Below are 68157 nucleotides of genomic sequence, written 5' to 3'. Positions count from 1 at the left end.
TCGTCGTCCTCCTGCTCATCTTTCCCCTTCTTCTTCTTCTCCTTCTCATCCTCCTGCCGCCGCTGCTACCGCCGCTGCTACTGCCACTGCTACCGTCACTGCTACCGCTACACCTCATGGTACCGCTCGTCCTCGTCTATATTCTCTTCCTTCTCATCCTACTCTGTCTTCTCGCACTCCCGTTTGCCGTGGTCCCGGTCGTCCTGCCTTCATTGCGCTCATCCTTCTTCCTCATTTCTCCTCCACCTCCACCTTCTCCAGGTACCCGTCCTCATTGCCGTGGTCCCAGCCGTCCTCGTAGTGCTCATGCTCACAGTCCTCATCCTTCTCTTTCTATTACCCCTTCTTGTTCACCGCTCGTCGCAGTGGTTATCGTAGTCATCCTTCTTTTCCTTCACCTTCTCGTTCACCCACACCGCCTCATAACCCTCGTCGCTCCGGTCGTCCTCGGCATCCTCATCCTCCTCTTCCTCTGTCTTCTCCTCCTCCTCCTCAGTCTTCAACACCTTTTCCTCTCTCTCGTTCTGTTCATCCGTATCCTCCCTTTTATCTTCCCCATCCACCTCCCGTGGCACGTGTGTACCCGGACCGCGAGGCTTTCTTGAACGTGACGGAAGACAACATGGAGCTCGACGAAAATGGAGGACGAGGAGGAGGACGAGGCGAAAGGTTGAGTGACAATGAAGGCGAAGGACAAGGAGAAGAACGAAGGGAACACGCGGACGGGCAAGAGGACAAGGAGGATGAAGATTATTCAATTCAATTCAAAAATACTTTATTAATCCCAAAGGGAAATTAAATGTTGTTATAGCTCATATTATGAAGGTTTCCTCAAAGAGCCGTTGTAGATGCTGATGGCAGTGGGCAGGAAGGATCTCCTGTAGCGCTCCGTCTTACAGCAGATCTGAAGAAGCCTCTGACTGAAGACACTCTGTTGTTGTAGGACAGTCTCATGAAGAGGATACTCAGGGTTCTCCATAATGTTCTTCATTTTATGAAGAATCCTTTCCACAATGATCTCCAGAGGTTCCAGAGGAGTCCCCAGAACAGAGCCAGCCTTTTTTATCAGCTTGTTGAGTTTTTTTAAGTCCCTGGCTCTGATGCTGCTTCCCCAGCAGATGATGGTAGAAGAGATCACATTTCCACAACAGACTTATAGAAGATATGCAGCATCTTGCTGCAAACACCAAAGGACCTAAGCGTCCTCAAGAAGTACAGTCCGCTCTGTCCCTTCTTGTAGATGGCTTCACAGTTGCATCTCCACTCTAGTCTGTTGTCCAGGTGAATACCGAGGTATTTATACTCCTCCACCACCTCCACTTCTTCTTCCATGATAGAAATAGTTTTTGACTTATTCCTGTTTCTTTTAAAATCTACAATCATCTCCTTTGTTTTAGTCAGGTTCAAAATGAGATGATTGTTTCCACACCATGCCACAAAGCGGTCCACCACCTTACTGTACTCAGCTTCTTGTCCATCTCTGATCCACCCCACGACTGCAGAATCATCCGAGTATTTCTGCAGATGACAAGAGTCTGTCTTGTACTGGAAGTCTGAGGTGTACAGAGTGAAAAGGAATGGTGAGAGTACAGTCCCCTGTGGTGCTCCTGTGCTGCTGACCTGACTACCTGGTTGGACTCACAACCCTTCAGTCTCACAAACTGTGGTCTGTTTGTCAGGTAGTCTTTGATCCAGGAGATTTTTGAGGCCTCCACCTGAGTCTTCTGGAGTTTCTGACAAAGCAAATCAGTTTGGATTGTATTAAATGCACTGGAGAAATCAAAGAACATGATCCTCACAGTGCTGCTGGCTTTGTCCAGATGACAGTGGGTTTGTTGAAGCAGGTGTATGATGGCATCTTCAACTCCAACTCCACAGCAATAAGCAAACTGAAGGGGGTCCTGATGGTTTACTGTTTGCTTACTCAGGTGGGCCAACAGGAGTCTCTCTAGGACCTTCATGATGTGAGATGTCAGGGCAACAGGTCTATAGTCATTGAGGACTGATGGGTGAGTTTTATGTGGTACCGGAACAAGACAGGAGGTCTTCCACAACACCGGAACCTTCTTCTGGGCCAGGCTAAGGTTGAAGAGGTGCTGCAGAATCCCACAGAGCTGCTCTGCACAGGCCTTAGACGAGCATTTGGTACCCTTCAGAGGTTTGTGGGGGTTTGTTTGTTTGTAACATTTTCATTCATCTCTCCTCTCCTCTCCTCTCTCCTCTCCTCTCCTCTCCTCTCCTCTCTCCTCTCCCATCTCTTCTCTTCTCCTCTCCTGTCTCATTTTCCAATCTCCTATCTCCTCTCTCCATCTCTTCTATTCTCCTCTCCTGTCTCATCTTCCAATCTCCTATCTCCTCTCTCCATCTCTTCTATTCTCCTCTCCTGTCTCATCTTCCAATCTCCTATCTCCTCTCCCCGTCTCCTATCTCCTCTCCCCGTCTCCTCTCCTCTCCCATCTCATCTTCCAATCTCCTCTCTCCTCTCCCGTATCCTCTCCCGTCCCCCACCCCTTCCATGTGTCTGCCTCTGTCCCAGGACGATGCGCCTTCTACCAGTACATACCCAGCAAGCCGGGCAAATATGGGATCAAGCTGTGGGTGGCCTGTGACGCCAAGTCCAGCTACGCATGGAGGATGAGCATGTACACGGGCAGGCCGCTGGGCGCCCGACGTCCCCAGAAGGATTTGGGGATGTGAGTGGGGCTCGACCTGACTTGAGGACTTGGAGCACGCAACGTGACGTGCCACAACATTTTCACCTTGTACCAACTCGCGGAGCATCTGCTCGCCGGAGGTGGAGGAGGAGGAGGAGGAGGAGGAGGAAGGAGCAGAAGTAGAAGCAGGAGCAGAAGCAGCAGCGAGAAAAAAAAGGGTGGTGGGGGGTTTGAGCGGATGGTTGTGTCAGCTTATTAACGAGGGGAAGGTCCACTTGCAGACCGTCAGACAATTGTCCTGCTGCTGCTGCATGCTTCTGCTGCTGCAAAATGCTCAAACACACTGTGCTAGCAAAACTTTACAAGATCGGCAAGAGCAGAACATGGCAGAGGTGGGTTGTGTCTTTGTTTTCTGGCTTTTAAGATCTTTAAAACAAAACAAAACAAAAAAACTTTTGGAGGACACTGCGTACGAGCTGTTTTTTGACAACAGCACTGCCAACACCAACACCTCCGACGGGTCTGCAGACATTGACGTAAACGTCCATGAGCCGTGCACTCGAGTACTCAGCAGCAACTTCAACAAGATCTTCCTCTCAACGGACCTCCCAACCATGCCTCTAGTTGCGAGGGGCAGCGGGCAGTGGAGACGTGGATCTCCTTCACCGAAGCGCTGACCTACTTCCACTGCTGCACTACTGTAATGATGAACTAGGGGCTCCGTTTTCAATTGGTTCTTAACTGTTTTTTATCCAGTAGTAGCTACTGTTGGAAACCTTGTATATACTTTTCTGTAGCTTTGTGTGTGTGTGTGTGTGTTCGCACTTAGGTCGCCTGAATAAATACAGGGGTTGGACAATGAAACTGAAACACCTGTCATTTTAGTGTGGGAGGTTTCATGGCTAAATTGGACCAGCCTGGTAGCCAGTCTTCATTGATTGCACATTGCCACGGTATCCAGGGTAATGTCAGCATACCACCAAGAAGGACCAACCATATCCAACAGGATTAACTGTGGACGCCAGAGGAAGCTGTCTGAAAGGGATGTTCGGGTGCTAACCCGGATTGTATCCAAAAAACATAAAACTACGGCTGCCCAAATCATGGCAGAATTAAATGTGCACCTCAACTCTCCCGTTTCCACCAGAACTGTCCGTCGGGAGCTCCACAGGGTCAATATACACGGCCGGGCTGCTATAGCCAAACCTTTGGTCACTCGTGCCAATGCCAAACGTCGGTTTCAATGGTGCAAGGAGCGCAAATCTTGGGCTGTGGACAATGTGAAACATGTATTGTTCTCTGATGAGTCCACCTTTATTGTTTTCCCCACATCCAGGAGAGTTACGGTGTGGAGAAGCCCCAAAAAATGTACCACCCAGACTGTTGCATGCCCAGAGTGAAGCATGGGGATGGATCAGTGATGGTTTGGGTTGCCATATCATGGCATTCCCTTGGCCCAATACTTGTGCTAGATGGGCGCGTCACTGCCAAGGACTACCGAACCATTCTTGAGGACCATGTGCATCCAATGGTTCAAACATTGTATCCTGAAGGCGGTGCCGTGTATCAGGATGACAATGCACCAATACACACAGCAGGACTGGTGAAAGGTTGTTTTGATGAACATGAAAGTGAAGTTGAACATCTCCCATGGCCTGCACAGACACCAGATCTAAATATTATTGAGCCACTTTGGGGTATTTTGGAGGAGCGAGTCAGGAAACGTTTTCCTCCACCAGTATTACGTAGTGACCTGGCCAGTATCCTGCAAGAAGAATGGCTTAAAATCCCTCTGACCACTGTGCAGGACTTGTATATGTCATTCCCAAGATGAACTGACGCTGTATTGGCCGCAAAAGGAGGCCCTACACCATACTAATAAAATATTGTGGTCTAAAACTAGGTGTTTCAGTTTCATTGTCCAATCCCTGTAAATGCTGTGTCATGTCAGATGTCGTCTTCAGTCTTCTGAAGCAACAAAGGACAGAGTACGTCCAATCCCCCACCACCCCGATGCCCGGTTGATGTGGTTGATGTGGATGAGGATTATTATCAACTCCACTACGATCCCATCGTGCGTCGACTCCGAACTCCGCATCTCATTCCCGCTATTCAGAATCTGCTGACGCTACGAAGCCTAAAATCAGAAGATCAGACTGTGAAAATAATAGTGGAGACAGTCTTGTATGAACTGAAATCTTCCTGTACAATTCACGCAGTGATTATAGACATGTATGCAAACACGTGAAGTTTATTGCCTAAGACAACTGTGCTCTATTGGAGAGGCTCATTATTATTATTATCATTATTATTATTGAAGTGAGTGAACCTTCTCATGTATGCTGTCTTGTGATTGAGTGAATAAAAAACATATATCTTCTGAGTTTGTGCTCTTGTGGTTACTGAAGCGGTGTCTGTAGGAGAAAGAGATGGGGGGGGAGGACAGATCCTTACAAAGGTATATCATAACCTGTCACACCCTGGAAGTTTATGTGATGTAGATATTTATTTATTTACTTATTTACTTCTCCCGCTTTCCCAGAGGGGGTCAGTTGGACCCCAGCTATGCTTTTCATTTTATTTTATTCCCTCACCCCTCCATACTCGCAGTCCCAGATGGGGTCGAGTGGACCTCGGCTATGCTTTTCATTTTATTTTATTCCCTTTCCCCTCCCCCCTCCTGTCCCAGAGAGGTTGGGTAGACCCCGGCTATCTTTTATTTATTTATTTATTTTTTGTTGTCTTTATGTCTAGTTTTCGGAGAGGAAAAGACTGTTTCTCGCCTCCTGTGATATCTACCTTGACCTGTACAAGCACTGAGTAAAGACAGCGGGAGGGTTAACAATTAACAGAAAATATAGTATTTGAGATGTCTAAATCTAATGAGTGGATTAAGGAAAATACCATTGAATTGTAATACAATAAATATATATAATTCTTGATAACAGAAAAATAGATTATTGTCTTATAACATGCATGCTCAGTATGAGAAATTGCTGCAAAATGAATACAAGTGACTGTCCACTGTCGCTACATGATCATCAGAGAGGAGTAAATGTTGCAAGTCACTGTCTCAATGTAATCTGCTGGGTTTCCTTAGATAGAAAAACTTTTTTTTACCAGTTTGAATAATAAATTGAATTTGACTGCATTGTTTGATAATTAATTTCATTTCCCCATTCAAAACCCCATTGAAATCAAGATCTCATTTGCAAGGGGGACCAGGGCAGAAAGTCTAGATAATTAGGATCAATGTATGTACATGACTTGAAATCTGTACAATTCGATTGAACTGACTTTCTAAAGTGCCTTGAGATGACACGTGTTGTGAATTTGCACTATATAAATTGAATTGAATTGAAATGAATTGGGCCATAGCTTTATGACAATGTAGGCATCTTTAAACAGCAATAAGGTACATAGCTTACTCTGTACTTAACTGTATTACTCATCTAAAAACAATGACAAGCTCAATATAAATTCACTGGTTAAAAAATCAGCTAAAGTCTCAATCTAGCTGCCTTCTGCATTTAACCAGTCAAAAACACTGCAAGGCATATGAGCATTGTGCATTGAAGTACATCTATCTAAATATTAAAACAGTTCCAATTGTTCTATCCATCCATCCTTCCAGACAGTCAGTCAGTGGGTATACTTACTTATCCTTTATTAATAAATAACATCACACCCGATCTCCTGTCAGTTCTATAGTGGCCACTTTTTATTTGTTTCCTTTTGATTGAAGCAAACCGAAAAAGTACCACATTCTGACTTTGAAACTGAAGTACGTACTGAACCATAATTTTTGTGTACCAATACACCAATAGTAAATATAGTTTACGTGTTTGTAAGTTAATGTCAGTATGTTCTGTGAAGGCCTTAGAGGTTTGTTGCAGAACATCAGTGAACAAACAGCACCATGGTGCCCAATGAACACAGCAGATAGGTCAGGGATTAGGTTATGGAGATGTTCAAAAGGAATACTTCAAGGTTTAACAGCTCTCCATGCAGTGTCCAATCCATCATCTGGAAAACCGGAAAACCACAACTGAAGCTGATTGTATTTTGGCTATATCTACCAGTATTTGTGTTGACCACAGACAATCTTTCAGTAAGTGAAGGAGTATGGAGAAATACTTCTATACAGGTACTGAAAGACAAAAAAGACCACAGCCACCCAATTAATCAATCAACCTTTATGTATAGAGTGCTTTACACACCCAAGTGACCAAAGAGCTGTATAGGTCCAAAAATAAAAATTTAACAAAAACATAAAAATAACCAAGAAAAAAAAGAACAGCTAAATACAGGTCCTTCTCAAAATATTAGCATATTGTGATAAAGTTCATTATTTTCCATAATGTAATGATGAAAATTTAACATTCATATATTTTAGATTCATTGCACACTAACTGAAATATTTCAGGTCTTTTATTGTCTTAATACGGATGATTTTGGCATACAGCTCATGAAAACCCAAAATTCCTATCTCACAAAATTAGCATATCATTAAAAGGGTCTCTAAACGAGCTATGAACCTAATCATCTGAATCAACGAGTTAACTCTAAACACCTGCAAAAGATTCCTGAGGCCTTTAAAACTCCCAGCCTGGTTCATCACTCAAAACCCCAATCATGGGTAAGACTGCCGACCTGACTGCTGTCCAAAAGGCCACTATTGACACCCTCAAGCAAGAGGGTAAGACACAGAAAGAAATTTCTGAACGAATAGGCTGTTCCCAGAGTGCTGTGTCAAGGCACCTTAGTGGGAAGTCTGTGGGAAGGAAAAAGTGTGGCAGAAAACGCTGCACAACGAGAAGAGGTGACCGGACCCTGAGGAAGATTGTGGAGAAGGGCTGATTCCAGACCTTGGGGGACCTGCGGAAGCAGTGGACTGAGTCTGGAGTAGAAACATCCAGAGCCACTGTGCACAGGCGTGTGCAGGAAATGGGCTACAGGTGCCGCATTCCCCAGGTCAAGCCACTTTTGAACCAGAAACAGCGGCAGAAGCGCCTGACCTGGCCTACAGAGAAGCAGCACTGGACTGTTGCTCAGTGGTCCAAAGTACTTTTTTTAGATGAAAGCAAATTCTGCATGTCATTCGGAAATCAAGGTGCCAGAGTCTGGAGGAAGACTGGGGAGAAGAAAATGCCAGAAGTCCAGTGTCAAGTACCCACAGTCAGTGATGGTCTGGGGTGGCGTGTCAGCTGCTGGTGTTGGTCCACTGTGTTTTATCAAGGGCAGGGTCAATGCAGCTAGCTATCAGGAGATTTTGGAGCACTTTATGCTTCCATCTGCTGAAAAGCTTTATGGAGATGAAGATTTCATTTTTCAGCACGACCTGGCACCTGCTCACAGTGCCAAAACCACTAGTAAATGGTTTACTGACCATGGTATCACTGTGCTCAATTGGCCTGCCAACTCTCCTGACCTGAACCCCATAGAGAATCTGTGGGATATTGTGAAGAGAATGTTGAGAGACTCAAGACACAACACTCTGGATGAGCTAAAGGCCGCTATCGAAGCATCCTGGGCCTCCATAAGACCTCAGCAGTGCCACAGGCTGATTGCCTCCATGCCACGCCGCTTTGAAGCAGTCATTTCTGCAAAAGGATTCCCGACAAAGTATTGAGTGCATAACTGTACATGATTATTTGAAGGTTGACGTTTTTTGTATTAAAAACACTTTTCTTTTATTGGTCGAATGAAATATGCTAATTTAGTGAGATAGGAATTTTGGGTTTTCATGAGCTGTATGCCAAAATCATCCATATTAAGACAATAAAAGACCAAATATTTCAGTTAGTGTGCAATGAATCTAAAATATATGAATGTAAAATTTTCATCATTACATTATGGAAAATAATTAACGTTATCAGAATATGCTAATATTTTGAGAAGGACCTGTACAATCTAAACAGTAAGAAAAAATAGACTAATGATTACAAAAACAGCCTGATATTTCTGCTCAACTGGAATTAAAAGCCAAGTTAAAAAGATGGGCTTTTAAAATGGACTTAAAATCGTTTAAGGTATAAGCCATCCTCACATCAAGACGAAGTTTGTTCCAGAGTTTGGGAGCAACGACACAAAATGCTGTCTCCTCGGACACACGACGAGTCCTAGGAGCATCTAAAAGCAACTAATGTTCTGACCTGAATGTTCTGTGCAGAAGCTCTGACTGTTTAAACACATAAATACCAAAATTTCAATCTTAAAATCAATCCTAAAATGTAGAGAGGTGCCAGTGGACTACAATTTAATGAGTCATTCCGTGTAACACTGTCCATCTTCAGTACACTAGGTGAGTAAGTGGAGCACTGTAGCAGAAATATTTTATAAGCATGAAAATGGAGATACCTATTATGCAAGCAGTAAGTGTCGATATGCATAGTATACACATTCTTCCACAAACTCCAAACAAATAATAACTGCAAAAAAGAAAAGTTTATCTCCCGCTAGGCCTCAATATTAGCACACAATAAGAATAATTATTTCAAGAGAATACATTTTACCCCTTGGGGTCCAATTATTTTCATATGCTGAAATGTTTTTTAGTGTTTGATTTGTACTTTTATTGTGAGTATATAAATAGCGGCCTGCTTATTGAGGTTGGGTCACAGATGTGCATGCACATTATGTAGTCTATGTTTGACCTTTGTCCATCTAAACACACAAAATATGAGTAAACCTAATACAATTTATCAACCATGCACATGAAGACACAGACTGGGGTGAATTTAATCTTGAAATATATGTTTTGATAAGTAATAGACAAGCATGTGCAATGTTGCCATCTATTGGACTGGAGTATTCAAATGTAGATTTATGTGTGAGCCTTTGCAAAACAGCAGGATCGAAATAGTATCTGCAAAATAGTATCTGTGTCTGCAAGGTTGCAATGATTTTGCAGCACTTTAACTTTTTCTAGTACTCCACATTACCACTACTATTTAGCAGTCTTCTTGGCAAAACCCTTGACACAAAAGGAATCTTGTGCACGATAACTTGCCTTACTGTTTCACTGAAGTCTGGCAATGTTTTTATTACTGAACAAAATTTGTTCCATTGTCTAAATATAAAATTGTACATTTTAATGAAAAATAAAGGCTTATAAATACACACATAGTGACAGTGCTAATGTGATGATTTTTATTCTCAGATGGCTTATATAATTTACAGCAACAATATATATGTGTACATATTTAGCCTATAGGGTTAATATAACAAAGCCAGAGAGTTTCTTGCCTTTCAACAAAATAACTTCCACAACTTAACATGAACCTGACATATTGTTGTGACTTGGGAGTATTACTGTATTTCGCCACTAGAGGTCGTCCTGGAGCCACTACTGGTTCTCACCACAGGTGTTCCAGATCTATGGCTGATGCTGTGTGCCAGCTGAGGAGTATTTAGGAGCCTGCCACCAGTCCTTCGTCAGCTGAGTGTTTGCCCATGTGGTAATCTCTAGCCTGAGTAATCTTGCCTGTGTTATTTGTGCTCTTTGCTCATCTTGTGTTTGCTTCCTGACAGTACCTGTGAGGTGTGGGTGGATTCTGTACACTTGGAACCTGGACAAAACTATTTTGCAACCTGACCCTAAGAGCTTTTGGGTCTCACTTCCATTGACTGTGGTTGAGCTCCTGGATTTCCCAGCATCTGTTTTGCTGAAGACTGTTACCAACTGTGAACTGCTTCTAGTTGGATTACTTCCTTGGACTAACAACTCCCTTTCTCAACGGTAAACCCCTCCGGAGTATTTGCAACACACGACTCAAGTAAGCAAATTGTTTGGATCTTCTGGGACATTATTCTAAAGGAAAACTCTGAATTTATCTGAGCCTTTCTCTCCAGAGAACCTGTGACACCTGTTCCTCTTCCACTGGATCTTCAATGAACAATTATTCAACCCGTAAAATAAACCCTTTAACCTTTTCTGTTTTCCTGAGTGTGTTTGCATGTGGGTCAAGCAAATTACTAAAAATATGACAGAACACTCAGCCCAACAAGACCCAGCAGATCCACTCAGTAAACTGTTTGCCGACCAGAATCTTTTAGTCCAGTCGCATGATGCCATGCTCAGATTGTTACAGGAACAACTAACTTTTTCTAATCAATGTCTGGAACATATGGCTGGACAAATGCAAAGATTTCTGCACAATGAACAGCCTAATGCCTGTACGTCCTCCACTCCGCCTAGCGGCGCTGCTGCACCATCCATTCCTCACTTGTCTACCTTTCATGACGTCACTTCCCCCATCCCGGAGAAGTTCTCCGGTGAGGTTGACTGTGGTGGATTTCTTTTGCAATGCTTTCTGGTTTTTAACCGTTCTCCTCATTCCTTCCTTGTAGAAGAGGTCCGCTGTTCCCGCAACCTCCACCCCAACATTGCCTGAGGAGACTGATTCCACTGACCTTTCGGAGGTTCCACTTGAGTATCATGATCTACGCCAAGTGTTTAGTAAACCGCTAGCCCTTTCTCTGCCACCACACCGTCCTTGCGACTGTGCTATCGACCTGATTCCAGGTGCATTTCGAATACTTGGTGATGCCATTCGGGTTATGCAATGCACCAGCGGTATTTCAGGCCCTGGTTAATGATGTCCTCCGGGATTTTTTTTGAACATTTTTGCCTTTGTTTACTTGGACAATATCCTTATCTTTTCTAAAGATTAAAAAAAAAATAAATAAATAAAAAAAGCCCATCTAGGGACAAGTGCTGTGAATTAGCTGTTGCTATTGCACTATGATGCAAACATGGGACTGCTGTTCAGTTGATCTATGTCAATGTGTGTCTTGTACTTCAACATCTACTCAAACACAAACTGTTAAAGCTGAAAAATGCAAGTTCCACAAACCATCTGTGTCCTTCCTGGCTTCATTTTGAAGTGTGGTCAGCCCTGCTCTAACCCAGCTAAGACTAAGGCCGTGTTAGATTGGCCCATGCCAGATTCCAGGAAGCAACTTCAGCGTTTTCTTGGCTTTGCAAACTTATCGCCGTTTCATAAAAGATTTTAGTCATACTGCTGCCCCACTCACTAGTCTCACTTCTACCAAGGTTGCTTTTTCCTGGACTCCTGAAGCTAACTCTGCCTTCGTGGCTCTGCAAGAGAGACTCGCTGTGGCACCCATCCTTCTCCAGCCTGATCTATCTAAACGGTTCATCCTGGAAGTGGAGGCCTCTGATTCTGGAGTTGGTGCTGTGTTGTCTCAGCGCTCGAGTGAAGACAACAAACTCTATCCGTGTGCTTTCTATTCCCCCAGACTATCACCTACCGAGAGAAATTATGATCTGGGGGATTGTGAACTCCTGGCCATCAAACTCGCCTTGAAGGAGTGGCATCACTGGCTGGAGGGCACAGAACACTCTGTACTGGTCTGGACTGATCGTAAGAACCTCTCCTATCTCCAGACAGCTAAACAGCTAAATCCACGTCAATCCTGTTGGTCAATATTCTTCTCACGAATTAACCTAACCATTTCTTACTGTCCTGGATCAAAAAATGTCAAACCTGATGCCCTGTCCCGTCAGTACTCTCCTGACGTAACCTGTAAGGAGCCTGTTCCCATTTTACCTACCAACTGTATGATCGGATCTGTTACCTGGGAGATCGATAGTCTCATCACACAGGCTTCACTTACAGCAGGGAGCTGTCCCCCAAACAGGACCTACAGGGGTTGGACAATGAAACTGAAACACCTGGTTTTAGACCACAATAATTTATTAGTATGGCCAATACAGGGTCAATTCGTCTTGGGAATGACATATACAAGTCTTGCACAGTGGTCAGAGGGATTTTAAGCCATTCTTCTTGCAAGATAGTGGCCAGGTCACTACATGATACTGGTGGAGGAAAATGTTTCTTGACTCACTCCTCCAAAACACCCCAAAGTGGCTCAATAATATTTAGATCTGGTGACTGTGCAGGCCATGGGAGATGTTCAACTTCACTTTCATGTTCATCAAACCAATCTTTCAACAGTCTTGCTGTGTGTATTGGTGCATTGTCATCCTGATACATGGCACCGCCTTCAGGATACAATGTTTGAACCATTGGATGCAAATGGTCCTCAAGAATGGTATGGTAGTCCTTGGCAGTGACGCGCCCATCTAGCACACGTATCGGGCCAAGGGAATGCCATGATATGGCAACCCAAACCATCACTGATCCATCCCCATGCTTCACTCTGGGCATGCAACAGTCTGGGTGGTACATTTTTTGGGGCTTCTCCACACCGTAACTCTCCTGGATGTGGGGAAAACAGTAAAGGTGGACTCATCAGAGAACAATACATTTTCGCATTGTCCACAGCCCAAGATTTGCGCTCCTTGCACCATTGAAACCGACGTTTGGCATTGGCATGAGTGACCAAAGGTTTGGCTATAGCAGCCCGGCCGTGTATATTGACCCTGTGGATCTCCCGACGGACAGTTCTGGTGGAAACAGGAGAGTTGAGGTGCACATTTAATTTTGCCGTGATTTGGGCAGCCGTGGTTTTATGTTTTTTGGATATAATCCAGGTTAGCACCCGAACATCCCTTTCAGACAGCTTCCTCTTGCGTCCACAGTTAATCCTGTTGGATGTGGTTCGTCCTTCTTGGTGGTATGCTGACATTACCCTGGATACCGTGGCTCTTGATACGTCACAAAGACTTTCTGTCTTGGTCACAGATGCGCCAGCAAGACGTGCACCAACAATTTGTCCTCTTTTGAACTCTGGTATGTCACCCATAATGTTGTGTGCATTTCAATATTTTGAGCAAAACTGTGCTCTTATCCTGCTAATTGAACCTTCACACTCTGCTCTTACTGGTGCAATGTGCAATCAATGAAGACTGGCTACCAGGCTGGTCCAATTTAGCCATGAAACCTCCCACACTAAAATGACAGGTGTTTCAGTTTCATTGTCCAACCCCTTTATGTTCTGCCGTCTGATTCAATGGTTTCACTCATCTAAGTTCTCCGCACATCCTGGTTTCTCCCGTACCATCGCCCTGATCTCTCGTTAGTTTTGGTGGCCAACACTGCATAATGACTTCAAAGGATTTGTTAGAGCGTGCACGATCTGTGCCCGGAGCAAACCTTCTCCCCCTGCTGGATTACTTCAACCTCTACCCATACCCAAATGACCCTGGTCTCATATTGCCTTGGACTTTGTTACGGGTCTACCACCCTCACGTGGCATGACAACCATTCTGACAGTGGTGGATCGATTCTCCAAATCATGTCATCTAGTTGCTCTAAGGAAACTTCCTTCTGCTTTTCAGACGGCTCAGTTACTGGTCCGACACGTGTTTCGTCTCCATGGCATTCCTCAGGAGATCCTGTCTGATTGTGGCCCACAATTCACCTCACAGGTATGGAAGCAATTTTGTCTTGGATTAAACGCTAAAGTTTCTCTCTCCTCTGGCCAATACCCTGGCGTAGGCCTTACCAGGGAGGCTGAGGAGTGTGATCCCCCTGTAGTTGGAACACACCCTCCGGTCCCCCTTCTTATAAAGGGGGACCACCACCCCAGTCTGCCAGTCCAGAGGCACTGTCCCCGACCGCCACGCAATGTTGAAGAGGCGTGTCAACCATGACAGCCCTACAACATCCAGAGACTTGAGGTACTCAGGGCGGATCTCATCCACCCCCGAAGCCTTGCCACCGCGGAGCTTTTTAACCACCTCGGTGACTTCAGCCTGGGTGATGAAAGAGTCCAACCCCGAGTCCCCAGCCTCTGTTTCCACCACGGAATGCGTGATGGCAGGATTGAGGAGATCCTCGAAGTACTCCTTCCACCGCCCAATAATGTCCTCAGTCGAGGTCAGCAGTCTCCCGCCCCCACTATAAACAGTGTTGGCAAAGCACTGCTTCCCCCTCCTGAGGCGCCGGACGGTTTGCCAGAATCGCTTCGAGGCCAACCGGTAGTCCTTCTCCATGGCCTCACCGAACTCTTCCCAGGCCCGAGTTTTTGCCTCTGCCACAGCCCGGGCCGCAGTACGCTTGGCCTCACGGTACCCGTCAGCCGCCTCAGGAGTCCCACAAGCCAACCACAGCCGATAGGACTCCTTCTTCAGCTTAACAGCATCCCTTACTGCCGGTGTCCACCACCGGGTTCTGGGATTGCCGCCACGACAGGCACCGCAGACCTTTCGGCCGCAGCTATGGGCAGGAGCATCGACAATAGATGCGGAGAACATTGTCCACTCGGACTCTATGTCTCCAACATCCCCCGGGATCTGGTCGAAGCTCTCCCGGAGGTGGGAGTTGAATACATCCCTGGCCGAGGGCTCCGCCAGGCGTTCCCAGCAGACCCTCACTATCCTTCACTACATCTAAATGGTAAATGGACTGAACTTATATAGCGCTTTTCCAGTCATACAGACCACTCACAGCACTTTACACTAGAACCACATTCACCCAATTGCACTCACTAACACTCACACATTCATACTGATACGCAGATCGGTAGGCAACTTGAGGTTAAGTGCCTTGCCCAGGGGCACATTGACATATGGTAGCAGGACGCTGGAATCGAACCAACAACCTTCTAATTGCAAGACAGCTACTCTTCCTACTGAGCCACAGTCACCTCTATGATGCTTCTCCCAACCCTCTTTACCAGACCCTGGGAGTTCTGATCTCCAGACCCTGGGAGTTCTGATCTTCATCCCCTCCTTGTCCAATATACAGGTTCTTCTCAAAATATTAGCATATTGTGATAAAGTTCATTATTTTTCATAATGTCATGATGAAAATTTAACATTCATATATTTTAGATTCATTGCACACTAACTGAAATATTTTAGGTCTTTTATTGTCTTAATACGGATGATTTTGGCATACAGCTCATGAAAACCCAAAATTCCAATCTTACAAAATTAGCATATCATTAAAAGGGTCTCTAAACGAGCTATGAACCTAATCATCTGAATCAACGAGTTAACTCTAAACACCTGCACAAGATTCCTGAGGCCTTTAAAACTCCCAGCCTGGTTCATCACTCAAAACCCCAATCATGGGTAAGACTGCCGACCTAACTGCTGTCCAGAAGGCCACTATTGACACCCTCAAGCAAGAGGGTAAGACACAGAAAGAAATTTCTAAACGAATAGGCTGTTCCCAGAGTGCTGTATCAAGGCACCTCAGTGGGAAGTCTGTGGGAAGGAAAAAGTGTGGCAGAAAACACTGCACAACGAGAAGAGGTGACCGGACCCTGAGGAAGATTGTGGAGAAGGGCCGATTCCAGACCTTGGGGGACCTGCGGAAGTAGTGGACTGAGTCTGGAGTAGAAACATCCAGAGCCACCGTGCACAGGCGTGTGCAGGAAATGGGCTACAGGTCCCACATTCCCCAGGTCAAGCCACTTTTGAACCAGAAACAGCGGCAGAAGCGCCTCACCTGGGCTACAGAGAAGCAACACTGGTCTGTTGCTCAGTGGTCCAAAGTATTTTTTTTGGATGAAAGCAAATTCTGCATGTCATTCGGAAATCAAGGTGCCAGAGTCTGGAGGAAGACTGGGGAGAAAGAAATGCCAAAATGCCAGAAGTCCAGTGTCAAGTACCCACAGTCAGTGATGGTCTGGGGTGCCGTGTCAGCTACTGGTGTTGGTCCACTGTGTTTTATCAAGGGCAGGGTCAATGCAGCTAGCTATCAGGAGATTTTGGAGCACTTCATGCTTACATCTGCTGAAAAGCTTTATGGAGATGAAGATTTCATTTTTCAGCACGACCTGGCACCTGCTCACAGTGCCAAAACCACTGGTAAATGGTTTACTGACCATGGTATCACTGTGCTCAATTGGCCTGCCAACTCTCCTGACCTGAACCCTATAGAGAATCTGTGGGATATTGTGAAGAGAACGTTGAAAGACTCAAGACCCAACACTCTGGATGAGCTAAAGGCCGCTATCGAAGCATCCTGGGCCTCCATAAGACCTCAGCAGTGCCACAGGCTGATTGCCTCCATGCCACGCCGCATTGAAGCAGTCATTTCTGCAAAAGGATTCCCGACCAAGTATTGAGTGCATAACTGTACCGTATTTTCCGCACTATAAGGCGCACCGGATTATAAGGCACACCTTCAATGAATGGCCTATTTTAGAACTTTTTTATATATAGGGCGCACCGGATTATAAGGCGCATAGAATAGAAGCTACTGCAGTCAAACGTTTGACTGGGGTTGCGTTATGCATCCACTAGATGGAGCTGTGCTAAATAGAATGTCAACAAAACAGTCAGATAAGTCAGTCAGTCAAACTTTATTCATACACTACAAACCAGCGTCAAACTCCATTCACTCCCATGGTAAGGTCTCCTCTACATAGAATTCTATTGAATAGAGCCAACCGCACGTTAGGAATGCAGTTTGATGCACTAAATCAAACTTTAGTACATTCACAATATAGTAGCGTTAACTGTTGAATTCTCTCGCTGCTGCTCTATTCCCATGTTCGACTGCGTAGTTGACAGCCCTGAGTTTGAACTCTCTTGTCTCTTGAAAGGTGCAATTTTGGGGTCGTTATACACACACAAGTGGTGTTGGACTAGGAGTAAGCACAGTACAGGTGTTTACCGCTATTACTTCGGCAACACCCCTGACTACGGTAGCCGTAATGCTGCAAGCGGTGCGGCTTTGTAGTTTACCAGTCGTACTGAAACATTTTGACAGAGCGCCGTGTACAACCAGTATGGATCAACCAATTAACCAATTGATCCATATATAAGGCGCTCTGGATTACAAGGTGCACTGTCATTTTTTGAGAAAATTAATGGTTTTTAAGTGCGCCTTATAGTGCGGAAAATACGGTACATGATTATTTGAAGGTTGATGTTTTTTGTATTAAAAACACTTTTCTTTTATTGGTCGGATGAAATATGCTAATTTTGTGAGATTGGAATTTTGGGTTTTCATGAGCTGTATGCCAAAATCATCCGTATTAAGACAATAAAAGACCTGAAATATTTCAGTTAGTGTGCAATGAATCTAAAATATATGAATGTTAAATTTTCATCATGACATTATGGAAAATAATGAACTTTATCACAATATGCTAATATTTTGAGAAGGACCTGTATTCACTATCCCTCATATGTTATTGTTTTAAATATCTGATTCCAAACTAAGCACCCGATCCTCTGTTTTTATCTTTAGCCAATACGAATTATCACAAGTACCAGAAAAACTCAGATAAAATATTATGTAGCATGTTAACATGGTCATAGTCTTGAACATACACCAGATGCCGTCCACTTATTGACTCCTACCTGCCGTAATGAGATGTGCACCTGGTTAGTGCAAATGATGGTAATTTTAGCTTTAAATAAAACATGCATGTCATGGACCACTGTCCAAGAAAAATTATAGTTTGTCACTAAACTCTAAAGCCTTTTTTTATTTGCCTCCATGTGCTGCCAGGGTTCCATGTTGAGTTTTTTCAAATGCATATAGTTTAATCTCTTTAGGCAAATAAATTGTACTCTGCATAATAAAGCTTTTGTCATTATTGTATTTGTAGCTAAACTGGTCCCTGAAGTAGGTCCATGGGGTCCGATTGATGTCTAGCGTCCGATTCCATGTTAGGAAGCACATTCTAACCGATGGATCACTGGATTTTTTTTCTTAAGTAAAATTTTTATTTTTACTCCATAACGGATGGAATTCCAAATATAAATAGGCACGGCCTATTTACTCACGGCAGTTCCCCCATTCACCAATACCAGGTCAAATTTGCTAATGACACCACTTTTGTAGGTCTGGTTTCTGATAATAAGTCTGCCTACAGAGAGGAGGTCCAGCCCTTGACACTATGGTGTCTGAAGAAAAATCTGGACCTCAACATCTCAAAGACGAAAGAATTATAGACTTCTTGAAACATCAGTGTCCCACACACATTCCCACCTTGATACTCGGCGAGGAGACGTGGAGGATTCTCCCCCTCAGGGGGGAAGCCCAGGTGAGGGGAGGGGGAGACCAACAAAGAGCTTATTTCCTGAGGAAGTTAGGGCATGTTCTTCACCCTCACAAACTGCATTGCTGTGTTGTGTGGTTCTCTAGCTGCTGACAGGAGGACAGGAAGAACCTGCAGCATGTGGTGATGGTGTGAGGGCAGCAGAAAGCGTTTTTGGATCATACCTGTCATTTCTGACAGACATTTACACCTGAAGACTCCAAAGGAAGACCAGGGTCATTTTTTTCACAGGTGAACTTAATGTGAACTTCTCTAAACTTTTGAATGCACATGGCCAACTGTTCATTGTCTCTGTATGTTTTGCACAACTTGCTGTTCTTTAACAAGTAGCATACTGTCAAAATTCACACAGGTGTTTAATCCAAGAATTTAACAATAAATGTCCTGGTTCAATCAGAATTGGAATTCAAACAGTCCTCTTGATCATGCTGTTCACATTTTGACATCATGAGACCAAGCCGACACCAAATAATTGATCAACAGTACCTCACCATTGTGAGGCTTCAAACAGGACGTTCTCAGATCCTTAACCACTCAGCATGGAGTGCCACAGGTTGTCATCAGCAGGTTGTAACATAGATCCAGTAGTGGACATCCTTTGTCCACATCCCATATTGATGAGGCTCGGAACTCTGTAACCCCAGAACCTCAATGACCTGATGGTATACTTCAAGATGAGTGAGATACCATGCCTCAGCAGACCATTGGTCCACTTGTGAACAACATGAGACATCGTTGTCAAATGGAAATTGATGCTCAAGGGCACATGACACTTATTGAGACATTGACATTTTTGTTGTGGTCTACCCACCACTGCTGTTGGCTTTTATTTCAATACATTGTTTGAGATGAGGAATCCCATATGCTTCTACTTAAATTCCCTACTTTCATGATATATGTCTGTAGTGTGAAATTTGTCAATTTTCCCTAAATTTCACCCGAAAGTCAAATATCCCTAACTTTTTGTGAGTTGAGTATGTGTGTTACGTATATTCCCACTGCCAAATAAGAGCTAAACTGTTTTTCATTGTGTGAAAGAACTACAAAAAAAAATCTGTTATATTCTAAATTAGTGACTAGGGTTTTAATCTTTAAATCCCAATGAGCACAGATGACTTCAGCCAAGTTTACCTGATTTCCTTAAAAACAAAGGAAATTAGTTCCAACTACCTGGCAGCAACATCAAAGGGTTACTGAGCATTAGCAGGGAAAACATTAACATCCTTTTTTAATTTCTCTGCTTTCATCACTGCAAAAAAGCCTTTGCTAATTAATGATAAAAGCTCTCTATAAGTCCCAGGTTGATTGATGATCACTGAGATGTATGACACCTCTCAACTTGTCATAGAGGAGTTATTTGTACTCCACTGCGATCCATTCTGTGAGGAAAGACCAGATGTCCCATCTTAATTAGGCCAGCAGTAATGTTTTAATGACTTCTGGCTCATTACTGATGACAAAGGAGTTTTCAGATCTTCCTCTTGTCACTCCTGTGGACCTGTGCAGCTCTTTCAGTAAGAGTTTTGACACATTATATCCTCTAAAGAGAGACACAGAGTGAGACAAGGCACGTCTTGTGCAGACATGCTCATTTAAATGTAAGCTACACAGACAAAGAGATGCTAAATCTGTTAATAATTTCAGAATGAATGTGATCCCCTTTCCCAATCTCCCATGCTATGTGTTCCATGTTGTTCATTTCATTTATGGGAATGTGGGCATGTACTCTATATCGATTTTATTTATGACATGCAAAGTGAAAAAAATAGGTCATCGTTGCTCAGACTTTATACAGTGTGTGTGCTTCTTAGACAACAGTACAAAGGATAGGGGGAATTATTCTCCAACGTATGTGTGTAGTTCTCTCCACGTTTTTGAGTCAAACAACACCTTTTCTTTTTCGCCCCTACGCTTTTGGTTTGGTGTGTTTTCTTATTGGTTATTTGCTTCTACAGTGCCTGTTTTTTATGTTTGTCTTTTAGAGGTTGTATCATTTCCAGGAAATATGTTTTGCTCCTATTGCCTAAATATGAATCATAGCTTGTATGGTGGAAATTGAACCTTTAAAATATTAGTGATACAGTCAGTTAGATAAATTAAGAGCAACCATTTATTTTCTGCTTGAACAGGAAAAGGCACAGTAACCCTTTGTTCACTATGCATTCAGACTACCCTTTTTGGAGTCCGTGGAGGGAGTGTTGGAGAGTGCCCCTCCGGGGGACTCCCTTGTTCTGCTGGGGGACTTCTGCGCTCACATTGCCAATGACAGTGAGACCTGGAGGGGTGTGGTTGGGAGGAATGGCCCTCCCGTTCTAAACCCGAGTGGAGTTTTGTTATTGGACTTCTGTGCTCATCATGAATTATCCATAACTAACACCATGTTGAAGCATAAGGATGTCCATATGTGCTCTTGGCACCAGGACACCCTAGGACGCAGTTCCATGATCGACTTTGTTGTTGTCATCTGATCTGCGGCCGCATGTCTTGGACACTCAGGTGAAGAGGGGAGCGGAGCTTTCCTCTGACCACTACCTGGTGATGAGCTAGCTCTGATGGTGGGGGAGGATGCCGGTCAGACCTGTTAGACCCAAACGAATCTTGAGGGGTCTGCTGGGAGCGCCTGGTGGAGTCTTCCTTGACGTTGTCTCAGGACGTGTGTCGGTGGGCAGAGTACTTCGAAGACCTCCTCAATCCCACCGGCACATCTTCCACTGAGAAATTGGAGCCTGGAGACCTTGGGGCGGGCTCTCCAATGTCTGGTGCTGAGGTCACCGAGGTGATTAAAAAGCTCCTCAGTGGCAAGGCCCGGGGGGTGGATGAGATTTGCCCGGAATTCCTCATGGCTCTGGATGTTGTAGGGTTGTGTTAGTTAACACGACTCTGCAGCATCGCGTTGAAATCGGGGGCAGTTCCACTGGGTTGTGTCGAAGCCGTCTCTGCTTCCCCGGGTCCATTGATTTGGGCACAGGTTTCAAAAGAGTGAAATAAACACAAAGTACAATCAGCTTATGTTCGCCTCTGTGCAGAGTGAGAGATGATGCTCCAGCCAATGCCTGCGAGCCCAACTCTGCTTTTTCTCTCCGCTTCCAGCTCGTTTTATTAAGTCTCCTGGGTGTGTTCACATTACATATATCATATATCATATCACTCAGTGTATAACATACCAGTTCCTTATGTCCAAATAAGGAGTGTTTCTTGTTATTACTTCCAGCAGACTCATCTTATCTTGTCTCCGGCCCTCCCTGTTCTTCACCAATTTATGACCTTGCACTCTCTGTCCTCTACTCCCTTGTCCTTCACCAATTTATGACCTCTATCTGCACATTCCAGTTACACACATAGATAGTTTATATTCTACAACAGGCAGACCGGGGTAGTGGTCCCCCTATTCAAAAAGGTGGACCGTAGAGTGTGTTCCAACTATAGGGGAGTCGCACTCTTAAGCCTCCCTGGTAAGGTCTATTTAGGGGTTCTGGAGAGGAGGGTCCGTCAGATAGTCAAACCTCGGATTCAGGAAGAGCAGTGTGGTTTTCGTCCTGGCCGTGGAACACTGGAACAGCTCTACAAACTCAGCAGGGTCCTGGAGGGTGCATAGGAGTTCGCCCAACCAGTCTATATGTGCTTTGTGGACTTGGATAAGGCGTTCGACCGTGTCCCTTGGGGAATCCTGTGGGGGGTGCTCCAGAAAAATGGGGTACCAGGCCCTTTGATATGGGCTCTTAGGTCCCTGTATGACCGGTGTCAGTACTTCATCTGCATTGCCTGCAGTAAGTCAGACTTGTTTCCGGTGAGGGTTGGACAAGGTTGCCCTTAGTCACAGATTCTGTTCATAACTTTTATGGACAGAATTTCTAGGTGCAGCCAAGGTGTTGAGGGTATCCGCTTTGGTGGCCTTAGGATTGCGTCTCTGCTTTTTGTGGATGATGTGGCCCTATTGGCTTCATCAGCTCCCACTGGAGCAGTTCGCAGCCAAGTGTGAAGTGGCTGGGATGAGAATCACTGCATCCAAGTCCGAGGCCATGGTGTTGAGCCAGAAAAGGGTAGAGTACCTCTTGATTTACCGGTCGATCTATGTTCCTACCCTCATCTATGGTCATAAGCTTTGGGTCATGACCCAAGAACGAGATCACGGAAACAAGCAGCCAAAATGAGTTTCCTCCGCAGGGTGTCTGGACTCTCCCTTAGTGATAGGGTGAGATGCTCGGTCACCCGGGAGGGACTCAGAGTAGAGCCGCTGCTTCTCCACGTCGAGACGAGCCAGTTGTGGTGGCTCGAGCATCTGGTTAGGATGCCTCCTGGACACCTCCCTGGTGAGGTGTTCCGGGCACGTCCACCAGGAGGAGGCCCAGAGGAAGACCCAGGACATTCTGGAGGGTCTATGTTGCTCGGCTGGGCTGGAAACGCCTTGGGATTTCCCCGGATGAGCTGGCCCAAGTGGCTGGGGAGAGGGAAGTCTGGGTCTCTCTGCTTAGGCTGCTGCACCCGAGACCTGGTCCATGATAAGTGGAAGATGATGGATGGATGGATGGATGGATATATATATAGGAAAAACAAACATAGCTTTTCATAAATTCCTCTACAGCTTGACAGGAAACTGTTTAGGGTAGCAGTATTGATAACCTGCCCTGTGATAGTTCATACAACAACAGGGAGGAGCAAAATTGCTACAGTCTACAGACAACAGTCACAGCACATTCGTGTCTCATACATCCAGCACATGAACCACCTCAAGGTAAATCTAGAAAAAGTTTTGGAACAAATGTTGTTGCTTGCCATAATGAGAGTATAAAATTATTTTAATATTTTAAAACAAGCCCTATTTTTCATCTCTGAAAGCCACTGTGGGGCTTATTTTCAAAGGGTTTCAGTGAAAACCCAATGGGACATCCACATTACTTTAATCTTGCATTCATTTGAAAATTTGAGCCCATTAGTTAACTTTGCCTTCTCTATGCAGTTTTCATTGCATTTCAATAAAGCTACTTTCCTCTAATGTTAAAACAATTATTCTTGTTTCAAATGGCAAATAAAAAAGATGGAGTACGAGCATTAGAGAAAATAGAAAAGAGGCAGAAACTTGAAAAAAATAGTTAAAACAGCCAAATCTTATTCTGATTTGAAAGTAATTATGTATTGTTGGGGATTAGAATTCTCTGATTTATTACTGTAAAGAGTAATCTTAATACTTTTCTACTGTCACTGACAACTTACTAAGTGATATAATGATATAATGTGATATAAAGTGATATACTGTGATGCAATGTGTTTAAATACACTGTTCTGTACTGTTTGTCTTGTACCTTTTTGAGCCAGTTTGCAGCATGTGTCCTCAAATGTTGTTACTGGCTGCTGCCTCTGCTAAATTAAGACCCTCCACCCCCAACCTCTTCATCACCACATGATATGTAGTCAATGCCTGACTAATCTCTCTCATCTTTGGTACATTGGTCAATGGAGTTTATATGGTCATATGAACAAAAACAGAAGCTTAAATCCCCTCATTGTTTCCCTACACCTTCTGTCCCTCTTTACATATACGCACAATGGTTTAATTTTGGGTTTTCCAATTGAGGGGGTCACGCTTTGTGCTTATTCATTTATTTATTGAATCATTTACATTTGTAAAAGGATTAGGGCTTATTTGGCGGTCCTGTATTAGAAATACATTGTAATGCTTTTAGTGTGATTTACTGAACTTTTAAGTTTTCTTGGTCTTTACCCTGCACCTTTTCTATTCCAGGTCAATCAAAAATTAATAAAAGGCTTACCTTTTTTTCATCTTTTTTCTAACATGGCACCATATATTTAATGTTTTTTAGAGCACATTCATATTCATGAGTGCTGCATTGTGGTGTCTGGAACGGATTGATTATATATCAATTCATTTCTATAAGAAAAATGGATTCCACGTATGAATAATTTCAGTTTACAGCCCAATCACAGAACAAATTAAATTAAAAAGCACAGGCACCACCAGGGGTGTTTTAGGGTCTTGAAAATTGGGAACTTTTGCTCAGACTCTAAAAAGTTCAATTGTCATAAGACAGCAGCCCAGTTTACAAGTCATCAAGAATTTAACTACTATTGGACATGTTGTACCAGTTCTCTGCCTTGGCTGGGTTTTCATTCATTCATCTTCTATACCGCTTATTCCATAGCGGGTCACGGGGGAGCTGGTGCCTATCTCCAGCAGTGTACGGGCAAGAGGCAGGGTACATCTTGGACAAGTTGCCAGTCCATCGGAGGGCTGGGTTTTCATTGAATCCAAATTATTGTGAATCAAACAAAAAAGGTTTAAAATTATTTTTCATTGTTTTAATTTTTTTCTAGTAGTTTAAGTGAAAGATGAAAAGAAAATGAGTTCTGGATTTATAAAAGAAACATTTTGCTGAAGCAGATAATGACTAGCCTCATCCTGGACCTTTCTTGGACTCTCATCTTTTGTCCTGTTATCAATACTAATATCACAGTTCTTAACAAATGTATGCAAAAGTGGCATGTATGTATTAAATTAACTAAAACTGTATCCTTGTTCAATGAGTTTAGTTTATTTGAAATTACATATTACTTGTATTATTCGAAAACAGTTTACTAGTTAATGCTACACCTGTTATTAATTGCTGAGTTGTGTCTTTTGAATACTGCAACTTTAAACAACCCGGAGCAGTATTAGCAGTAATTAGTACAGAATATAAAAGAGAATAGGGAGGCTTACTTTTGTACATTCTACTATGTCTACTATTTCAACACTTGTTTCTGTCTATATGTAGAACTGGACTGGCTGTAGCAATGTGATGCTATTTTCCACTCTGGAGTGACCTGCAGGGAGAGGCAGCGGACTGGGGTGGATTTGCTTGTCACCCCCCAGCTCAGCTGTCTTACGTTGGGGTTTACCCCGGTGAATGACAGGGTCGCGTCCCTGCACCTTTAGGTGAGGGAGAGGTCTCGTTGTTTCAACCTAAGGGGTGAGCAGTGGTGCAGAATACCCGATCACTGTCAGGGGTGCTGGATAGGGCCCTCTCTGGAACTCCGTCATTCTGCTGGGGGAATTCAACCTCCACTTGGGAAATGACAGGTACACCTGGAGGTGTGTGATAAGGAGGAATGACGGGCTTCCCAATCTGAACCCCGAGTGGTGTTTCATTATTGGACTTCTGTGCTAGTCACGGAGTGTTCATAATGAACACATGTTCAAGCATAAGGGTGTCAGCTCACTTGTCACCAGGACAACCTAGGAAGGAGGTCGATGATCGACTTTGGAGTCATGCTATGGAAACTTTGGCCGCATGTCTTGGACACTAAAGGTGAAGAGAGGGCCCGGTGGTGAGTTTGATCTGTTGGAGGAGGAGGGAGCCAGACAGACTTGGCAGGCCCAAGCGTATAGTAAGGGTCTGTTGGGAATGTCTGGTAGACCCCTCGGCCAGGAATGTATTCAACTCCCACTTCTGGGAGAGCTTGGACCAGATTCCAGGGGAAGTTGGAGGAGTTTGGTGAGGCTATGGAGGCTATGGAGATGGACTAACGGAAGGCCTCAAAGCGATTCAGGCAATCCTCCTCAGGAGAGGGAAGCAGTGCTTCGCCAACACTGTTTACAGCGGGGGTGGGGAGTTGTTTACCTTGACTGGCGGCAATATCTGGCGGTGGAAGGAGTACTTCCAAGATCTCCTCAATCCCGCCATCATGCCTTTCCTGCTGGAAGCAGAGACTGGGGACTTAGAATTGGACTCGTTCATCACCCAGGCTGAAGTCACAGAGGAGGTCAAAAAGCTCCACGGTGGTAAATGATAAAAAAGGTAAATGGCCTGTACTTGTATAGCACTGTATCAAGTTCAAGGACCCTAAAGCACTTTACACTACAATCAGTCATCCACCCATTCATAGACACATTCACACACTGACAATGGTAAGCTACACTGTAGCCTCAGTTGCCCTGGGGCAGGCTGACAGGAGCAAGGCTGCCAACAATCGGCACCACGTGGCCCTCTGACCACCATCAGCTGTCCATGCAGGTGAAGTGTGTTGCCCAAGGACACAACGACTGAGACGGACACAGTGGGGGGTTTGAACCAGCAACCCGCCGGTTACAAGACTACCATCATCGCCACGGTCAACCATATATTCGACACGAGCTTTAAAACATAAGTTTTCATCAATTGTAATGCTCAAATATATATGGGAAAACACAACTCAATAGAAGAACTTTCTGAGGATAAAATGCTGGGTAGAACATCAGGCCCTTTCCTTTTGTTGAAAAACAGCATGACCTTAGTGTCAGGGATCCAGGGGTTTTATCTCCTTCTATTTGCTCTCTTCCGCCCTCTTCTGGCCATGGCAGAGTATTGTGGAATGTTGGCTGAGCTCCTGCACACCTGCAACCAATTCTCCTCATCAAGCTCAGTGCTGGAGCAGAAGGGGAGCTAGCTGCCAGTCATTCGACACCTGAATGTCAACCATATTGGTTTCTCCCTGGTTGCTCCTGAGATCCTTCACCTCTGTGAAGTTCAAGATTACCTGCTCCACCTCTCTGGTTATTTACCTGTTGGATCTCAGCTACCATGTTTGGCAGTAAGGGCTTCTCTGACTCACTCCAGCTACAACCCTCCAACAACATCCACCATCTGCACGCAAAGGCTCTCTAAAGCACAGACATGTGGACTCTGATTACACCCGCCCTGGATCTTGTTCTTCTCATGGCAACAGTAAGGACAGTTAATTCATTACCATATTTTAATTCACCTCCTCCACCTTACACTTACCTGTCCACATTCCCTTCTCTCTCAGTGACTGGTTACAGGTTTGAGTTCTCCGGAGCGTCTTTCGTGTTCCAAGACCCTCGTGGTTCCAGATCTAAATAAACCTTTTAACTTTTCTTGTCTCATGATTGTTCCTGCATGTGGATCAGAAACTTGTCAAAAACTATGACAGAACACGCAGGCCAAACTGACCCCGCAGAGGCACTCAGAAGGACTCTTGCCGATTAAGCCACATTATTCAGAACCATGAAACAGTCCTCAGAACCCTGGTCGAGCAACAGAATCACATTAGCAAGAATCCGGAGCAAGTTATTTCCTCTTATCAAACCTTGCAAAATAATCATGCTTCTTTTTCTCCTCCTACAGCACCCCTTGTGGTTCCCCTCCTACTTCTACCTACAGCATACCTACCCCTGAATTCTTCTCTGGAAAGGTAGGCCGTTGTGGGGGTTTTCTACTTCAATGTACTCTGGTTTTCCATGGTCCCTCCACACTCCTTCCCCTCTCCCAAGTTAACCCGTCAGGAACCCAAACCAATGCAGATTAGACAGATCAGATTGACTCCTGAGGAAAGACAATGCACATCTGATGCAAGGGAATTTTTGTATTGTGGCTCATCACACCATTTCAAGGTCTCATGTCCAGTTAACCAAAAGAGAGGGTCTGTTAGTACACCCAGGGAGGCTGACGGACCCATCTACCGTAAATACCTCTCCCCAATCAACACTTCCAGCCACTGTTATAGTCAACAGCAAGCCTTTTTCCAGTTATGACCTTGTAGGCTCAGGCTGTGAACAGAATTTGATGAATTCCTTCCTTTTTACTCAGCTAAATATTGAGACTGTTCCACTCACGTCGACGTGGCAGCCAAGCTCTACCATCCACCACTTTTCATACAGTCCCTCTGGAATTGATAATGTCATGAAACTATCATGAACAGATTTCTTTATTGGGTTTTCTATGGCAAACGCTCCTATCGTCCTTGGTTTCATGTGGCTGCAGACACACAACCCAAGTATCAGCTGGTCTGAGGTATGCATAGATTCCTGGTCCATCACTTTTCTCTCCACTTGCCCTTTGTCTGCTGTTCCGCTGCTTAACTCCCCGGTAGATGAAGAGGAAGTTGACCCTCCAGAAATTCAGCATGTTCCCTAGTGTTATCATGATCTCAAGCAGGTATTCAGTAAACGTAAGGCCTTTTTGCTACCACATAGACCTTACAACTATGCCATAGATCTTATCCATTGGGCTACTCTACCTACTAGCCTTCTCCACCACCTCTCCAACCCTGAAAAAGAGTTAATGGAGAAAAATTTTAATTAATTCACAGCCGCTGGCATCGTACGTCATTCCTCCTCTCTATTAGGTTCTAGTTTCTTTTTTGTGACCAAGAAGGACGGCTCTCTCCTTACCTTTTATTGATTATTGAGGTTTTAATTAGTTCTTCTAAAGAATAAATATCCACTCCCCTTATCACATCAGGTTTCGAAGCAGTTCAAGGTGCCACAATATTTTCTAAACTAGATCTTTACCACGCTTGCCACTCACTTAAAACTGTGCACATATATTTATATTATATTGTAGATATGTTTATACTGTTTAATTTGTACTGTATTGCACCGACTACGCCAAAACAAATTCCTTGTATGTCCAAAAACGTACTTGGCAATAAAGCTTTTCTGATTCTGATTCTGATTCTGATTGTTCACATTCCCCAAGGTGATGAATGGAAGACGGCTTTTCGAACACCTCTAGGGCACTTTGAGTATCTGGTGATGCCTTTTAGGCTCACCAATGCCCCAGCCATCTTCCAGGTGCTAGTTAATGATGTCTCCAAGAACCCAAAAAAACATCTCACACATATCCTACTGGTCCCACAGTGTCTTCTAGAAAATCGACTCTATGTCAAAGCCGAGAAGTGCATGTTTCATCTCTCCTCAGTTACCTTTCTGGGCTACTGTTTGGAGGGCGGGCATGTTCGTGCATATCCGGAAAAGATAAGAGCAGTCATAGAAAGAACCATAAAGAACCATAAACGACTTCAGAGGTTTTTGGGTTTCGTTCATTTCTACAGACGATTAATAAGAAACTACATTCATACTGCCTCACCATTAACTTCACTTACCTCCTCGAAAATAACCTTGTTCAGGTCACCTGAAATCAACATGGCATTTGAGGAATTAAAGAGACGCTTCTCAGAATCCCCTATTCTGGCCCCATTATCCCCGTAAACAGTTTGTATTAGAAGTGGACGCATCAGACTCTGTGGTAGGGGCCATTCTCTCTCAATGATGACACTCTGACCAGAAGTTACACCCGTGTGCCTTTTTCTCCCGATGTCTCTCAGCCGCTGAATGCAACTACAACGTGGGGGATAGGTGTCAGGATCTGCCATTTTGGGTTTAGTGTTTGTTTATTTTCTCAGTTAGGTGTTTCCAGCGCCATAGAAAGAGGGACTTACGACACTCTTTGAACTCGCCGATAGGCGGTCACGTGGTTCATGTAGCTCTCAATAGTTCCAAACATCTCAGCGGTGTCAGTCAGTTTGAACGGCTTCAGGCACGACATAACGCAAAAAGCGACTTTTTTCACTCTTTCCTGCGACTTTCGGTAATTATTCAATAATAATGAACTGATTACTGGTTACTAAATCATAATTTGAAAATCCTAACAGAAGTAACAATAGCTATTATAAGTGGTCTTTCTGATCTCCTCCACATGCTAGCACATGCTAGCATGAGAATTCTATAACTGTATTCTGTGCCAGCAGTTAAGAGCTCTGATCAAACTTACCTTCAGATGTACATCCTATTCTATGTGGAAGGATCTATTGCCTGTGTATTTCAAAAAAATATCCAAATATTACAGATGGAAAATGAGCAGAATTTTATTTTTAAATTATTTAATTAAAAAAATTTAATAATTTTTAAATGAATGAGGAAAATATGTAGCTGTATGAAAATATGACTGAAGGCCTGGGATGAATTCTTAATTTTTGTAGAAGACATAATTATTCTATTTTTTGCTGTCATGCAAACTGAGTACTTGTATCTATAACAGAGTTGATTGTGCCTGTAGTCTGACAACTGTTGTAAAATTGTAATTCATTGACTAAAATGTTTAATTGAAACTGTAGTTAAAATTGTATTAGATGACAAAACAACTGTGAATTGTGCAAAAAATAAATGACCAAACAATTTATTGTAAGATATGTAAAATGCAAAACTAGCTTTAATAAAGAAGTACTTGCACTACCATTTATACAGTTTATTAATTACATCTACACCAATAAACTGTATCTGATCAAATCTGGACAAGGTAGAAATGTGCTCAAGTCCCAATGAGGGTTCATCCTCCTTGGCATCTTTGGCAGCAGCTCCCTTTGAAGTCAGTCACCACATCTGCCGACCTCCCTGAAAACAATACAGAAACAGTTTAGAGGACTCAGAATCAATCACTATCATAGCTGGAAGGTCATACTGGAAAGCAAAAAAAGTAAATGCCTTCCAGTAAATACGAAGAAAAGTAAATGTGTTTCTTCAAAACACTATCCATCTATCTCTCGACAGACAGACAGACATTTTCACAAAGGATCAAATGAAAGCTATCGGCATGAAGAGTAAGAGAGGCATTAGATGGAGCAAAAACACATTAAAAAAAAAGCCAACAGGCTACAGGCTTCTTCAGGACATGAGTCTCCCTCTCCCTGACATCAGAACCCAGCAAAGAAGATTCAGTCCGGGTTAGCACCCAAACATCCCTTTCAGACAGCTTCCTCTTGCGTCCACAGTTAATCCTGTTGGATGTGGTTCGTCCTTCTTGGTGGTATGCTGACATTACCCTGGATACCGTGGCTCTTGATACGTCACAAAGACTTTCTGTCTTGGTCACAGATGCGCCAGCAAGACGTGCACCAACAATTTGTCCTCTTTTGAACTCTGGTATGTCACCCATAATGTTGTGTGCATTTCAATATTTTGAGCAAAACTGTGCTCTTACCCTGCTAATTGAACCTTCACACTCTGCTCTTACTGGTGCAATGTGCAATCAATGAAGACTGGCTACCAGGCTGGTCCAATTTAGCCATGAAACCTCCCACACTAAAATGACAGGTGTTTCAGTTTCATTGTCCAACCCTTGTACATCCCCATGAACACTGCCCCAAGAGGTACCTTCAATGCCATATTGGTTAGACTCCGCAAACTAAAGGAAGAAATGAACGAGAATGTGTGCAAGGACAGCTGGTTGTGGAAGAGTCTGGAGGAAATATTTGGGAACTGGTTTGAATAAAAGTTTCCACCGTGGGGACTGCTTGAGAGAGATATTTTAGAGTTCTGTGTTAATTATTTAGCTCAGTGATAAGACTGCCATCTCCTACACCACCCCCTCACCCACCCAGGGCAGCTTCAATACCTGTACATATGGATGGTATGTTTGGAGGGATTTTTTTTGTCACCTTACATTTAATTTAATTGATTCTGCATAGGCTATATCCATACATAGTCTTGGCATCTTTAGTAATTTCAGGAAAAAAAAAATGTTTCAATGATTGCATTTAATATGTGTCGAACTAATTTCTGATCACTTTGATTTGATTTTCTTTTTTTTGACAGCCTCCCCATCAATCAGCTCCAGCACTCCAAATCAACAAGAATACAATGACAGCAGTGTTACCTATGATTGTTTAAAAGTATCAATGCTTATATGTTCCAGTAATAATTCTTAATTTCTTGTTCTGTCTTGAGATAGATTCTAATATCTACTTCAACTTATCCATGACTAGCAAATGCAAAACTAATAACATAAAACAAAATGTTAAGTAACAGTCCTGCTGTAAATACCAACTTTGTGAAGGTCTTAAAATCATTTTGTTCAAACATCTTGATTCAGCTCTTATTATTTTTAAGGACAGAAAAATTAGATCTTGTTACCTTTGTGGTGCTTTGTATGCAACATGGTTCAACAGTCCACTTAGGCCATTCTCGTGTGGTTTACCTGGAAAAGAATAATAAAAAATTACTCATCTTCACAATCATGTTTAATGATAATGTCCCCATTTATGTGGTCGTCGTTGACAAACAATCTATGACTTTAACTAAATTAACCATGCCAACATCACAGTATTTTTCAAGATGTGCTAGTTCAGTAGCTGGAATTACAATAAAAATTAGAAAATTATCAACATTAAGAATGTTAGCTGAAATGGACATTTTAAAATGCTGAATCAGACACAATGAGATAGACCCGTCTAAACCCGCCATGCTTGCAATGAGCTAGCTGCAGTTAAAATACAACAAGCGACTTAACATGCTTAATTAACTAAACCTGCTGATATAAAATATAAATGCTAAACTGCGATACAGAACAGTCAACTAAAGCTTCACAATAGCAAAATAATGTTGTATTTTCATCAACTTACCGTAAAAAATCCTTCCGAAACACCGAGAATGAACTACATCCAACACTACATCCAACACCAGCAGCTGGAGCTGCCTGTAAGTTGTTGCCTTAATATAAAAACGTAATTTGCTCATCATGCGACCTGCTCGCCGTGTTCTAATCAACCTAAAATACTTATAACATCACAAAAAGAAGAGAAAGACAAGAGAATTAGATTCTTACTCGCTGCGAGGAGAACAGACAGAGATGTGCTTTCAGTTACAAATCTCCTACCGCTCTGAAAAACATCTCACTGACACCTCTTTTTATTATCTTTAGGGTGCTCCCTAGTTACATAAACGTTGCTGCTCTGAAAGGGTGGGGAACAAACAGTAGCAACGTGACATAGATCATGTACCCCATTATCTTGTACAAACACACTTGCACAGTCTCCATATTCTTAAGATATGTACGCTCTTTGTTCAGGACAATCAGCTTTCATCTTTATGATGTCCTCAACTTTGACTGCATCATCTCGATTCCACCTTTCCTCCTTGCCTGCAAACAACTCATTACATGTTTATTTACACATACAACATGAAAAGTTATGAAAATCAAATAGTAAAGTTAATAAAGAAGAGGAAATATAAGATAAATCTATATACAATTATTCCAACAAGGGACAAACGGGTTGTAATGCGCACGTAACTGGCCTGATTCTGTTTCTCCTCTAATATATATTTCTCCATTTTGCACATCTATCACTGGATATATACCATGTGTGAGACTATAGGGCGAAGGGACACTCAGCTGTTTTTCTGACTGCTTCATTTGTGTTCCGTCCTTACTGCAGTGGATCAATCCCTGGCACCAAACCAACAAACGCCCCCATTCTGTCTCTCTTTTCCTTGCGTCTTTTGCTTCAACTTTACACTTTATTCCACCAAGTCGTCCTTTCTCATCAGCTTTAATCAACCAGCTGTCTTTATCCTTCAGATGCCTCTTATATTTTCGGTTCAACCATCTACCTAACGGTTCCCTGTCATCAATTCCTCGTTCTCCTTCAACAATCACCTCCTTGATCTTTTCTATAGTTTTCTGAACTTCCTTCTTTGACTTTGTCTCATGTTTTTCCATAAATCCTGCCAGCACAGTTACCTGATCTGACAACGGTATCCAGGGACCTTTACCCCATTCATCATCACTCTTTTCCCCATCAATTTCTCCTTCCAGGTTGCTCAACAATTGTGTTATTACACTATGTTGCGCTTGTTTTTCCCTTTTTTTTGTCACTTCTATGGCAATACAGTTTATAATAAAATCACCGCTTCTACAGTCACTCACACTCAAGTGCAGCCATTCACAGCCATTCGCAGCCACTCAATTTTATTCTCTTCTCACTCATATGCACAGTAAATCCAGTTAGACAAATACAAATACAACACTTAGGATATATAGCTTGCGCACGTGGAGGGGCTCAAACCCTTCCACTCAGCGGGACTCTCTTTCTCAATCTCTCCTGGTCCGACCGCTGTGATGCCAAACCCGGTTTAACACCTAGGAATCAACCCTCCGTTGACTCCCTGGAATTCCTTTTACTTAATTTTACTCTTACAGTCTCAACATTGAAGTATCTTGATGTGTCTTCCCTCACCTGCCAATTCAGGGTCTCGGGGTCCTATCCCTTGCCACTTAGAGGGGTCCTCAGTCCCTCAGGTAGGCTCTTACTAACCCCAGCCTAAATACCCCAGTCCTCGTCAGGACTGAGTTTGGATTGCTAAATCCGGAACCTATTTACTTTCCCAGTCTCACCATTCAAGTGTTTTGACCGAAAAGTATGTTACAACAAATATTTTACTCAATACATGATTTCTTTACCTTATTTCAACCAACAAATATTTTTACCCAAAACTGATCAGGACTGTAAATTTAAGAGAAAACATATATCTATTCCACAACACCACCTACACTATTAGCAGGCAAAAGGAGAATAAATATAGATCTCCTTACTTTTTGTTTTGGGTCGACCCTGTGGTGTTGTAGAACGACGTCCGCCTCGTAGTCAATTAATTATCCTTTAGTTAGTGCCAAATCCGGGTCACGGCATCAAATTGTTGAGGTCGGAAAACTTTACTGGCCGTCCGTTAACTCTTAAATTACTCCTCACCTCTCATCGACTCTTTATATTTGGCACCCCAAAGGACAATCCTCAGTCAGAGATCAGTTGTACGTTTCCACAAGTTTATTAAAACCAATCTGAATTTAGAGGAGACATCCCACTTACACAGGTACCTAGAAACGTCTGTGTGCTGTCTGACTAGGGCTGCATTCCATTCCATTTTATACCCCACACTGGAGCAGCACCTTTTTCTCAGTTACATACACAATCATTCTATCTATTGATGTCTCCCCAGCAACAGCATAAAAAACATAGCTATACGTCATTATTTAATCAAATAATTGTTTCCCACACGTGGATACAGACAGAGAACACCTGCAAGCATTGTCCTTGAATAATGAACACTCATTATAATACTAGAAGCTACTGTTACAGTATCAAAGAAACAGAGATACATTTAGTCAGCACAGAGAGGAGTACCATGCCTCCCCAATACACTGCCGGCTTCTCACGATACAGACAGAAAAGACAGAAAGCTTTAACCTTGAATAATAAACACTCATTGTGTTATAATACTAGAGGCTACTGTTAAGGTTTTTTCTAACAATCAAAACCATAACTAAAACTCCTAATAAAAAATCAATCTATAAGCAGCAAAGTCCAAAATATATCTTAGTCTTAGCTACTAGTAATAAGGCATTTATATTTCCACACTACTAATAATAAGGCATTTATATTTCCACAATTGTCTGGCATGCAGCCAAAAGCATTAAGCTTGATGCTTTATTACAATGGCCACTAAGGATAGAGAAACTCTCTGTCTGCACTGTTGCTGTCTGGGTCTCGATGAAATCTGCTCCACCATCAACGCTGCCTCTGGAAAGATAAAGAAAAAAAGAAATTAATGAAATATACAAACTAATTCAGTAGGTAAAAATAAGAATTAAACGTACCATTCATTAAACCTCAAACAAGCTTCGCCCTGGTATGCAGAGCACAGAGTCGGCATCTTTTCCTCAATGTAAGATATTCTGTGAAACAAAATTAAGTTACCTTACAATGCAGGTCTTTCAAAAAAAACAAAACATTTCTTTCTTGTTTCTGTGAAGATTTGGATAGAACAGAATTCGGAATACTATAACTTACTCTGTACACAGGGTATTTGAATGGTCGCGGGCGGTTTCAACTCTTCCTGCACTGAACTGGTACAGTTCTGCTGAATGTTATCCAGGCTTGGGTTCTGGATTAAATCATTCAATATATCTGTAAAATATTTGTTCAGGGGTTAAAACAAGTCTGCCATATTGCATACCCCCGTGAAAATATATGCATAGAAAAATATATTCTTTACTTACTCTGCTTTTCCGGAGCTGTTCATTTTTCCGCCGCACGATCAGGGGACTGTGGCGCATGAATGGCTTCACCCTCTCCTTCATGGATATGTTTAGTTGGGATTGGATTGTCTTTTTTTTTTTTGAAGGCTAGTTTCCGTCTCAACTTTGATTTTTCGGGGGCACACGGTTACATCCGCTGACTCCTTCAACGTTCAGGAATACGCCTCTCGTTAAATCTGTAAGTAGAGTTTTATTTCATTTATTTTTTAAATCACAAAACTGCATTCACCAGTTGACTAAACCAGATGTTGTTGCAGTTAATAATTACCGTAGCCGGACTGCGTTAAAACGATACCATCCAGCTCGTCACTTGTGGATTCTAAAGAATATAAGTTAATCATTATTATTATCAAGGAGCATTCACACACACTTAAGGAATTCTTAAAGATGAATACTTACTACTGAAGATTGCGTTGAATTTCTCGATAGAAGCAGAATGACAGACTTAACCACCTTCATTGTTTCCTGAAATATTTATCTCTACAAGTGTTCCAACAATATTTCAGTGTAATTAGTTAAAAATAAACTTTTTAGCTACCAGAATTGAAGCTGATCCCCCTGTAAAGATTGCGTTGCATCTCTTGATAGAAGCAGAATGACTGACTACGCCACCTTCTCTGTTTCCAATGACAAAATCCGATCAACGTGCAGGGCTACGCCCCTTGGCCACACACCCCCGAGACACCTCAGCAAAGCTGCAGACGCGTTAATTCAATAAACAGTGACAGGTCTGATCACATATTCAATAAACAGTGGATGTGTATTGGCTGAGACAATGCTCGACACTTTGGGCCAGGAAGGCGCATGGTCGTCTTAATTACTTTGACTATAGTTGGTGTGAAGACTTTGTCTGAGACAATCCACAAGAAACAGCTGCAGATGTCTGCCTTAAGTCAATAAACAGTGACATGTCTGAGGACTTTTAAACTTTTTTTTATTTTTTAGTTTCTTGTGACGTTTAACATAGACCACACCTACAGAATACAACTTCCGGCTCCCACGTGGGATGAGTAGAAGCCTTTGAATCAGAAGGACAAGGCAGCAGTTACAGGATGACTGTTTTCTCTAAATCCTCAATAACTATTGCTCTAAGATGAAAATAGAAAAGCTTAAGGTAACTAAAATTATCATCCATTTTACCAAATGGAGTCTCTCATGATTCCAAACAAAAACTTTTAGCTGTAGAATCCATTTCTAATTTGGAAACAGCATTGTGAGCACAGAATTTACAATTCTGTCAGGTTCTCTCTTTTTATCAGAATTTCTTGTGACATCCCTGCATTAAATGGTACCTTTAAAGAAACTGCATGTTTTCTTTTTTTTTTTTTTTTTAGATGTAAAAACATCTAAAAACATACAATTACATAATACAGTAAAATAATAAAATTAAATAATAACAGCCTTAAACACATCCCTCTGCTTTAATTGGTTGGTTCTAGATTCGTCGCCTTGTGATGACAACATCCGGTTAATAACGATATCCGGTTATGCCACCGGCAGTCCCGCCCACCTATCATGTGGTTTGACTTGAATGAGTTCTCTCTTAAGTCTATTTAAAGTGGAAAATTCTCAGCTGATAATAAAAGTATGGTCAGTTACATACACAGACGGCTTGGGAGGACACCTACTGGAACAGAACCTCTTCCTCCTAAACAATGAGGGAACCTAGAACCTGCTAATAGTTCGACATAGTTAGAGACAGGAGCAGTGACACACATAACAATCAGAGACATTTCCTTTTCTTTTTTTTTTAGCAATGACTTTCACATATTGGTACCATATATTTGTTTCATATACAGTACAGACCAAAAGTGTGGACACACCTTCTCATTCAAAGAGTTGTCTTTATTTTCATGACTATGAATATTGTAGCTTCACACTAAAGGCATCAAAACTAGGAATTAACACATGTGGAATTATATACTGAACAAAAAAGTGTGAAACAACTGAAAATATGTCTTATATTCTAGGTTCTTCAAAGTAGCCACCGTTTGCTTTGATTACTGCTCCGCACACTCTTGGCATTCTGTTGATGAGCTTCAAGAGGTAGCCACCAGAAATGGTTTTCACTTCACTGGTGTGCCCTGTCAGGTTAATAAGTGGGATTTCAAGCCTTATAAATGGGGTTGGGACAATCAGTTCCGTTCAGCAGGAGGTGGATACAGTACACAGCTGATAGTCCTACAGAATAGGCTGTTAGAATTTGTATTATGGCATGAAAAAAGTAGCTAAGTAAAGAAAAACGAGTGGCCATCATTACTTTAAGAAATGAAGGTCAGTCAGTCCGAACAATTGGGAAAACTTTGAAAGTGTCCCCAAGTGCAGTCGCAAAATCCATCAAGCGCTACAAAGAAACTGGCTCACATGAGGACCGCCCCAGAAAAGGAAGACCAAGTGTCACCTCTGCTGCGGACGATAAGTTCATCCGATTCACCAGCCTCAGAAATCGCAGGTTAACAGCAGCTCAGATTAGAGGTCAATGCCACACAGAGTTCTAGCAGCAGACACATCTCTAGAACAACTGTTAAGAGTAGACTGTGTGAATCAGGCCTTCATGGTAAAATAGCTACTAGGAAACCACTGCTGAGGACAGGCAACGAGCAGAAGAGACTTGTTTGGGCTAAAGAACACAAGGAATGTACATTAGACCAGTGGAAAACTTTGCTTTGGTCTTGTTATTGATTTTCTTATCAAAGTGAGAGAGAAATCAACACATTAACAATTAGAAAGACCAGACTTTGTCTTTATAAATGTATTCAAAGGCATTTCAGCGTTTGAAGACTCTGTCACTGAGTTTAGTTAGAGAAGCAGAGCCCAGAACAAGAGTTTACAGACAGTATTTAAACAGTATATGGGTGTTACATCAACTTAAAAGACTTTTAGAATTATGATCCCCAGACCCTCCCTGGGTCAGAGGTAACAAGGTTATTTATGAGGGCACCCATCTACCATCCCTTGAGGCATACAGGTCCTTCTCAAAATATTAGCATATTGTGATAAAGTTAATTATTTTCCATAATGTAATGATGAAAATTTAACATTCATATATTTTAGATTCATTGCACACTAACTAATATATTTCAGGTCTTTTATTATCTTAATACGGATGATTTTTGCATACAGTTCATGAAAACCCAAAATTCCTATCTCACAAAATTAGCATATTTCATCCGACCAATAAAAGAAAAGTGTTTTTAATACAAAAAACGTCAACCTTCAAATAATCATGTACAGTTATGCACTCAATACTTGGTTGGGAATCCTTTGGCAGAAATGACTGCTTCAATGCGGCGTGGCATGGAGGCAATCAGCCTGTGGCACTGCTGAGGTCTTATGGAGGCCCAGGATGCTTCAATAGCGGCCTTTAGCTCATCCAGTGTTGGGTCTTGAGTCTCTCAACGTTCTCTTCACAATATCCCACAGATTCTCTATGGGATTCAGCACAGTGATACCATGGTCAGTAAACCATTTACCAGTGGTTTTGGCACTGTGAGCAGGTGCCAGGTTGTGCTGAAAAATGAAACCTTCATCTCCATAAAGCTTTTCAGCAGATGGAAGCATGAAGTGCTCCAAAATCTCCTGATAGCTAGCTGCATTGACCCTGCCCTTGATAAAACACAGTGGACCTACACCAGCAGCTGACACGGCAACCCAGACCATCACTGACTGTGGGTACTTGACACTGGACTTCTGGCATTTTGGCATTTCCTTCTCCCCAGTCTTCCTCCAGACTCTGGCATCTTGATTTCCGAATGACATGCAGAATTTGCTTTCATCCGAAAAAGTACTTTGGACCACTGAGCAACAGTTCAGTGCTGCTTCTCTGTAGCCCAGGTCAGGCGCTTCTGCCGCTGTTTCTGGTTCAAAAGTGGCTTGACCTGGGGAATGCAGCACCTGTAGCCCATTTCCTGCACATGCCTGTGCACGGTGGCTCTGGATGTTTCTACTCCAGACTCAGTCCACTGCTTCCGCAGGTCCCCCAAGGTCTGGAATCGGCCCTTCTCCACAATCTTCCTCAGGGTCCGGTCATCTCTTCTCGTTGTACAGCGTTTTCTGCCACACCTTTTCCTTCCCACAGACTTCCCAATGAGGTGCCTTGATACAGCACTCTGGGAACAGCCTATTCGTTCAGAAATGTCTTTCTGTGTCTTACCCTCTTGCTTGAGGGTGTCAATAGTGGCCTTCTGGACAGCAGTCAGGTCGGCAGTCTTACCCATGATTGGGGTTTTGAGTGATGAACCAGGCTGGGAGTTTTAAAGGCCTCAGGAATCTTTTGCAGGTGTTTAGAGTTAACTCGTTGATTCAGATGATTAGGTTCATAGCTCGTTTAGAGACCCTTTTAATGAAATGCTAATTTTGTGAGATAGGAATTTTGGATTTTCATGAGCTGTATGCCACAATCATCTGTATTAAGACAATAAAAGACCTGAAATATTTCAGTTAGTGTGCAATGAATCTAAAATATATGAATGTTAAATTTTCATCATGACATTATGGAAAATAATGAACTTTATCACAATATGCTAATATTTTGAGAAGGACCTGTACATTTCAGGGAGTGTTAACCATAAACCTCCTGATAATGAATTTAACAACAAGATTTCAACATCCTGTTTACACAGCCTTCAGCTGTCTCTCCTGTTTTGCCTTGGTGTCATTCAAAAGATTAGAATCGGTTCTAACAGGGAGCAGTTTGTATTCTAGCAAACATATCAAATTCATAAACATGTTTTCTGAAATGTTTCCCCTGACGAAGTAGGCCAATCGGTGTCAGGTCATCCTGGATGGAGAGGGAAACCAGGGTACAGCTTTCCTGTCGAGTCAAAAGGTAGTCACCCCCTGAGCAATTATTCCCCATAAATCAGTTCTGTTCAGCAGCAGGTAAAAGTTCAAGGCCTTGTATCAAGTTAATTTACATCTAAGTTACAAACAACATCATCTATAAATAAATAACTCAGAAGCACACAGGAAGCTATAATTTCTATTCATGAAGTTATTTGAATTGATTAAATAGTTGAACACTCCTTTAACCCTTCATGCAAATGATTCCACAATTTCCCACATTCACAGAAGTAAAAATTTGTTTGTTGATTATTCACACAGTTTTACTTTAGAAATCCTTCTCATCTCTATGATTTTTGATTTTGTGAAATTTACCAGGACATACTCCTTCAAGCTTTAACCCAACAAATAGAATTTTTATTGTTTATTTCTTCATCACGTTCCCTCTGTCGAAGTAACCCAGCCCACTCAAAATGTATGAAACAGGTTCCACATAATTGTATTTTGTTAGTTCAAAGCAAAAAGATAGGTTAATCTTACCTTGTGACGTTATGATTACTGGAATAAATTATTTAGTTCCACAAGCACATTCATGATGTGTTAGCTGGAAATGAAATGTTAAGTCCAAAGATATCCAATTGAACCTATTCATATGTTCTCCCTCAGGTGCTTTCTGATTTCTCTCAGGTTTCCTTCGGAGGACGTCTCTCCCTTCCTGCTATATGATTTGCTTACCTTAGTTTTGCCATCATCCTGAGTTCCATTTGTTTCTCCTGTTGGTTCTTTGGTAGAGCCTCCTGTGTGTTATGAGACAAAAACTTCACAGCAGATCAAAATCTTTGAACATGTCAGTTACTCTCCCTGTGATCCAGACTGGGTTCACACCCCGACTGAAGAGAGGAGGTGAAAGGTCTGGGCATGGTTCTTCTTGTCAGCAGCTGATGGGGAGTTAAACCCATGAGCTCAGTGGGTGATGATCTGATGTAAAGCATCACCAAGGTCAGCGCATCCAACCACTTCATTTTTGGCTGGATGCGCACAAACTTTAGCCAATCGTTTCTTTGATTGTGTGAGTATCTCTCTCAGCCGACCTGGTGAAAGTGTCAAGCACATCCTTACATCCTTTCACTCTGTTGTCAGAACCCATAAAATCAATAACAGTTTCCTTTAGGGCTTGTTGGGAACAGGAAATGCTCCAATACCTGTTTTCATGAAAATCTTATATGTAGATAATATAATAGAGTCATCTTCTCACCTTTAACCAAAAATCATATTTATATTGTAACCCAGTTAGTTGCTACTTTATTGTCTGTTAACTAGTAGCCAATGTTAGATATGTTCAAACTGTTATTTTCCATAATAATGTTTGAAATCATCCCGAGAACAAAGTATTTACATCATTTACCATGAAGGTGTCCAGTGTTTTGGACAACTTACTTTTCAAGCTCATTGATAATTTGATTATATCTACCTAAATTAGACCTTTAGGGTCCTTCCCCGTAACCTCTACCCCAAATACTAGATAAAAGTAATTTGCATATTCTGTACAACCTTAATCATACCATTATTTAGTTATTCATTCCTGTTAAATATGTGATCACTATAAACAGGCATTTTTTCCCCGATATATCCATTTCCATTTTTCCATCCTATGATTATTATTATTTCTTTTTGTTTTCTCTGAAGTCTAAAGGTTAGTCAGACAAACATTTGAGACAAACATTAAAACAGAAATTTAAACAAACACTTAAGACACACAACACATGCCAGCTTCAGCCTCCCCTCTTAAAGAAGAATGGGCGGTCAAATCTTTAACCATTAAATTATTCAACCAGAACCCCATGGCAGAATGACAGGTTCTATTTGGTTCTGTTCCCATCCCAAAGAGAATTTAGATCCAATTTCACCTCAAGAAAATTCATAAGAAATTTAAGTTTTCACCCTCTGAAACTAAAACCCAGAAAATTGTTCCAACTTGCGAGCATCTGAACACATACAGGGAATACCGACATTAGAGAAAAACTAATGAAAAACAAAGTTGCTGCACTCCAAAACGTTCATTAGTTGTCCGAACACAACTATGAATCAAAACCCAAAACAAAAATGAACTCACAGAAACTAAAACATACCATTCGATTCATGAACCTTTCGCTCATGTGGCTCACATCATTCATCATTCATACCTTGGGCCTTCATTCATTCCTGTCACACTCTTCTCAACCACACGTTTTCAACCCTCAAACACAATCTTTGGATTCCTATTGTTCCTGAACCCCAGAGATCTTATGACCTAAGTAATAATGTGTCAATGGACCCATTTGTCAGGCTGGTCTCAGCCACCTTTTCAGGCCTTCTTCTCCTAGGAGAAAAATATATGTTTAGGGTTATCGCTCACATCATCAGGCAATATAGTGGGACGACTCTTCATCAACCTTTCCAGAGAAATCATGAGTATTGTGACCGGCAATGCCTGCAAATAAACAGTTTGATCATACAGCCATCCCAGTACAACAAATTAACACAAACAACAATTCACAAACTTGTGTAGTAAAATCAGCATTTTTCTTTCTTTCACCATCTTCATTTCACAAAACATAATCATATTTTTACATTGTTATTTCCATTATTATTATATACAAAGAAGACAAAAATAAACAACATTGCAGTCTTGCTGTGTACCAGCTTATTAAGGAGTAAAAGAAGATAAAAAGCAAATAGATTAGTTATAAACAGAATCATTTCATTCAGAAAAAGGAAAGTATAGCCTACCTTTGTAGCACCTGGTGGTCTGACACAAAAACTATGGATACTTGGCCTCTTGTCACCTTTTTGCAGCATCAAGTAGTAAAAGATGAAAATTTATTTGTACTTTTGCCTACCTCAATAAACCTTAAATTTATGCATAAATATAGGCTGTGCCATCTAAAAATTATTACGTTTTCAGTCCAACTTTCCTTTCATTTTTTTTATCCATCCTTCTATTCTTACCTCTGTTATTTGATTTTGCATCACTGCAATACCCCTCCTTATGCACAGCGTCTTGAGTGCCTTGTTGCTGGAAAGCGCTATATAAATAAATTTGACTTGACATAAATCGGTATGCATAATTCGCCTGGCATTTTATTGTTTTTAATTCCATCAATTAAATCAACTGTATCATTTAATGCAAGTACTACTTTTGATGAAAACCAATCTTCATCCCCTCAAACTTTGAAATACTGTGTATTTAGAAATACTTCATCCAATTTATCTTACAATATGGCCTGAGAAATACTGATCAGTTAATTTTTTTTGTGTTTTATACCAAGAATAAGGAAAAATTTTGACAGTTTGCATTTTGGTTTAAAGCTTCATCAGCTTGGAATACTTTGCCTCATTCACTTGCTGTATTACTGTTATTCATAGATCTAAGCTGTCTTTACTTACTTTATTTTAAAATGTCTTTTTCTTGCATTCAGTAAGAATAAAGGTTCATTTATTCTGAACTTAATCCTCACAGAGATATGAGCATGAACTCTGCATGGGTATATTGCCTTATTTTGTGTCTTGATGTTAAGTCTATGTGCCATGCAGTCGCTATTCTAGTGTTTGTGAGAGTGTGTGTTTGTGGGTCCTTGAGAATGTTGTGGGTATTTCTGTGTGATTTTTTCACATTTGTTTGATACGTTTTATTGTTGTTTATCTTCTGTTCTGCAAGGACCCTGTCAAAAATGAGATGGTGCATCTCAAGGTGTTACCCTTGAAATAATCAGTTGTCAGTGCTGCCAATTATACCTTTTATTTCTTTCCATACATAATATGGGCCATGATAGGGTTAAATAAAGTCAAAATCAGGTCGAAGGACATTGGGTCTGCTCAACAAATGTTTCAGTTTAGCCCTGATAAAGATGCTCTCTTGTAATCATCTGGTTCCATAACAATGTTTGTGGTATTCATCAGCAAGATTATAACGGCTCTGAAAGTTCTATTCTAATCTAGCCTTATTTAGATCTATATATATTTTTTAATGCAGTAAGTCTTTATTATATTTAAGAGTGGGGTCACTAGTTTGTATTAGTTGTTATTATACTAATAATGTGAAATGCTAATTTCATTGGTTCTAGTGCTTATTTTAATCTCTTTCCATACCTCGATTGGTCTCTTTTTATGTGTAGTGTAGGCATCAAAAAGGGTCAGAGTATTGTATTTATTTAATTGTGAATGTACGTATTAAATCTGAACCACAGATACCATTTTTAAAAATCTGGTTCAATTACATTTAACTGTAACTGAGTCTTGTGGAAAAACGTATCTGTTTAGAAGGCTTAATGAAATTGATGAACACAGAAATGTTTGTCTTACCCAGTTTTATAAACAAACCGTACAGTTTCAGTCAGCTATAAGTTACACTTTATATTTATTTCAAGTAACTAAAGTTTGTTTCATTTAGCTAAAGTTTTCTCCATTTAGTCCATCCAGTCCAGTAATTCTGTTAAGGTGCATTTCATCTTGTGTTAAATTTGAGTCTAATTTGATCATTCTGACTGGAAAAAGTCAAACCATCTGTTAAAATCATGTTTTGAGGGGAGAGATTGTCCTTTTCTGACACTTCCTTTCGTGTCATCATAAAGAACTGACCTAATATTATTATGGTACTGTTGGATCAGACCTGCTCTTGTAGTCTCTAATTGTTATTGTGATACCTTATTTAATAAATAACACTGAGCGTCAGACAGTTTTAAATGTTTTTACCTTTCAAGCAGGCAGTCCATGGTCAGGACTGCCTCTCCAGACCTAAAAACTCAAAATTCCAATTAGTTTCATATCAGAAAACAATTTAAATTAAATGTATCCTGCCACATATCCCCTATTTTTTTTTTTCACATGAAACAGACATTCATTTCACAAAAACACAGACAAAATGGACGAACATTGGCCACATAAAGTTTGATCACCCTGTAAATACAGCATTTTTAGAGTGGAACCACTTTGTGTCACTTAATGGTTAAAAATTATTTCTTACCGTTTTCTGGTGACTCAACAATTATTTCCGGGACCCAAACAAGCTCCATCAAACTGTTGTTTTAACTTGTTAAAGCATTTTTGTGGGTGGAACTTGCTTATATTTCTCCTCCCTGTCTCCAAGCATTGCTCCTAAAGAGCAAGATGGTAGCTCATTTTCTAGTTACGTCTCAGTCATTCTCTCACCTCACACGCACTTTCACACACTCTGGCCAACCAGGCGGTAAAGCACCATTTCCTGGTCCAAATGAGAGCTTATTTTGTTATCTCTCAGACACCACAGTTTACTCACAGTAGAGTTTATTCAGTGAGCTAGGGTCTGTTAGCTTAGCATGTAGCCATCAAGGTCCGTCAGTCTAATGTGTCCGCCGTCACTTCAGTCTGCTCACTGTTATGACTCACACACATCCACACTGGCCACTTGATATTACACTTTTATCTTTATACAGCTGTTCATTCACAAAGGAGTCAGCGGCTTTTAAATTTTTCTTATGGACAAATTAGAGAGCTATCGAAACTCAAGACTCCCTCTCGGTGGTGGCTTTTGTGCTCTTTACGAGAGCAAACAGGAACCATCGAAACCTAAACCAAGGATGCGCATTTATCTCTACGTGTTTTACTCACAAGGAAGTAAGCGGCTTTTTGAATCTTTTAAGAAGTTCAAGGAGCAATCGAAACCTAATACCTCCCCCGTGGCAGGGCTTTCGAATTCTGTTAAGCGGAACTCAGGACCCGTTCAAACCTTAGCCAAGTATGGCGTGCCTCATTCAGGAAGGTAGCTTTTATGTTGTGTGCAAGGGAAACTGATCTTCCCCTGCATACAACAAAGGAACTCAAAACCTACTTCCTTAGATTTTAGCTATCTATTAGAAGAATGTACCGTTCTTCCCGGGCTGTCACCGTTAAAATTGCACCGCCTAGTAACACGTCTTATCACTTATTAACACGTGCACAACAATTATTCTGAACCATTTCTCTGCCTCCAAGAATTACAAAAACAGCTCACTCAGAACTAACAACACAGCCAGAGTGTTTTTACAAGAAAAACACTGGAGATTTTTAATAGGAATCTCCTTTCCTGTTGCAGCCGCTGCTGTGATGTGTTGTCCTTCCGTGGCAACCCTATCCTATCCAAAAGTAGTTTCCGCTTCCGGGGCGCGGGCGGGAACACCAATTTGTCCAAAGCTACTGCACCCTGTTGGCGATCAGACACTTTGGAGCTCCACCGATCCTTGGACCCCGGAAACAGTCACCACTCTATCTAAAGACTCCTAAAGGAACGACTCAAACAGTTTCTAACTTTTAGCTCTTTTAATCTAAGTTAAGGCAGAGGAATGATTACAGAGATCAGCGCTGAGACTCCCGTCTCGGACCGTCGCCGTCTGTTAGAGGATGACGAAGAGCCTCGATAGAAGGTCACATACAGTTTTTATATCTGGCACTCCAATGCAATGGATGTGCACTCCCTCAGTGATTATCAGTAGACTATGTCTCACCATTGTGGTGTCTATCTGTTAGATTGTGTAGTATCGAGTGTCCATATTTGTGCTACTAAAAAAATCCAGCTGCCTCTCCTGAGTGGCTTCTGCGCTTCAAGCTGCCCTGTTACCAATCTGGCACAGGTGGGCTGTCGTTGGAAGCTGGGGGTTCAGAACCAGGATGCTGCTCAGGTGATGTTCCCATGAACACCTTGCAGTGTGTCGCATGGACCCAGGTAACATGCTCTGCTACCTTGACAACGGTGTGGGTGACTTGTAGGATCTGATATGGGCCATTCCAGCATCTGGACTTCAAGTGTGTTCTCCTGGGACCAAGGAGTGGAGTTTGGAAGTGGGTGTTTCCAGTAATGCAGCCTTCACAATCTGTGAAACTTGAAAAAGCACAGTGGACAGATTTTGACAGTAAAACAACATCCTCTCTTCACACAAAGACGTGGAAGGCAGAGATCTTAGCAATATGCCCATGTCCAAATTAGGAGACCTGTCAAACAGCACTTCAAAAGTCTCAAACGTAAGTGAAAACAATAAGCAGAGCCTTCACAACATTTGGCTAATTTTTCATTTCAAAGTCCCATTCTCAAGCCTAGGTGCTTAATTACATGAACTTCATTAAAACATCCAGCAAAATCAAAGATAATTAATCTTCTGACTCCACCTAGTATACTAGCAGTGATCATCAGCTAATTATTTTGAATATGAAAATGTGACATATGATGTTTGAGGAAGGCCTGATTACAGGTCATTATTTCCATAGTTTCAGAATACGCAAAGAAAATTTCAAAAATGGTCTAATCGGTGGAGATGTAAAATTTCACAAAAGAATCAACACCATACTTTCAGAAAGGTTTTCAGGATGTGATCTTAGGGAGCTATGCACCATTTATATAAACAAAGTACAATGTCTCTTTCGCATTGTCACTAAGTCCTCACTGGAGGTATGAGCTACCCTTTTTCCCATGAGTGCTAAAACTTTTTGTAATCTCATGCCAAAACAAATTCCTTGTATGTCCAAAAACGTACTTGGCAATAAAGCTTTCTGATTCTGATTCTGATTCTGATGTTTATTTATTCTGTATTCTGACATTCCCCTCTTCTGGCGCAGGGTCCAACCCATGCGACAATCCAGCAAAAAGTAAAAAAAAAAAAAAGTTCTAGGAACCAGGATCACATTACAAAAAACCAAAGAAATGAATGCTGACATAACTATGTGTCACCATGAAATTACCAAAAGAACCATAAATAAAATCCAGTTGTTTTTTAACTACAATTCAGTTCCATTAACAACAAAACGCAAACTTCAGTTGTTGTGCAGTTGTTGTGCAGGATGATATGTCTCATGTAGAATTAAGTCACATATCATCCTGATTTGTCTTGTATGAAGATGAGCATTAGATTAATGGAAATCTAACGTAATTTTGATGCATATACTCTACAAATTTTATCTAATAAATAATTCTCACCAAGTATGAAGTCATGACTGATTCTTTATCAAAAATATATTCCTTACTTTTGGCATATCTTGAACTGTCAGCTAGCTTAATGGCACCAGGGAAATCTTTCAATCTAATAAATCATCACTGATTCTGCATGCAAAACAAATTCTACAAATTAGTTTAAAGTATTTCATTAACCTTTTAATAGTAAAACACATAAATCTAAAAGTCATGCTACATCCTTAATTATTATACAAAAAACATGTTTTTAAGGCAACAATAATTAAAAGCCTTTTGATTCTTTTGTCTCTTAAACAGTGTTAAAACTCAGGAAGGGAGGTGCTGAGTGTTTCCATGGGAGCAAAGGCATGAACCAACCTGGTAGGTGGGCAGAGTCAGGCAGAACTAACCTCTGATGGGCAGTCTATGGGCGTGCCCCACAGTTTCTTCATTCCAACCCATCTTAGTGTACCTTAAACTGCAAAACTGTCAACATGAACCTACCTCAGAAACAAACTGCTTCTTAACTCTCCTGAAAATCAAGGTTTTAAACAATCTGGGATTTAGAAACATTATTCTAAACATGGATTATTTTGTCATGCAACATATAAACAAACTTTCATTCCAACAAAACAAACACAAAACATCAACGACAGACAAATGGCCAAATTTGAAGCTTCAAGAATTCAAAGAAATTTTTAACAATCTCTTTTCAGAATATGTTTTCTCAGCCATATCTCTTAATGCTGTAATTGATCAATTTTGTTATGACAATCTTCAGGATCCTTTTTAAAAAATGAGTGCACATAGTCCAAAGAGATCTCAAACTATTTAGAAGCACAGCAACAGTTTTCTCTAACATGAATCCAAATTCACTGATGCTGAAACCCTTTGCCAATTCTTTGTACTGTAACTCTGTAGTAACAATAACTACAATCCTGAGAGTTATTGTTATAATTCTCTTTTTGTTTGGCTCAATTTAATCGCAGCTGTATTCAAGAATTTCTCTGCTCAGGTTAAATGCAAAATATTTTAAGTCGGCATTGACGTTTTTATGCAGTGTTAGACTTAACCAGAAATTAAGCTAAGAAGCTTGACTCCAAACTGGACTTTGTTCCAACATAGTGTTTCAAAAGGAGAACAGACATCATTCTTTAATTTGGGCAATTTAAATTTTGAGAGTTGGGAAAAAAAATATTACTAGAAACCCTCTTTAATAATCTAAATGCTGATAAATGTTCCAATATTTTATTTCTTAGTAATCGGAAATTACCTTGTGTACCTTTGTACTCCTAGGTATTCTTTTAATCTTTAAGCCCCAAGAAATCAAACAAGGAGACTGGAGCCACCAAAAGGACTGGAACCCATCATTGGCTTAGATCTGTTTTTAATAGGTAATCTGTCTACCTTTAATTAAGTATTATAATTTTATGAACGCAAAATCTATGGCTCACAGGCTTCAGGAGTCCAGGAACCTCAGGTTGAGGACCGTTGCATTGAACAATGATGCCAACTTTCTGCAGAGATTGAAGGATTGGCTTAATATCTCCAGACCTATTAGTGTATGATTTCTGGCTTGGACAATAATCAGATTTAAAAATCACTAGTTCACAGCTCCTAATTTACCTCACATCATTTTTGCTCCTAACCCAGTTTATAAGAAGCTTCAGACAAATATTATGCTAAAAAAACCAAACCCAAAAACCAAACAAAAACACAGATCTGTTTTAAAATAAAGAAAAAGCAGGCTTACAAAATTTGGTACTGGTGGAAAATAATTCCACAGTTCTGAAGGCCTTTTCTATGCAGAGTCTTTTAGGGAACATGAGATTAGTTTAATTTTGTGTGGTACCACTGTCCAATCAGATTCTTTCTAAATAACCCCATTTTTCATTCTCATTTTAAAGGTTTGTTTTACCAAGGGAAATGTGTTTAACAAAACCAATTACTCTCAAAAGTTTTAAAAGTTTTTAGCTGGTGATATCTTAGAAAACAACAAGTGTTTTAATATTTCTGTGCAGCACAGAACTGATTAGGTTTCCTTTCCTTCCCCAGAGGAAAACAAAAGAACCTGCAGAGCCAAGTTTTTCATAGTTATTTTCAGGACCTGATGTAGGGTACAGTGTAAATCAACACGCTGCATGAATCAGAAGAGGGAAGACAAAAAACTAATATAACCTCTTCCCAGTAGGTGCTGTGAAAAACAATGAATTTGTACTTTTCATAAGCGTAGGTTAGCACTTGTGGACAAAAACTGCACCCCACTGTAAGTACTGTCAGAGACTGGATAAAGACCATCTGCAGTAAAACTAAGCCTGTTTTAATGAGGTCTCTACCCATTAGATTTATGGGATGCAAACTCTGACAACAGAAAATAATGCCTGAAGGAGAAGCCCATCAGATGTTACACATGGGATGGGTTTTAAAAAATGCTCCTTCATGAGATCTGTCCTGAAAATGACATAGAAACACATGGTTATTGCTGAGTTTTGGAGCTGTTGTAACTTCCTCTGCTTTTTTAATAACTTTTAATAACTAGAATAATTGACCCTGAATATTCCACGACGAAAGAGAACTTCCTTCTCTAAAAGAATCAACTGGAAAGTATCAAATGAGCTAAGTTATCACACTTTTGAAAATAATTTTCAAACCCTAAAATAATATTTTAACCCGCTAGATCTGTCAATGTCAAGCAATCGTGAAACATGAGCAGCGGTTAATAAGCGTTCTTTGTTGCAGAAAATAGGAAAATATTTATGCAAATGTGTGTGTGTGTTTGTATACCCCCCTCAGTTTCTTGATCGATCTGTCGATCGCTCCAGAGTCAGACTGTTATGGCACACAGTCTTCTATCAGTCCAAATAAAAAAAACAGGCCCTTTCCAGGTGTGTTGGTGGGACATTCACTCCTTCCTTGTCCACTTTAACTTCTCCAGGAGGGAGAAAGAACTTTGCTCCGGCATGTTTCTCTTCAGCCCGCATAAGATGTGCTTTCAATATAAATCCAGTGTATCGCTCTTCTGGCTCTGGCAAACAGCATGGGTCATTGTCCATCTCAGTGGGTTTGGTACGGTGGCCAGGGGGTGCAAAACACTTTTACAAGTACCGAAACAAATTTACATTTCAGAAAACAAATTTACATTTCAGAAAACAATTTAACAAGATGCGAAACAAATTGACATTTCAGAAAACAAATTTACATTTCAGAAAACACTTACATTTCAGAAAACAAATTTACATTTCAGAAAACACTTTTGCATTTCAGAAAATAAATTTACATTTCAGAAAACAATTTAACAAGATGCGAAACAAATTTACATTTCAGAAAACACTTTTACATTTCATAAAACAAATTTACATTTCAGAAAACACTTTTACATTTCAGAAAATCAACCGGAAAGGGAATGTACCAACGCCGAGGCTGACCCGGAAGTCAGCCTCAGGGGCTGCATCCTTCGAAGGCCGTATTCATAGGCCAATTACGTTACAGCGCGGCGACGAAGGCTGTCCCAATTCATGAATCATTCCGAGCAAATGCGGCCGACAAATGTGTCCTTATTTTGCCCAATTTGAAGGATGGGTCGTGAGTATCCTTCGCGGCCCATCATTTCCCATCATTCATTGCGGGTCGAAGCGGATTGGTCAAGCAGGGGACGCCATGGCGGACCATAGCAACAAAAGCTGTGAGTAAATTGTGGAAAATTACACTTTCTGTGACACAAATTAACTTCTACAATGTTTTTAGTGCGGGAATATAACTATGTAGACGTCAAATATCTGCTTGATTTATCTAGACATCGCTTAATTTCAAACGTGCTCCGACGTGTTCGGAGTTTTCCGTTCCCGGCGTAGTAACTGGCTCGCCTCGCCAGCCCTACCGGCGGTGAGGCGAGCTAGCCCGGTAGAGATCTGACCGGACTATCGGCACTAAGCTCCCGCTGGCAGTCATCACAGTGAACGTTTGACACAAGTGATTTCTAACAGTTTATGTTATTATTTTAAGTGTTACTGAAAATCGATTTAACATTTCAGGTGATATTAAGGTTAACCAGAATAAATGGAGTTTTATGTAATCCAACTGTATCGCTGGAGAGTGTGATTGAGAATAAATAAGCTTTTCAATATTAATTTTTAATGAAGAAATGTGCTATATGTTTTAAAAGTTTATTTATAATTCAGCTAGCATTATAATTTCTGATTCCAGGTACACCTGACGAGGAATACATCTCCAAATGTAAGTAAATCTCAGTAAAGAAGTTAAAAGTTTGAAAGAGCTTGTTTTAGACATTTGCATAGAAATATTTTTAATATTTTCTTCAAATTAAAACAAATGTAAAATTAAAAAATGCTTTATTTTTGCTCTGATATTAAGCAAGATGTTTTTTTTTGGTATTTTCATAATTATTTTTTTTTAGGTACAAAGGAGCAGACGGGCCAGTTTATTAAGCTCAGGGGTGAGAATGAGCACATTTTTACTGGAGCTAAAAACTCAGACACCGTGGCTTGGAGGTACAATAACAACATTCTTTGCAGTCAGTTTCTGTCCAGTTTCAATAACTCCTATCTTTCTAACTTTCATAAATATCCATCCAGTGATTAACATACTTCTTTCGGTTCAGGACAATTCTGGAGAAGATGGACCAACAGGTGAAGGTCAGCCCCTTGGCAGGCCATAACAATGTGGGACAATTTGAAAAAAAAAAAAGAAGAATATAAAGTATGTTCAGAAGTTCTCATGTCACACACAAATAAAAAACATATTTCTAAAAGTCTTGTTGGTTTCTCTGTTTAGTCAACTCTTTTTTTTTACTCTATCTAACTTTAGGATTGTAAGTATCCAGGGTCAGGAGAGGGAGTCAGTGAAAAGCCCACTGCTGCTACTTGGCCCTGGTTTGTCTTTATGGATGAGGTGTTGGGACAGAGGCTTTCCACAACACCTCCTGTCCTAATTGCCTCCATCCCTGAGGACACTCCAGGGCCAAGCGGAGCGGCGGACAACCAGATGGAGAAGGAAGACAGTGAGCCAGCAGGAAGGGGTCAGAAAAGAAAGAGGGACAGAGATGATGGAGTTGATCAGGGAGGACATGAGGGCACAGAGAATGGACAGACTGTTTTCCAAAGAATGGCACCAAAATAAGATGCTACATAAGAAATATAAAGTTTTGTTCAGATTGTTTCTTAAAGTTTTAAGGTGTTCTAATAAATTTCAAAATTGTTTTGTCACTAATGTTATTTACATTTGACCAAACAATACATCAACTTCATTTAAAGTTATAAACAGAATTTATTATGAAAAATATAAACAGCACTTTAAACAGAATGGGGGAAGAAAACATTCAAACAGATTAAGATTGCAAGACAAAAGGCATAAAATAAAACTATGTACAAGTATTTACAATGGCGACAGCAGGATCAACCTGAGTGACTGGTTCCTGGAAAAACCTCTTGAACAGAACAAAGAGGCAGATGTCTTTCTAAACAGAAAGTCTCTGGCGATGTGGCTAAATCTCTCACAAGGTCAGAGACTTGGATGGGATGCTGCAACTGAGATCTGTGGTTAGTCTTTCTGGATGGTGAGCAAAGCATCACACAGGTGGTCTGCAAATGTTTGTGATGCCTCTCTCCGCTGTCCACGTCATCGTCCATCAAGTGGGTTTAAAGGGCTGGCTGAATTGACGGCTGCCACATCACTAAGAGGTAATCGGAAAAATGCAGAATTAGAAGATGGTGCTCACAAAATATTACAATTAGTTATACCCCTCAAACATTAATCACATCTATAATATTATACTTGGCTGACACAGTAGTCATGTTCTGGTGGTACCTCCTCCAGGGCAGACACCTCAGCTGAAAGCTGGTCCTGCCAGAGAGCAACGCTGACTGCCTCAGTCCAAACCTCACCCTCATCCTCTTCTACAGCCTCCTCTGGGTCATCCTCTGGGGCCATGACATCCCCAGCACCAAGGCAGATGTTGTGGAGGATGGCGCATGCTGTAATGACCTGAAAACAATTTAAAAGAGGGTGCATATGTGTGTATATATTACGTATAATGTATATATAAAATGGATCTAGGTCAAAACTTACGTGAGGTACAAAGGTGTCATGCACCTCCAGCGCTTGCAGGAAGATGGCCCTGAATCTGGTTTTCATCATTCCAAAAACACTGTTAAAGCGCTGGGCTCCCACACCTTGTCTTGTCCTCTTGTAGGGAGTGATGAGGGGGAGTGGATATTGGAGGCATGGGTACCCTCCATCAGCAAGGATAAAATGCCCTGGAGGAGGATAAACTGTACAGCGGGCTGTGGCGGAGCACCCTAGAGTCATGCACTGACCCAGGCCAGCCCACTTACGTGTCAATAAAATGGCTCTCAGAAACTGCCAGCAGGATTATGGAAGGGAAGAGTTTCCTGTTCCTGTAGCACTGACCATCAAGGCTGCTTGGACACCTGAAGTGGATATGGCAGCCGTCAATTGCACCCACAGCTTTAAGAAAAACTCTGTGGCGTGCCAGCCTTGCAACTGCCTTAAGTCCTCAGGGGTCTTTAGAAGGTAGATGACCTGGTGACGAATAGCCACGATCTCCTCTGTAACTCTGTGGACGATGCGATGGACAGTAGAGCGAGGCATTCCAAACACTCTGCAGACCACTCTGTAGGATGTGCCACTTGCCAGCCAGAAAAGAAAAACCAAGGTCTCAATAGTAGCACCCATCCATGTCGCCTGTCCTGGTGCAAAAGATTAAGCAGCACTGCCAGAGACTCCCTGCTCAGCCGAAAATCAGGCCTGGTGTCCACCTGGTTGAAGAAGCGTTTCAGAACTGGGACACTCAGGTTGATCCTGCAGTAAAGGGGTCTGGTCTAGAAAAGGGAAGAATGGAGATGGAAAAACACATTATTTTTAAGGCATGCTTCTGGATATTTTAAGTGATCAAAGCAAGTAGATACCAATACACCAAAAAGACTGCATTATTATATAATTATCTAAGAACAGCCAGAGGGGATCAAATATTCTACAATTCCCATCTATCTTAAAATTTAAAGTTTTTGTTTATATATATGTATATATATATATATAAAATATGTTGACATACATTAGCCATAAACTTGCTATCTCTTTGTTTATTGGCTGGTTAAATCAAACATCTTTTTTACCTGAACATGATTGTCTCTGGATTGTACCTGAAATCAGAAATTACAATGCTAGCTGAATTATAAATAAACTTTTAAAACATATAGCACATTTCTTCATTAAAAAATATTGAAAAGCTTATTTGTTCTCAATCACACTCTCCAGCGATACAGTTGAATTACATAAAACTGTCCATTTATTCTGGTTAACCTTAATATCACCTGAAATGTTAAATCGATTTTCAGTAACACTTAAAATAATAACATAAACTGTTAGAAATCACTTGTGTTAAACGTTAACTGTGATGACTGCCAGCGGGAGCTTAGTGCCGATAGTCCGGTCAGATCTCTACCGGGCTAGCTCGCCTCACCGCCGGTAGGGCTGGCGAGGCGAGCCAGTTACTACGCCGGGAACGGAAAACTCCAAACACGTCGGAGCACGTTTTAAATTAAGCGATGTCTAGATAAATCAAGCAGATATTTGACGTCTACATAGTTATATTCCCGCACTAAAAACATTGTAGAAGTTAATTTGTGTCACAGAAAGTGTAATTTTCCACAATTTACTCACAGCTTTTGTTGCTATGGTCCGCCATGGCTTCCCCTGCTTTACCAATCCGCTTCGACCCGCAATGAATGATGGAAAATGATGGGCCGCGAAGGATACTCACAACGCATCCTTCAAATCGGGTAAAATAAGGACACATTTGTCGGCAGCATTTGCTCAGAATGATTCATGAATTGGGACAGCCTTCGTCGCCGCGCTGTAACGTAATCGGCCTACAAATACGGCCTTCGAAGGATGCAGCCCCTGAAGCTGACTTCCGGGTCAGCCTCGGCGTTGGTACATTCCCTTTCTGGTTGATTTTCTGAAATGTAAATTTGTTTTCTGAAATGTAAAAGTGTTTTCTGAAATGTAAAAGTGTTTTTTGAAATGTAAATTTGTTTTCTGAAATGTAAAGGTGTTTTCTGAAATGTAAATTTGTTTTCTAAAATGTAAATTTGTTTTCTGAAATGTAAATGTGTTTCGGTATAGTGTTTTGCACCACTGCCGGTAGGTTTATTCTCAGTGTTCTGATTGCCGGCTGAGTTGTTGATCTGGCTGTCACTGTTTGGGATCACAGGCAGAGTTGAATCATCGCTGTACCCCACATTCACCTCCACATTCACTTCTAGTCGATGGATTTTCATCTCCAAAACAGCCAATTTTTATAAAAGTTTGTCGAAGTCCTCTGTGGTGAAGGGAGGCATTTTGTGCTGATTAGCTGGCATCAACTTGTCCTGCTTTCGAGTTCGATTATAAAAACATCAAAGTCCTTCAAAAAAATAAAAAAAATAAAATAATAATAATAATCCTCGGGAGTCGCTGGTAAGAAGTTATTTTAGTCCAATATTTCCGTAATTTTGGCTAAGAGATAAAACGTTAGGAGTAAAAGAATGCAAGCAAGCAGGGAGCTTAGGAGAAAAGCGTCTGAGCAGCCTGGCCCTCAGCCGATGTCCTCCCTCTCCCAACTCCGGAACCTAATTAATTAGTTAGGAGATGATGGTTAATGTGTAATAAAAAAAAAATATGTATATTATATAATTCAGAGCAACTTCTCACCCAGATATATTTGCAGATCAATAGTTCAGATCCGATCAGCCAGAAGCCGCAGGCAGGCACCAGGACTCCCCTCTCTTAAATAGAGGTGAACTGAGGACAACTTAGTCTCCAGTTTGGCCAGGTGTCCGTGTCCCCTCCTACGGATTCCTCTTGCACGTCGGATCCTGTTCGTGACGTCAAAAATTGTTATGGATTTTCTTATCAAAGTGGAAGAGAAATCAACTCATTAACAAGAGAAAGACCGAACTTTGGGTTTATAAATGTATTCAAAGGCATTTCAGCGTTTGAAGACACTGTCACTAAGTTTAGTTAGTGAAGCAGAGCCCAGAACAAGAGTTTACAGACAGTATTTAAACAGTATGTGGGTGTTACCCCAACTTAAAAGAGTTTTAGAATTATAATCCCCAGACCCTCCCCGAGTCAGAGGTAACAAGGTTATTTATGAGGGCACCCATCTACCATCCCTTGAGGCATACACTTCAGGGAGTGTTAACCATAAACCTCCTGATAATGAATTTACAGACCAACTCCTCTAACAAAACACAGAGGTCAGAGAGGAGAGAGGTAAAGGGAAGTTCAGAGTATTAAAAAGAATTTTCCACAACAGTCTGATGAGTCCAAGTTTAAGATCTTTGGTTCCAACCACCATGTCTTTGTGCGGCGCAGAAGAGGTGAACGGATGGACTCTACATGCCTGTGTAACCGATTCTTGCTGCACTCCAAAGTCTCAGAGCAGACCAAATAACCCCTCGACTCTGCGTTGTGTGATTTTTTTATGAAGGAAGACAAGGAGTTTCTGGTCGATCAAACATTTTATTTCCTGCGTGAGAACATAACGTATCAGTGCAATCGGCTTCAGCTTCGTACAGCACACTACAACAGAGCTTCATGTTAGCATTTAGCTTTAGCATGCAGTGTCTTTCTATATTAAACAAACTGAAAGTGCAAAAACTGGTGTCAAGTACACATCCAGTTTGCACCCACCACTCTCAATGTGTATAAATTCATAAAGACATGTTTTATGGATCGCTAATGTTTTTCTATGCTCTGTGCTGAAAAACGCAACTCACCTCTGGTGCAGCTTTCACAGACTGGCACCGAATACCGTAGCCAGCAGCATATAACCAGCCACACCGAGAGGGGGGCGCTATTTCCCCATTGCACTTATACATAAAGCAAGTGGAATTGTACAACTTAATTACTGTTACACATGGTTCCCACTGTGAAGCATGGAGGAGGAGGTGTGATGGTGTGGGGGTGCTTTGCTGGTGACACTGTTGGGGATTTATTCAAAATTGAAGGCATACTGAACCAGCATGGCTACCACAGCATCTTGCAGTGGCATGCTATTCCATCCGGTTTGCGTTTAATTGGACCATCATTTATTTTTCAACAGGGAAATGACCCCAAACACACATCCAGGCGGTGTAAGGGCTATTTGACCAAGAAGGAGAGTGATGGGGTGCTGCGCCAGATGACCTGGCCTCCACAGTCACCGGATCTGAACCCAATCGAGATGGTTTGGGGTGAGCTGGACCGCAGAGTGAAGGCAAAAGGGCCAACAAGTGCTAAGCATCCCTGGGAACTCCTTCAAGACTGTTGGAAACCATTTCAGGTGACTACCTCTCGAAGCTCATCAACAGAATCCCAAGAGTGTGCGGAGCAGTAATCAAAGCAAACGGTGGCTACTTTGAAGAACCTAGAATATAAGACATATTTTCAGTTGTTTCACGCTTTTTTGTTCAGTATATAATTCCACATGTGTTAATTCATAGTTTTGATGCCTTCAGTGTGAAGCTACAATATTCATAGTCATGAAAATAAAGACAACTCTTTGAATGAGGTGTGTCCAAACTTTTGGTCTGTACTGTACATGTGCTATGTCTTGATAAAAAATGTCATGGAATCCTTCATCGATCCACCTTTTAACCTTTTTGATGGGGCTTTGTTCATCAAACAAAATTAATAATGCTAAGGTACAAAAACCAGCTATGATTAATTGCTTCAATAACATTTTTCAAACCTTTCTTTTATTCAAGTGTTATCAGTCAATCACTTACCTCCCCTAAGTGCTAGGAGGGACCTTTGGTTTCTTCACTGACGTTAAGACGAAGCACCTCTAAACGGTTACCCCCCTTTGTAGTCAAACTTAAAGTCACCACCTAGCGGCCGGGAGAAAGTATTGACTGACCCACCTTAATGTGTCCAAGTAGCAGTGGGAGTTGTGAGAACTACCAGTCTCCTTCCTTCACATCTGAGGAGGACTGTGGCCTTCACATCTGAGGAGGTCTGTGGGGTGTCAAAAACAAAAAATTATTAGCACTTGGTATTTCTCTAGATTTTAATGTTTTTCTCATATAATCTGCCATTGTTCTTTCCAATTTTGGGTCTTTTAATTCCTTCTCCAAATCAGGAATGTAATAGGATGTGCCATGTATTATTTCTAAAGGTGTTAAATCTCATTGAGCTGATGGAGTTACTCTCATACTAAGTTTAACTACATCCAAGAATTCAACCCAGTTTCTTTTTGTTTCTTCCATTGTTTTTCTTAATTTATTTTTAATTGTGCCATTAGTCCTTTCTACAAGTCCTTTCTACAAGTCCTGCACTCTGAGGATCACGGCATTGATCTAAAAACATGGCTGTTTTTAGATCAATGTTAAAACATTTTCCTAATTCCTGTATTATTTTATTTACAAAATGCATTTCATTATCGCCTTGAATTCTTCTTGGGATTCCAAAAGTTAGTATTATATTTTTGCACAAAGCTTTTCTACTGTTATTGCGTCAGGTGATTTGCAGGGAAAGATTTCTACTCACTTTGAAAATGCATCTATTATCACTCAGCAATATTAATATTTATACTCCCTCCTGTAGAGACATGGCTTTGCCCATGGCTCACATTTGTAATCCTTTCACATTTACACTCAGCTAATTTAGCTGGTAACAGTACAGCATCTAATAATTTCAGTAATAACTTTGCATTTTTCCATTGTGCTGCCAATTATACCTTTTTTTTTTTCAAGTTATGGCCTGAAGAAACCACCAGCACCACATTATCGGTAAAAAGTAAAGATAAGATCCTGAGGTTTTCAAACCAGACACCCTCATCTCCCTAACTATGCCTTGACATCCTGTCCATGAACACTACAAGCAGGATACTCCAATGACCCCCTCAGCAATTCTGCAAGAGTAAAGATCTGGGCCCGTATTCTCAAAGATTCCTCCCAGAGACCTCCTATCTTAGCCTAAAAAACCCTGCCAATTGTCTCATCTTCAGAGTGATTCCGCTTGCTGCTGAGAAAGAGGAGACAACAGCACTTCCTACCTTAGTGACGAGGTGTGGTTGACCACATTGCTAGGTGTGATGCTGTCTTCTAAAAGCTGTGATTTGTTGTTGCACAAAAACAAAAAAACAAAAACAAATGCGCTCCTAGTTATCAATGGAGAGAAATTAACCAATGACAGAATTTAGAGAGGATTCAGAAATATGTAAATCATGATGATAAAACTAAATTTAATTAATTGTAGGGGCAGAGTCCGCTGTTGGCACAGGTGGTGGAGAAGCGAGGAGAGGAGTGTTGAAAGGTAGATTTGGTCCTGGGATCACGGTCCAAACAAACAGGTATTCACAAGCATCAAATGTGGGGCGTATTGCCTCCCCCGCCACACTCCCTGCCGGTGGGTGGTGTCTCCGCCTGCTGGTGTATTGGTGGTTTTTATTGTCAGGGGCTGGGGTGCTTTGGTGTCTGCCAGCTCACTCCCAGTGTCTGCTTGGCGGGGCCTGGGCCCCATGGCTCTGTAGGGCCTCTGCTTGGGGGGTAATGTACCCCAGGGTCTCAAATTTCAGGGCATAGATGGCTGCCTGTGGGCTCGTCACTCACAGTTACACCCACAGGTGTTTGGATTCATGTGTTAAGAGATACAAAGATGTTCTATATTGAGCTGCAGTTACAACCAAATACATCTTGCATTCTGTATTGTGCACTTTTTGGTAACATTGCTGTTGTTATATATGTTTTTCTGCAGATGTAGAAGCATTCTTCTAAGGTGATATCTTGTATTCTCTTCACCCTTCTATCTCTCCTCTATTATTTTCTCATTCTCTCCCTTTTTCCTTTTTGGCCGACCTCTCTTTCTTGGTTTGTTTTCTTCCTTTTCGTTTCCGTCTCCTTGTCCATTGCAATTGAAATAGTCCCAAAGAAGTTTCTTTTTTTTTTTTTTATACACTGCTCAAAAAAACACTCAAATAACACATCCTAGATCTGAATGAATGAAATATTCTCATTGAATACTTTGTTCGGTTCAAAGTTGAATGTGCTGACAACAAAATCACACAAACATCATCAATGGAAATCAGATTTATTAACCAATGGAGGCCTGGCTGTGGAGTCACACACAAAATTAAAGTGGAAAAACACACTACAGGCTGATCCATCTTTGATGTAATGTCCTTAAAACAAGTCAAAATGAGGCTCAGTATTGTGTGTGGCCTCCATGTGCCTGTATGTCCTCCCTACAATGCCTGGGCCTGCTCCTGATGAGATGGCGGATTGTCTCCTGAGGGATCTCCTCCCAGACCTGGACTAAAGCATCCGCCAACTCCAGGACAGTCTGTGGTGCAACGTGGCGTTGGTGGATGGAGCAAGACATGATGTCCCAGATGTGCTCAATCGGATTCAGGTCTGGGGAACGGGCGGGCCAGTCCATAGCTACAATGTCTTCATCTTGCAGGAACTGCTGACACACTCCAGCCACATGAGGTCTAGCATTGTCCTGCATTAGGAGGAACCCAGGGCCAACCGCACCGGCATGTGGTCTCACAAGGGGTCTTGCGACCCTCCAAAGAAATGCCACCCGTTGAGGTAAAATAATTTTACCACTAATAACACACGGCCTCAACCTCTCCCAGTCCAGATGTCGTAAGAAAGAACAGAGAGAGCAGGAAATTTAGATTATCACAAGTTTAATTTGATATATAAGTCCAATGATTTCCAATGCATACTTGAATACAAAAGAAAAATAGAAAAGAAGAAAGATTACCTAAGGCCTTAGGGAGAGACTCGGGTCAGCGAAGCTAGGCTGTATCCACCGAGTGGTCTGTCTCGCTATCAGTGTTAAAGCTTTTTATACCTTTAACGAACTTCAAAACTGACTGCTGAAACTTCCCCTCCAGGAATTATTTATGAAGTCACAGGTCCCTAATGACGTTTTCTACATTTCTCTGTCACCACTGTAAATCAGCCACCCCCCACGGGGGTATATTATCTATAGCATGCCCAACAGCCAGCATTTTACTGCTTACAGCTGCTGGCAAACATCCTGTCCTGAGGTTGACCCTTCTTCCAGACTGAAGCCTGTTGTGACCTCTCCCCTGCTGTGACCCCTCTCCCCATGGTCCTAGGTTCACAATACATGATATATTTCAGTTTTATGCATACCCTTTCAAACTGAACACATAGTATGAAACTAAATGATTTTAATTCTCAACACACCCCACACCATTACTGACCCACTGCCAGACCGGTCATGGTGAAGGATGTTGCAGGCAGAGAATCGCTCTCCACTGTGTCTCCAGACTCTGTCATGTCTGTCACATGTGCTCAGTGTGAACCTGCTTTCATCTGTGAAGAGCACCTCCAGGCTCTGGACACTACGCTGACAGACACACCAAACCGTCTTGCCACAGCTCGCATTGATGTGCCATCCTGGATGAGCTGCACTACCTGAGCCTCTTGGGTGGGTTGTAGAGTCAGTCTCATGCTACCACGAGAGTGAAAGCACCACCAACATTCAATGGTCTGTGGTCCCCACCTGCAGAACCACTCCTTTATTTAGTGTGTCTTGCTAATCACCAAAGATTTCCCCCTATTGTCTATTCCATTTGCACAACAGGATGTGAAATTGATTGTCAATCAGTGTTGTTTCCCAAGTGGACAGTTTGTTTTCACAGAAGTTTGATTTAATTGGAGTTATATTGTGTTGTTTAAGTGTTCCCTTTATTTTTTTGAGCAGTGTATATATATATATATACACCGTATATATCAAGTGGAGCATTATAGCAAGCCTTAATGCTCCACTTGTGAGAGTAAATCTGTTGGGGTTCTTCTTGGCACTCAGACAACAATTCTGAGTGCTACTCTGCCGAACAGGACAAAAAGTAGGTTGGCGTTAAAAAAAAAAAAAAGTATGTGATATATAGCCAACATGAAAGCGAGGTGACAGAAACATGGAAGGGACTTACTCTGAACTCACATTCAATCCTGAGAGGGTTTACAAGATTTCCTGAATGCTTCTGAGTGAAATCTGTTCATGTGTTGGGGTGTTGTGCTTGCCGTGTGGCTGGATACCAAGGTGAGGACATTTATGTAAACAGAAAGTGGCATCATAAAATCAACACTCAGTTTGTCTTCGATGCAAATCATATCATTTTGGAGGTTGTGGCATAATGGCCTGGCTCATTGCATGACGCCAGAATATTGTCTGAGAGTGGCCTGAGACAGCTGTTTGAAGGACACTACACCCCAGCTAGTTGCCACCTGTTAGGGGACAGTGGTTATACAGGCAGACAATGGATTTTAACTTCATACCTCTGTCCAGACCCAGGACCACAGTTGAATTACAACAGGCAATATGTGTAGGATTAAAGCTTATTATGCATGGGAACCGACTAAAACACAATTGGACTTGCGTAGATTATCCTACATACAGGTCCTTCTCAAAATATTAGCATATTGTGATAAAGTTCATTATTTTCCATAATGTCATGATGAAAATTTAACATTCATATATTTTAGATTCATTGCACACTAACTGAAATATTTCAGGTCTTTTATTGTCTTAATACGGATGATTTTGGCATACAGCTCATGAAAACCCAAAATTCCTATCTCACAAAATTAGCATATCATTAAAAGGGTCTCTAAACGAGCTATGAACCTAATCATCTGAATCAACAAGTTAACTCTAAACACCTGCAAAAGATTCCTGAGGCCTTTAAAACTCCCAGCCTGGTTCATCACTCAAAACCCCAATCATGGGTAAGACTGCCGACCTGTCTGCTGTCCAGAAGGCCACTATTGACACCCTCAATCAAGAGGGTAAGACACAGAAAGAAATTTCTGAACGAATAGGCTGTTCCCAGAGTGCTGTATCAAGGCACCTCAGTGGGAAGTCTGTGGGAAGGAAAAAGTGTGGCAGAAAACGCTGCACAACGAGAAGAGGTGACCGGACCCTGAGGAAGATTGTGGAGAAGGGCCGATTCCAGACCTTGGGGGACCTGCGGAAGCAGTGGACTGAGTCTGGAGTAGAAACACCCAGAGCCACCGTGCACAGGCGTGTGCAGGAAATGGGCTACAGGTGCCGCATTCCCCAGGTCAAGCCACTTTTGAACCAGAAACAGCAGCAGAAGCGCCTGACCTGGGCTACAGAGAAGCAGCACTGGACTGTTGCTCAGTGGTCCAAAGTATGTTTTTCGGATGAAAGCAAATTCTGCATGTCATTCGGAAATCAAGGTGCCAGAGTCTGGAGGAAGACTGCGGAGAAGGAAATGCCAAAATGCCAGAAGTCCAGTGTCAAGTACCCACAGTCAGTGATGGTCTGGGGTGCCGTGTCAGCTGCTGGTGTTGGTCCACTGTGTTTTATCAAGGGCAGGGCCAATGCAGCTAGCTATCAGGAGATTTTGGAGCACTTCATGCTTCCATCTGCTGAAAAGCTTTATGGAGATGAACATTTCATTTTTCAGCACGACCTGGCACCTGCTCACAGTGCCAAAACCACTGGTAAATGGTTCACTGACCATGGTATCACTGTGCTCAATTGGCCTGCCAACTCTCCTGACCTGAACCCCATAGAGAATCTGTGGGATATTGTGAAGAGAACGTTGAGAGACTCAAGACCCAACACTGGATGAGCTAAAGGCCGCTATCGAAGCATCCTGGGCCTCCATAAGACCTCAGCAGTGCCACAGGCTGATTGCCTCCATGCCACGCCGCATTGAAGCAGCCATTTCTGCAAAAGGATTCCCAACCAAGTATTGAATGCATAACTGTACATGATTATTTGAAGGTTGACGTTTTTTGTATTAAAAACACTTTTATTTTATTGGTCGGATGAAATATGCTAATTTTACCACTAAGATAGGAATTTTGGGTTTTCATGAGCTGTATGCCAAAATCATCCGTATTAAGACAATAAAAGACCTAAAATATTTCAGTTAGTGTGCAATGAATCTAAAATATATGAATGTTAAATTTTCATCATGACATTATGGAAAATAATGAACTTTATCACAATATGCTAATATTTTGAGAAGGACCTGTACACTTCCGGTCAAAGGTTTTAGATACCCTTTCTCACTTAATGGTATCTTTGTTTTCATGACTAATTAAATTGTAGATTCTCACCAAAGGCAACAAAACTGAATGAACACACATGGGATTATATGGTAAACAAAAAATGTAAAATAACTCTTAAAACCTTTATGTTTTAGATTCTTCAAAATAGCCAGCCTTTGCTCTTATTACTGCTTTGCACCCTTAACATTCACTCAATGAGCTTCATGAGGTGGTCACCTAAAATGGTTTTCCAGTCTTGAAAGAACTTTCCAGAGGTGCAATGAGAGATGGACAACGTTTAATGTTTCAGTCATCACAGCAAAGGGCGGCTACTTTAAGGAAATAAAAACATATTTAAAGTTCTTTTGCAATTTTTTGTTTGCTATGTAATTCCATATGTATTGATTTACAGTTTTGATGCAATCAGTGAGATTCAATTAAATTCAACTCAATTCAGTTTATTTATATAGCACCAATTCACAAAACATGTCGTCTCCAGGCACTTCACAAAGTCAGGTACATACATTCCAATTAATCCTAACCATTGAACAGTGCAGTTAGATTCAGTTATTTATTCAAATTAACTTTTTATCCAATTTGAATAAATAACTGAATCTGACTGCACTGTGCAATGGTTAGGATTAACTGGAATGTATGTACCTGACTTGAAATCTATATGATTAGACTGAATTGACTTAGCCCATTTTAAAGTTACCCACCTTTCACACAATGTGACAGGAAACAACACTCTCCAATTATTTTTACTTCTGCCTTCCTCCCTCCCTGTTGGATGGTGTAAGGGGGAGTCAGGTTTAGCCTAAACCGGCTCAGTTATGGTTGAGGTGCAAAAACACCCTCCATTTCTGCTACCTGTGCGACCCCTTTTCTTTTCCAATGGTTATAATCAGTCTGACAGAGACGGGTACCCTCAATCCTTGTGGTTTTTAGTATAACAATGGCCACCAGTGGGCTCTAGATGGACAAACCTTATCAGTTTATTATTTTACTTAGTACCCCTACACATAGCCCATTCTAAATTGGCCAAACTAACACTCAGTAGTTTATTCTTACCTCCCCAACAACCCTGCACCATTCCAGACCCTTTGTGAAGTGCCTTGAGACGACATGTGTTGTGAATTGGCACTATATAAATAAAGCTGAATAAAACGTTTTTCTATCTAAGGAAACCCGGCAGCTTGCATCGAGTCAGAGACTTGTAGCAGTCACTCCTCCTGGATGAGCATGTAGAGACAGTGGACAGTCACTGGCATTGACTGTGAAGCAATCCCTCATACTGAGCATGCATGTAGCGACAGTGGAGAGGAAAAACTCCCTTTTAACAGGAAGAAACCTCCAGCAGAACCAGGCTCAGTGTGAGCGGCCATCTGCCACAACCGACTGGGTTTTGAGAGAACAGAGCAGAGACACAAAAAGAACACAGAAGCGCTGATCCAGGAGTACTTTCTATGGGAAGGAAAAGTAAATGTTAGTGGATGTAGTTTCTCTAGTTTAGTTTCCCCTCCTGTCTTTGTGTTTCCCAGCTCTCGTTGCCATACAAACTTATTCCCTCAGTTCCTTACACCTGGTCTTCACACCTGCCAGCGATCATCTGATTACCTGCCTTTCTCATTCTCTTTGTTTCACCATTCACCCCTCTGTGTAAAAGCTTACTGGTTTCCCTTGTTCCCCGTTGGTTCCTCCTGTTATCTTCCTGTGTCTCCTGCTCCATCTCCTGATGTAAGTCATTTGTTTATTGCTTTATTAAAGAAAAGATTCCAAAGACTATGTGGCTACCAAGCTTCTGTCTGCATCCCGGTCCCAACCAACCACAAACCCTGACAAAAACAATTCTACATTCTACATTTTACATTTAATATTCTATATTCCATGTCCCTCATTTTAAAGTAAGTTCATTACCCTGCAGATTCATCTGTAATGCTGCTAGTCATTGAATACTATTTAAAGAACTTGAACTGTTCCCTATATCTGCATCTACTCTCTGACCAGAGTTGCTGTACTGGATGAAGTGGTTACAGCAAACAAATGATCGTTTTACAATATCTCCGATACTTGTAGTTGGGCAACCTGCATTTTGGAGCTGCTGTTTTAATCACATGGAG

General features: G+C 41.6%; 3 long non-coding RNA genes across 3 annotated transcripts; 1 reads left to right on the top strand and 2 right to left on the bottom strand.

Moving 5' to 3' along the window:
• The first annotated feature begins 10120 nt into the window (after window positions 1-10120).
• On the top strand, window positions 10121-11844 carry LOC124883263. The gene is made up of 2 exons (XR_007042133.1): window positions 10121-10931; window positions 11007-11844. It is a non-coding gene; the product is annotated as an uncharacterized LOC124883263 (long non-coding RNA).
• An 18822-nt stretch (window positions 11845-30666) lies between these two features.
• LOC124882840 lies at window positions 30667-33016 on the bottom strand. The gene is made up of 3 exons (XR_007042014.1): window positions 32784-33016; window positions 32296-32359; window positions 30667-30777 (listed from the first exon to the last, which is right to left on the bottom strand). It is a non-coding gene; the product is annotated as an uncharacterized LOC124882840 (long non-coding RNA).
• A 2585-nt stretch (window positions 33017-35601) lies between these two features.
• On the bottom strand, window positions 35602-36100 carry LOC124882878. Its single transcript, XR_007042025.1, has 3 exons — window positions 36009-36100; window positions 35816-35893; window positions 35602-35738 (listed from the first exon to the last, which is right to left on the bottom strand). It is a non-coding gene; the product is annotated as an uncharacterized LOC124882878 (long non-coding RNA).
• Window positions 36101-68157: the final 32057 nt, after the last annotated feature.

Source organism: Girardinichthys multiradiatus, chromosome 17, assembly GCF_021462225.1.
Source record: "Girardinichthys multiradiatus isolate DD_20200921_A chromosome 17, DD_fGirMul_XY1, whole genome shotgun sequence".
NCBI classification, from domain to species: domain Eukaryota; kingdom Metazoa; phylum Chordata; class Actinopteri; order Cyprinodontiformes; family Goodeidae; genus Girardinichthys; species Girardinichthys multiradiatus.
Note: the sequence above shows the minus strand (reverse complement) of the source record. Positions and strands in the feature narration are given on the sequence as shown.